Here is a 72,089-nt window from a genome sequence, read left to right as displayed (position 1 = left end):
TAGTAGCTGGAAGGTATTAGGTAGGAATGAGTAAGAACGCTACTGCTTTTGTTTTTCATCATTTTTTTGTGTTTGCAGAATGAAAGAAACAGAATTTCTATATGTGGCTATGCAGATACAGAAAAAAAAAAAAAAAAAAAAAAGAGAAATAGGAAGATGGATGGTGGCAAGGAGGTTTACAAGCCTCATAGACAAATTTCCAACCCTTGGGTCCTTCTTTGAGATTGGTTTTGGCCTTTCTGTAGTTTCTACAGGATCCTCCTGTAGAATACACAGAGTTTCCTGTAGGATGCGAAATTTTCAGAACAAATGAAACCAAGACTTGGGAAAGGATAACGGTGATAGAGGGATGGACTTTGAAGGGTGCATGTAGCCTGACCATGTCTTTTTCCTCTTGTTCAACCCTCCTACAACCTGCAATGACCCTCTTGCAACCTATAATTTATTCAAAAGAAGTTAGGTCTTTCTTTTTTCTCTTTTTCTCCTTTTTTTTTTGAGACAGTTGGGGCACCTCCAAGAGGTTTTCACCCTAACTGCCTGCCCTGGGCGCCTCCAAGAGGTTTTCACCTAGAGATATTTTATTCAATTTTCTGTTTTTCTATTTTTTTTTTCTTTTTTCTCTTTTTTTTTCTCTCCCATTTTTTTTTTGTTTTTTGTTCAAGGCGTGGGTGGAGTGGAGACAAGGACCTATTCCACTACCAACACTGATTTACCCAAATTCTCAATGAACTCCTGCTTGGAAAGGGGCTTCTTGTAGATCTTCAATCTATGCCCATTGACGAGCATGAGGATGGCTTCTTCATCAATGGTCCGGATAAGGACTGAACCATTGTCATTGCATTTTTCTACTGCATATGGTCCTAGCCATCTTGTCCTTAGCTTGCCCTTGAAATCCTTGTATCTCGAATTATACAACAATGCCCAATCTCCTTGCTGGAATTGTTTTTCTTTGAGGTGTCGGTCATGCCATATTTTCCTTTGAAGTTGGACTACCTCTGAGTGGAGAAGGGCCTACATTCTTTGTTCATCTAATCCATTTAGCTGAAAAAATCTTTCCTTTTGTGCATGGCTGAGATCTAGGTCCAGCTGAGCTACCATCCTGAATGTGTTATATTCAAATTCTATGGACAGCAAAGCCTTCTTCCCATAGACCAGCTCATAGGGTGTGAAACCTGTGGTGCTCTTCCAAGTAGTGTTATAGGCCCAGGTGGCCTCAACCAATCGATCTGCCAAATCTTTTCTATTGCTGCTCACTACCTTAGTCAGAATCCCTTCCAAAGCTCTGTTAGTGACTTCCACCTATCCATTTGCTTGCAGATGATAAGGGTGGAAGTTCTATGCTTAATATTGTGATGTGTGAGTAGGTCTTCAATCAGATTGGAGGTAAACTGACTTCCTTGATATGTGACTAATTCTATTGGATAGCCAAACTTGTAGAAGATATTTTCCCTCAAAAACTCAGCTACTTTTTCTTCTATTGCTGCTTTGATTGCATTTGTTTCTGCCCACTTTGTCAAGTAATCCATGCACACATGATGTAAGACTTCTGTTTTGAAGGAGGGTTGATAGGACCCACAAAGTCCATTCCCCACTTCTAAAATGGCTCGAAATTCACTTGAGGTTGCAGGGTCATCTCATCCCTTGGAGTAGGTTTCCTCATCCTTTGATATCAATCACATTGGCTAATGTACCTCCTGACATCTTGATGAAGAGTGGGCCAATAGTAACCTACTTGTAGAATTTTGAAGGCAGTTCTCTTTGCTGCAAAGTGGCCCCCATAGGGCCCATCATGACAGGTTAGGAGGATGTCAAAAACTTTCTCCTCCCTGACACATCACCTCAAAATCTGATGTGGGCCAAGTTTAAAAAGATTGCCCCCAATCCAAGTGAATGGGGCACTTTTCCTCACGATCTTGCTCTTCTCTTTTGAGGACAGGTGTGGTGGAAACTGTGCTGAAACTAAATAATTTGCTATATCAGCAAACCATGGAGAGAGTACTGAAATAGAAAATAGGTGTTCATCTGGCATTTGATCATCCACCATTCCTTCTTCACCTGCAGGCAGATCTAGTCTACATAAAAAATCAGCAACAACATTTTCCTTACTTGTCTTATCAACAATGGTCAAATCAAATTGCTACAATAAAAGTAACCATCTAATGATACGAGCATTTACATCAGGTTTATTCATCAAATACCTAATTGCAGCATGATCAGTGTGTACGAATGTTTAATATCCAGTGATGTAGTGTCTGAACTTGTTTAGGGAATGGACTACAGCCAGGAGCTCTTTTTCGGTTAAAGTGTAGTTTAATTATGCCTTGGACAGGTTTTTACTGACAAAATATATGGCATACGGTAGCTTCTCTTCAACTTATCCTAAGGTTGCTCCTATAGCTTTTTTCGAGGCATCTGTGTGAATGTGGAAAGGTAGGGCCCAGTTTGGACCTCTCAAGATTGGGGCAGTTATCAGCTTACCTTTCAAGGCATCCAGAGCCTCTTGACAGTTGTCAATCCATATGAACTCAGCATCTTTTCCCAAAAGACCAAACAATGGAGAGGCTATCTTACTAAAATCCTTAATGAATCTTCTATAATACCCTGCTAAGCCTAGAAAACTCTGAACATCTCTTACCTTTTGAGGAGGTGGGACCCTTTGGATGATAGAAATCTTGTTGGGATCCACCTGTAATCCTTGTTGAGAAATTGTATGACCTAGCACGATCCCTTCAGTCATCAGGAATTCACATTTGTCAAGATTGAGGAACAGGTTCATTTCAATACACTTGGTTAAAACTTTCCTCAGGTTAGTCAAAGCTTCCTGGAAATTAGAACCATAAGGGGTAAAGTCATCCATATAGATTTCCACTGAATCATGAACCAGTTTAGCAAATATGCTTAGTTTTGCTCTTTGGAAAGTGGCAGGAGCATTACACAACCCAAAGGGAAGGACCCGATAGGCAAAGGTGCCCCATGGACAAGTGAAAGTGGTCTTATCTTCGTCTTCCGGTCTGATTTGGATCTGGTTGTACCCGCTAAACCCATCTAGGAAGGAAAATAACTTCTTCCTTGCTAGGCCATTTTACACTTGATCTATGAAAGGCAAAGGGAAATGGTCCTTCTTGGTGGCCTTGTTGAGTTCTCGATAAGCTACACAGATTCTCCACTTCCCATTTTTCTTTGGCACTAGCACCAAAGGAGAAGAGATAGGGTAGATGAATCCCGCATCCAGCAACTTTTGTAGTTCTTCCTTGACAATGTCCTTTAGGGCTAGATTCATCCTCCTTTGAGGCTACCTGACTGGTTTAAAATCTTCTTTAATGTAAACGTGATGAGTACAGACTGAAGGGTGGACTCCCTTCATCTCCTTATAGCTCCAAGCAAAAGCATCCAAATGGTTGTTCAATAAGTTACACAGTTCTTTCTCCTGAGAGGTGGATAGGGATGAGTTGATCTTCAAGGTTCTTTCTGGGACAAATTCCACATTCTTAACTCGGAGAGAGGTCAGATCAGCCACACAAAGATCAACTAAAGCATTGGCTTGGGTTTCTTCAACCAACTCTTCTAATGGCAATACACTGGGGGGTGGATTTTGAATCAAATTCTCAATAAGATCATCCTCGGTTTGAGGACCCCCCTTGGTAGCTTCCACTATGCACAATGGTGTGGAGTATACTTCATCCTCATCTTCCCCCTCCAACCAGAGAGGTAAGTCATGTTCTAGTAGAGGTTGGGCAGGAGGATATAGGACTAGCTATTTGGACATATGCCCATTCTTGATGGTAATGCTCCTAGCTCGACAACTAATGTTAGCATCTGGAGTAGCTAACCAAGGTCTTCCCAGGATGAGAGGATACCCAGTGAGCTTTTCCTTTGGTTGAAGAACCAGGAAGTCAGCAGGGTACTCCCAAGAATCAATGGAGACCATGACATCTTCCACAATCCCCTTAGGGGTCACGGTGGAGCTGTCTGCCAACTGTAGTACTATTGAGGTCTTTCTTAGGGAACCCTAAAGGTTGAGTTTGAGCATAGTGTCCCTGGTCATTACGTTAATGGCAGCCCCTAGATTAATTGAGGTGTGGGGGATTATGGTGCCATTGATGTGGACATCGACTACAGGACTCCTAGGATCCAGATATTTTGGATAGATTACCTACCCCAGCATCAGGTCAGATAGTTGTTCTATGACATTGATAGTTGAGGCATCTCTCTTGCGCCTGCTTGGGTTCCTGAATCGCTTCTCTTTGATCAACTTTTTGTAGATTGGTACATCTTTTATAGCTTGGAGAAGTGGTATTTTTACACATAACTATTTTAGTTCTCCCATAAGTTAAGTTTCTTCTGGGGTCAATTGAGTGGTTCCAGTTAATCTCTCAGGAAAGGGTGGAATGGCTTTTGGTTCACTTTCTTGCTTCTCTTCCTCATCCTCCTTAGGAGGAGGTTGGCTATCTGGGAGGACCTTCCCAGATTGTACGTTGATCTCCTGAATCTCCACAGCATAGGTAGGGCATGTTGTTTCTCCAGTATATACCTGTTGGGCCTATCTGTTATTGGGGTTTGGGTTCGGTTGAGTAGGTATTTGGGGTTGTCTTGGAGGAGCAGGAGGTAATGGTTGTGATTGAGTAGGTGGTGGAGGAAAAATAGCAAGAGGAGAGTTGTATTGGGGCCTCCACCCCTAATGAGGTGCATTCCACTGAGGTTGTGGATGAGCATAAGAGTGGAACGAATGAGCAGCTGGTTAAGGATGTTATTGAGATGGATATGACCAGGGTGGGTGTGTGGACCAAGAAGGATGAGTAGGGGAACCCCAAGAAGGCATGGAAGTAGCTTGATTGGGGTTGTAATGAGTCTAGGATGACCCTTGCATTCTCTGCTGGTAAGGTTTGGGTCCATGTGGCCTCCTTTGGTTCATGAAGTAGAGTGGTTCAGTGGCTCCTTCAGCCCCTTGGTACATAGCTTTAAATTTGGGTAAGGAAGGGCACTGATTTGTAGGATGGTCTTCTTCATAGACAAAACACACTTCTACGGAGTGCAATGGACATTCGTTCCTAGGATGCCTTCTAGTGCACCTGGGACAGAAGATGGCCAAAGCCCTCTCGGCTTCCTCTTACTTCTTTTGGATTCGCAAGGTATCCATTTACATGGCAATAGTCTATCTCATCTCGCTTTTGAAATCTTCCATCTGATTTGCAAATTCGTTTTTAAGGAATGAACTAGATAAGGGGGTACTGGCTAAAGGTTGACTTCCCCTACCTCTCTTTCTGGCTGCCCTAGAATGGTTTCTAAACATAGTGTTTATGTCATCATAAGGTAGCTAGTAGATGTCTTCCCCAACCAGCAAATGGAGGGTGTCTATAAGGTCTTCAGGGACTCCTCTGAGCAGAACCAACTTCAGAGATTTAGGGTCAAGTGTGCACCTGGCCCTTTTATAACTGAGTTGAAACCTCTCTTCATAGTCTTCTAAAGATTCATCACTTCCCATGGTCATTCGAAAGATTTCTTCCTTTGTATCCTTTGACCTACAATAGTCCTGGTATTTGTTGTTAAAGGCTTGCTGCATCTGAGCCCAAGTTGTGATACTGTTTCCAGGTAACCCCATGAACCAGTGTAATGCTACATCCTTGAGGGTAGAGGGAAAGAGTTTCAACTTCTGCTCATCTTCTGCATAGTCATAGGTTCGACAAAGAATAGCAAACTCAAACAAGAAGGTATCAGGGTATTCAGTAGTCAATCCATGGAAGTGAGGTAAGGCTGAGGGACTTATATTTTTCATCTTTGTCTCCCCATTGGTCTCTCAAATAGGAAAGGCACCTTCTATTCTTTCCCCATTTCCTCTAATGTTTCTGTTTTTAGCCATGGTCTCAGGAGGAATGGTTTCTTGCTCTTCTTCTATTATAGGATCTTCGTATATCTCTAGAGGTTCACCTATAGGTTCTTCTGGATCACTGCCACCAAAGAAGAGAGAAAGGTGACCTAGTGATGTGGTGGGGTGTTGGGAAAAATTTTTCCTGAATTATCTCTATTCCTATGACGCATGAAAGGAAATATTTTTGGTTGATTTTTTTTTTCTACTTGTACTTGCAAAACTGAAATTGATTAAACAAAAAATTGCAACTAACTGAAATGAATCTTGCTGAAATGGAATTGCAGAACTGAAATTAAAGCAGGAAATGACTAATTTACGCTTGCTGAAATGGAAATTGCAGAATTGAAATGAAAGTAGGAAATGACTAATTTATGCTTGCTGAAATGGAAATTGCAGAATTTGAAATGAAAGCAGGAAATGTCTAATCTACACTTGCTGAAATGAAAATTGCAAAATTTGAAATGAAATTAGGAAATGTCTAATCTACGCTTACTGAAATGAAATTGCAGAATTGAAATGAAAGCAGGAAATGTCTAATCTACGCTTGCTGAAATGAAATTGCAGAATTGAAATGAAAGCAGGAAATTACTAATCTACTCTTGCAGAATTGAAATGAAACAACTACTCTACTTTTGCTGAAATAAACTACTTAGCAGAATGTTGCAGTAGAAAATAGAAGAAAAGAAATAATCACAAAATACTCTGACGCTTCCCCAGCAACGATGCCAAAAATATGGTGAGCTCCAGTATTACAGCAATGATGCTGCAACTCTTGGGACTCCCTACTTTACTTTTATCAACCCGGTAGTTCGTAACAAACTTGGAAGCGACGGTGCTATATGCACAAGTACTAGCTCTTACTACAGGCTATCACTTGATCAGCTGGCACAAGTTCGCTAGGAGCTTAAGCCAACTTCTATGAGTTCTCAGAAGAAGCTTTTAATTGTGATGGAAGAAAGCTAACTCAAAAGAGGCTATTCTACTTGCAGAAAGATAATGAAAACTGAAAGGAAACACAAACCCTAGCAAACCCTAGTTTTACCCACTAACCCTACTTTTGCAAGAAAAGAGATGGAAACTACTGAAATGGATTCCATTGACTATTGAAAAGGTAAAATGCATGTATTCAAACTACTTCTGAAGGAAAATGAGAAGAAATCATCTTTTTGTACTTTTGAGCAATTTTATGTAGCATTATTATGCTTACGTTTTAACTAGTTGTGACTATGCAGAGGTTTGGTGGCGAAGGGAGATGGAGTCAGTGTTTGGAGGAGGTTTGGAAGGTGTGGAGAGGTCCTAAGAAGTCCCTAGTACCCTTCTGGATACTTCCATTGCAATAAAACTTCAAAAAATCACTCACATGAACTTCTACAGGAGGTTGTAGGGGATCTACAAGAGGTTCTACAGGAGGATCTATAGGAGGAGGCCGAAAGTGGTTTTTGGAGGTTTGAAGGTGGAAAAATGATGGGAAAAGGGAAATGAAGGCTGGATGGAGATGTTAAGGGGCCTATGACCTTGTAAATGAAGATCAGGAATGAAGGAGATGGTTGGATTTTTTCAAAGGCCGAGAGAGAAATTTTGCACGAAAACGTAGAAATTAGGGCAGTTTGGGAAAGTATGGCGAATTGGTGGAGGAATATTGGGAGATGAACTGGAGTAGGTTGTGTGATGGGAGAATGATAAGCTGGAGTGTTCTACAAGTGAGTTGCACACTTACTTTTCAAAATTGTCCCAAGAAAGAACTAAAAAACAGATTTTTACCTATTTTAACCTAAGTCTGACCTACAACTAGAAAAGTGTTGAACAGAACTTTATGGACAGGAATTTATGCAATAAAGCCATGTTAAATGAGCAAGAACAGATCTAAGCATGTAAATACAACTGATATCAACTTCTCCAAATCGAAATCTCACACTAGCAATTGCATTGGAAAGCAAAAACAATGTTTTGGCGGCAGCAAGAGTGCCTTGATCTCAAATCATGGTCCCAAGGAGGGAGAAAGGAGATCAAGGCCTGCTTGGTAGCCTTTTTAGATATTTTTCTGTTATTGCAGCAAACTTATCTAATAAATCCTGAAGCAAGAACAACTATTCTAATCATCAAAAGCAACCTAAGTAACAAAGCAAGATTGAACCTAAACAACAGAAATTATTTCATGAATGCAAGAAAAAAATGTATAAATACACAAAGGAGGTGCTGGGAACTTGGGTTGGGCCCAAACCCAAGAGCTACAGCCCCTAGGAAAGATCAGTGCTTGCTCAAAGCTGGATTCATCTTCATTGATCAAAAAAATAATAGCTACATCACAAAACTGTCTGCAAAAAGAGCTCGAAAATGAGCTGAGTACAAGGATACACTAAAGACGAAAATAGACTATCAAATGGCTAACCTACTAAGGCTTGAAGCCTTCTTATTTATACAAGTGAGGACTCCCAACAGTCCTCCTAAAATTTAGGAACTTGGCTGCCTAAAACTGCAGATAACAGCAACTTCACTAGACCTGCTCGGCTGCCCCTTGGAATCATCATTTATGGGATATTGTACTCTGAGCTGTTGATGTAGAACTCGAGGAAGGGGTCATTTAATGTAGGAGACACCCATCCTATATGTCCTTATCCCTGTTTCTTCGAGTTTGGCTGCCAATCTGCTCATAAATGCCTGGTTTTTGTCCAAAAATCTGCAATAAACACCCATTAGACTATGTGGCAAAGTGACTATCCCCATTCACTCTATTGACATAAATATATTCAAAACATGCACAAAACTATGGAGAATGGTGGATTAAACGAAAATAATATGCAGAATGAGCCCATATAGTTACCCATTTCTGGGGCCCATCAAATATGAAGATAGTTATTTTACTGTGTCAACCTTGCTAAAAAATGAAACAAGTCAACGAGCAGAGTTCATTGTCTTGTGTCAAGCACGTTAAAAAATGAAACAAGGAATATGAGGATAGTTCCTGGTCTTGTGTCAACCTCGTTAAAAAATGAAACAAAGAATATGAGGATAGTTCTTTTACTGTGTCAGCCTCGTTAAAAAATGAAACAAGTCAATGAGCAGAGTTCCTTGTCTTGTGTCAAGCTTGTTAAAAAATGAACCAAAGAATATGAGGATAGTTCCTGGTCTTGTGTCAACCTCATTAAAATATTAAACAAGGAATATGAGCTTAGTTCCTTGTCTTGTGTCAAGCTTGTTAAAAAATGAAACAAGGAATGTGAGCATAGTTCCTTGTCTTGTGTCAAGCCCATTAAAAAAATGAAACAAGGAATATGACGATAATTATTTTACTGTGTCAACATCATTAAAAAAATGAAACATGTCCCAGAGCATAGTTCCTTGTCTTGTGTCAAGCTCGTTAAAAAATGAAACAAGGAATCTGAGCAGAGTTCCTTGTCTTGTGTCAAGCTCATTAAGAAATGAAACAAGGTCCCCTTGAGCAAAGTTCCAATTCGAGTCTTTGACTAGATCTCATAAATTCTCAATCAATTCTTTCACTTGATCTCGGAAATGAACCTTCATTCCATCCACCTGATATTCATGAGTAGTCTACTTAGGTGAATGCAATGAAGCTTGGGGGACATGCACCTAGAATTGAGTCATCATGTTGGGGGCATGTAAACCAATCCAAGCATATTTTTTCGTTTCAATCTTGTGTAAACATGAAACTGAATCCAAACATAGTTTCCAAGCATAGTTCCCTATGGTTCTAGCTTGTGTAAAAATGAACCCATCTCCATTTTAACCCTCTTGATTACCATTCTATCAGCCTCTTCCATCAGATGAGCCTTGGTTTTTTCTCTTTCTATCATCACTATCTACTTGGCCCATCATATGCTTTCACTTGGTTATTTTACCCTTTTTGAGGAACAGTTGCAATGAGTGTTCTCATCAACCAGCGTCTTCACACAAATCAACATGTTTTGAGAAGTTCCAACATCATTGGAACCAGCTACTATCCTAGACACCACTCATTCCTCAAAGTGGAGTCCTCTTTAAGCTCTTTTCAGACTCTCAAAATATGAAAAGATTGTCAAGCGCTTGTCCTTTTCAGCTCGTAAACGAATTGGAAACGACATCTACTCAGTACAAGTTTAGCCCTTTTCCGCACTGAGATATATTATTTACGAAAAAGGAATACGTTGATCGAACATGGTCAATAGGTTCTCTCTTGTATTATTTTACGCTTTTTCTTACTTGAGAGACAAATTTACAAAAAATAACTTGTGGAGTTTTCTTTTCATCCCTTTTCAAACTCTCTAAATATGAAAAGGACTAAGTTGTCATTATCGTTAAACTCATTAAAACATCAAATAGAGACAAACTTGTCCATCATGACAAGACCGAGTTTCACCTTCGCTAGACTCGTTAAAACATAACATAGCGACGGATTCACCCGAAGGGTGGAATTACACAACAAGCATATGCTATCCTCCTCAAGCTTGATAAAAAATAAAGAGGTATTGGTCATCAATGACTAGGGAAAATTGAAAAAGGGGTAAACCACTTTATGGTAGTAGGTCACTCTTGAACATGAAACTTTCACTTCATCACTGTGACTAATTGGGTTGGGTTATCTGCTTGATGGTTATCAGACCTATGGTCTATTACACCATCCATCACTTTTGTTTTGGGTCAATGTTTCCAATTCATTTAGTGTCGCTAACATGTTCAATAGAAGTCACTCAGCTAAATTCATCCTTTGCAATACTCATAAACCTTCATTTTTATGACTACCATTCCTAAACCTTGTGTCATCAATCACATTCTACCTCCAAAAATCATTACACTTGTTTCATGTCGTTGATGTGGGATATATCAAGGCCCTCCTGCGATGAGTCACTTCTTGTCGATGTCAGCACATTATCCAAGAAGTTGACTTAGAAACACCCTTCTAGTACCTTGAGGCTTGCATACATCAATGGCAAGTTTCTCGCTACTGACGATAAGTTGATATCACAGGCCTTCAACCAAAAGACTTTGTATGGTGTTTGACGTCAAAACATCCATTCACACCATGCATAATGTACTACAATACCTTGAGGATCATTATCATTATCGGTGACTTCTCTCGCGTTTGTTAACGGCTTACATCATTCGTTGGTAATCAGACGGTTCCTTATCATGTTCAACTTCAGATCACATATTCACATGGTTAGACTGGTATTCGAGCGAATGATTGAATGAGATAGAAGACCCCAGATCTAGTTTCATCCATCCTGGCTGCAATTTTCAGGAAAGTACAAAATCATCCGTACAACGGCTTTACATTGATGGTCATCCCATCATGGGTCTATATCTGTAGACGACTGTTTATGTAGATGTAATGAAAAGTTTATATGTTGAGAATTGGTATGCCTTCCCTCGGTGATTCATGAAAAATCCAAAATATCATGATATTATGTATTGTAATTGGTGCAGGTCATCATCCGCTTTAGAACCTCCTTATCACATCGTAAAGCATATCACTCGACATTATCATTTTCAACTTCATGCTTTAGGGGAAAATTTTTATAGGTCTATTTGGGCACATCACTCCCAACATTCGGATCAGTACTATTAGAGCTCATCAGACCCTAATTTAGTTGTTACATGCCCTAGACAAGTCATCACATGGAATGCCATCATTCCTGAGAGTTTCCTGGCCTGAAGACATCTTGAAATGACTCCTTGAGAGACCAGTGCAGCCTTGGTCAGGGGTAAATATGTTGCAGAGCACTTAGGCCCATTCAAGCCTACTCTACATCCACAGAGCATCTAGGCCCACTTTGACTTGCGCTAGGCAAGATTGAGCAAAATCTTCATAGGGTTTTGGGAATATTCCTACATTCTAGATCATTCTAGAAGATTCCCACCTCTTATCCTATCCTATGAGCTCAAAATTGGATAGGGAATGAATCAAATAACCTCCTACCACCTCATCCCTTCTTCCATGGAAACTAAATCCCAAACTGGAAAGCCATTCAATGCCTAATTTATGACAAAACCACCTCCATTTCTCTATAAATTGAGCACTCATCCTAGTGATCAGGGGCTGGCCTTTGAAGAATTGTAAGAATATAATGTTAGTTTGAGGTTTGAGATCATAAGCAAGTATTGGTATGCTTGCAGAGTGTTGTGCTTTTGGTGTGATGAGGGATGGAACTCAAGCTGGATGAGTGACATGGGATCAGACTTCTTTGCTTCTATCTCTTCCTTCTACTTAATAAAGTTGTTTACAACTTTTCCCATATTCTTGTCTTTATGTATGATGACTATATGTGTAAATTATTTCGATTCCATTTGATTATAATAGATATATATCTTTCTTTGATTGGTTTTTGTCCTCTATTTATGATTTCAGGTACTGATCGAGTGGATTCAGTTCAAGAAGGAGCGATGGGAGCTATTCAAGAGAGACAAAGGGAAGAGAAAGATAACAAGTAGGTCCCTTGTCTTATTTATATTCTATAGGAAAAGGTTAAACTCTTTAATTCTGTTGTTCTAAGTGTAGCTACAAACTTAGGGAAGTTGTGTTTATCTGTATATGCAAAACTCCACATAACACCCAAACTAAAATAACTTATCAGGCTTATAGCACAAACCCTAGATGAGAAACCCTAGGCAAAGCAAAGAGGAGAGCTCGAGAAAGGATGAAGCGAGATACTTCAATCTCAAATGATTATTTCTAGTAATAGATGATTTTAAACAATGTATTAAATAGCAAAAAGAACAAATCAAACAACTTTGCACCCATCATCTATACCATTACGATACAAAAATATCAAAGACAAAATTGAAATAAAGCTCCATACCTTTACAAGTTATTCAAGGACACTACATTTGAAGAGATGAATGAGCATCATATGGGAGTGTTGAAGAACGATAAGGGTGGGATGCAGTGATCCATAAATGGAGTTTTAGGACTAGAAGCTTCAAATGTGTTGCAGGGTTGAGCAGTAGCATCCCAAGCTGATTGATGCCATGGAGATTCCTCTAGGTACACCATATTTCCATATGAAAAGACAATTAAGGTGGAACAAATTGTGCTGCCAAAATTTTGTCGAAAGACTTTGATTTGGTTTAAACGCAGAGGATTTACCATAGCATTTTGGTGCCAAAATTTTGTTCGAAGACTTTGATTTGGTTTAAATGCATAGAATTTACCATGGCACGACTTTCATTTGGTTTAAATGCACAGAATTTACCATAACATGGCATGACTTTCATTTGGTTTAAATGCACATAATTTACCATAACATGGGCCAAGGGTATGTAATTAGTGGTCTTATGCAATGATATTTATGTGTGTCAAAAAGTATACCCTCTTAAAGTTCTATTTGTTTATGGGATTATTATTTCTCATATATTGATTCAAATTAAAAGAATTAAAATTAAAATTATATCAAGGTTTCTTTTGGTTTCAATATAGATATAGAAAAGTATGATAACAATTATCATTTTTTTAAACTAAGCTTCCACCTATCATAATGAGGCCAATTTCTTAGATTTAACATTATGAGCTATTTTGACCAATGGAAGAATTTCTATTGGGGCTTTTATCTTCACTGATATTTGCACAACATTATCACATTTTGGACACTAGGAATAACTCTCAAGGCATTTACCATTGGACATGGAAAGGACCTTAGCTAGGAATATGAGTACCATTACTATTCTTTGCATAATAAGAATTAGTATGACGAAAGGAGAAAAAGATCATTACTCCTAAAATGAAGCTTCTTGTGATCAAGGACCATGAAATTGGCATTGAACAACCACATAGATCATCTCTAAATAATCTTCATTAGGATATATGAGATATCAATTCCATTAGGATTTTTTTCACACCGTGTATAAGAGTCAAGGAATGTACCATGGGTAAGGGGGGTAAACAAGGGCATTAGGCCTTACAAGAATTTTTTTAGTTTGAAGGAATATGAGCTAGATGTAAAAACAACATAGATATTCTTTAATGAATCTTTGGACTTAAGTCAAGATATGGGCACCATAAGAGGTATGTAAGAACACACAAAAACCCCACAACAAATAGTGTGTCATCTCTCTAAGATGTGAGGAACAAATTCCTATTAACCCTTAAAACCCTTTTATATTAGTTTCAAATTCTCTTTCTTGTCCCTCCTTCCAAAGGGAGCATAATATTATTATATATTGTAAACTTATTCTCTATATTGTATAAAAATGTTATAATTTTAGCATTATTGATGGATTCATAAACCCCTTTAAGGGGGTTGTTGAATCCATATACCTAAGTTTTAGCAATACAAATGGATTTAAGATTAAGGGGGTCTCTAAATTTTAACATTATAGATGGATTCAAAGACCCCTTTGTCTCAAAATTTTAACACTTATGAATCCATTTGTAGTGTTAAAATTTAGTGAAATGTAACACTTCAGTATCAAAAATGCAATTTTCCATTTCCAGAGCGACACAATTAAAAACGACTAACATAAATGACTAATTCATATACTTTTTGTACTTGTTAGTTGGTCATATTTTTATTCTTGGACTATAATAGTTGTTTACGTTAATCATTTTTAATTTTTTCACTTATTATCTACACATATATTTTAGTCCTGGAATAGATTAGTCATTTAAGTTAGTCACTTTTAGTTGGGTCACTTATTATCTAGTCATATATTTTATCTCTAGACTAAATTAATCATTTAAGTTAGTTGTTTTTAGTTGGGTCACTTAAAATTACTCAAATTTAGTATTAATTCACTTGAAATCATTGTGGTGACTAACGTTTTTATTCATGTAGTCAATAATCTCTCATTTTGTATTAGTGCATGTGCGGGCTTTCAGAATTAATATGTACATGTAATGTCATGCATCATTTTCAATTCATTGGTGGAATCATATGAGCGATGTTTATGTATTTGTGAGGATTCATATTTCAGCCTTGATGAGGCATTGTACAGTCAAATTCTATCATTCTTGTAGCCATGTAGTAAGATTATGAAGCCTTGTACTTTCATTGCAATATTTTTAAGTCATAGTTATTGGTTCTTTTGGAGTAGCCTCTTTCTTGTCACATGGAGGAAATTATGTGTGTTTCTCACACCGTATTGGATCATGGTCATCATATGACTTGTTGCTATTATTTCTAGCTATGATATGATATTGCATGGGAGGATGTTGTTGTCGTTATCTACACTATACTATTATTGATGGATGTAGTGTAACATTTCCTTATGATGATGATCAGTTGTTTCATTGATGTTGTTGATATTGTTGATGGAGAAATGATTCTCATATTGATTCTCATGTTGCCATTTCCTTGGTTGAGAATGAGGATGGTGTAGTTTGTGCTGTTGAGTTGAGTGATGTTTCTTCCATTGTTGCTTATGATGTGTTCCTGCTCAATATTATGTTGAAATTGCTGATGGTTATGATCATGATGATGTTGAGTTGAGTGTTTCTACTACTAATTGAGAGTGGTGTTCATGGAGAGGTCATTGATGTTGCTTACTCTATATTTTTTAGAGGCGTAGTGTATCTTTGTTTCTTTTTTTTATGTGACGAGTGAGATTTTTTATTACTTGCTCTGCTATGTAGCTCGTGTTTGTTCAGTGGATCGTTGTTAAATTGATGTTCATCCCTTTTCCATTGATGTCAAAGGGGGAGTGAATAGGATTTTTTAAGAGGCCAGTTGGTTGATTTAGTTGGGGTTGTCATCAATGTCAAACGGGGAGATTACTGGCATTGATGTCGTGATGAGTTTTTTGGTTGGCATTGATGTCAACCTAGTAGCATGGTGTTGGAGGTTGCATTAATCTTGTGACGTGGCATTAATGTTGTGATGTAGAATTGATGTTGTGATGTGGAATTGATGTTGTGATGAAATATTGATATTGGAATTGATGTCAACCTGGTTATATGTGTCTATGCACATGGTTGATTAGTTTCGGACCTTAGCTTAATGGTTGCAGTTATTAGTGCAGGTTGTTCGCTTATGTATGTATGGATTCCTTTGTAGGATATGAAGCTGCTACACCTAGTTGACAGTATTGGAGATTATCAAGCATGTTTATGGTACTTGGTGTATGTATGGATGGGTTTCATCTTGTATGATCAATTGCAAGTTTTTTCATTGATGGTTGTAGATGTTGGAGTATTTGTGGTGAAGTTTAATGACTTGAGAGTTAGTGCAACTGATGGATGGCATTCAATTCAACCTAGTTTGACATGTGATGATGATGGAGTTGTTACAATGGATTTTTGGAGTGTTACAGAGGCTACAGTGGCTTCTTGAGGTCTTACAGAAGGTTTTCAAGTAGTGGAGCAAGTTTGTAGAAATTTTTAGCAAAGGAAATTTATTTTTGAGCATCCTCTACCATAGTCGCTTGCATGATGAGTCAAGGGAGTGGTTCAAGAGTCCCAGTCACTGGCAGGATAGCCTATGTGAGTGGTTATAGATCTTAGTCACATGGATATAGTGCTAAGGGAGTGACTAAGATGTTTTCATGATTTTTTCTCTGCATTTCTCATGCTTATCGTGTGTTTATTAGTTTTTCCAACTCATCTTGTTCGGGACTCATCATGTAAAGGTCAGAAAAAAGTAATTGTGCTTCTACATCATAGTTAAAAGGGAATATTCATTAGTATATGAAGTTATTGGATATATTGAGTCAAGAAGAATTGAACCAAACCACTTCTAGCATATGAGTAGAGCTAAACTATAGGATTGGAATTAATTGATTTAATCATCTTTAGAAACTACAAATATGTGGAGAAAGGTTGCTCATTTGGTTGGTTCTCTTGGGTGAGAAAAGTGTCATAGTCGTTTGGAGAGGCATTAGTGAGGAGTTTGATTTGGTTGAAGGAGAATGTGCATAGAGGTATAGTTGTAGTAGAGACAGAAGTATGCAGGGTTGAAGACTAAGTTTATGTGACAGGGCTACAATGATTTTTCTAACGCATTTGTGATTGAAAGAGTGGGATTATTATTTGAGTTCATATGATTGTGATATATTGGTTGCAATAGTGTCTAATGTTTTTCATATGGAAATTATGCATTGCATTGTTGAGTTTTTGAATCTAGTTTATTTGTAGAAAATGTATGTAGGACATGTGAGTTGAGGATGAGAGAGAGGGATATGATTTGAGTTGAATCAGTCATTGATGTTTTGTGTTGAGAATTTTGGTTTTGTTATATGATGATATTACTGTTGCGATGTTCGTGTTGAGCAGCTCTAGTGTTCCAATTTGAAAATGTATGAAAGTTTAACCACATACGGAATTGGGGTGGGTGCTCTGTCAAAATAAGGATTGAGAAAAAAAATTCGTCATAAGTCCAATGGGTGCTAGGAAAGGCTTGTTGATATCAAGTATATGGATATCATATTTTCTTTCAGATATTTTCCATATTGTACCCTTTATGTAATGATTTGTTTTACAATTAGTAAAATACATTGAGCAACGCAGTAGCAGCAAGGGTGCCTTTTTACCCAAAGGGGGATTTTTCAACAGAGATCATATGTTCCTATGTGATGTGATGATTATGTTTCATTTTTCATGTTTATTTCTTATCATTATGGCTCTCATGTGTTGAACCTAGTTGAAGTTCCATGTTTCGGATCTAATACTTATTTGTTAAGAAATGAATGGATTAACATATTGGAGAAAGAATTGTAAAATTGTGTAATTGTTATCACTATTGATTCACCCCCCCACTCTTAGTAGTGCTCATACTTCTAACATAATGTGTTCTATATATGTATTAAAAAATGGGATTCTAAAGAGATGAACAATGGATGGATTACTCGAGGTCGCGCAACTTTGAAACCTTAACTGGGAGAGGTTAGAGTTTGTACTTCTCACTGCTACATACATTGTTGTTGCCCATCACACCCTGCTTTTCTAGTATCACCATCACGGTCAGTAGGTTGACCTATCCCCACTTGATGTCACTTTGATTATCTACCCATCTCACGCTTTCTTTGCTTTTGTATGCAGTATGTCAGAAATGGATGTATATGTGGTCGACTACTTGGCGGATCCCAACCCCTACGAGTCCATTTGGACATGCCCTAACATTGCGCTAGAGACTGTGGTTAACAGACCTCTGGGCACAAACCATCCATGATAATAGGGTTTTACTAATAGCCATTTCGACCTGGTTCCTTCCTCTCAATCCATTTCATTCGTCGACCTCTCTATATGGTTGTCGGGACTCGACTTCCCTCCCCTCTCTCCAGCTACCCTTCATTATCTTGTTTCTTGCATCCCACTGTCCCCTACATTTGACTATGTGTTGTTGGAATCCCCCCACCCAAATCCCCCCTCTGCTAACCCTTCTGCGGTTGGGTTGGTATATGTTATTGTTTCCCCTCTACTCTCGATTGATCTTTTGCATCCACCACATTCCTTGGCTATACCTAGACTCTCTACCCCTCTGTCTAGTTGTTTTGATATCCCTGCTGGCAACCCTCATTTCGACACCCCACAATCTCAGTGACATGCATCGAGCACTAAAAATCCTCTTCAGGACCACCCTACTGGTCTGTGATCTTCCAAATATAAGAAGTTGAAGCGCGTAAAATCCTCCCGCAAGCATCTGGAACTTTTCCTTGGTGCTAGAGTGCAAATGGGGGAGGTGGTGGACACCGCCAATAAGGTATTGGTTGGAAGAGTTCAAGGGCATGCTTACTTCGCTGCCCATTTATGCCTATGGGCTATAGAAATTTGGGGGCACATCCTTACGGAACTCCCGACAATAACTACATTGGCTCGAGGTTGGTTTGCTCTAGGTTTTCTGAGGGAGGATCAAACCATTTGGGTCCTTTCGTGCTATTGGCATATTGAGAGAGCCCGTGTTCTGCTCAAGTGCTGGAGCCCTTTATTCAACCCTGAGCATGAACAGCTGGGAGCAAGTCCAATATGGGTTGAGCTACCAGGACTTCCTCTTCATTTTTGGTCCAAGGATATTTTTGCATGCATTGGGAATGCACTTGGTACATTTCTGGATTTCGACAAGTATTATTAATCAACTGGAAAAAAATCCATGGCTCGAATACTAGTGTATTCGGACACTAGAGAGGGACTGGAGGAACAGATTACACTGCATTGGGGAAGATTCACCCACATCCAACTCCTAAACTATGAATGAGTGCCTTTCAGATGCTGGAGGTGTCACAAGGTGGGTCACCTTTACAAATAATGTCCTATGGTTAACTCTGTTGCTTCCTTGTAGTGTAGGAATATCCTCTCTATGGACAGAGACGGTCCCTCTAGCCAAAGAGAGTGGGTCTAGCCACAAACAAGACAATCTAATGTAAATTTCCTTAGATTAGAATTGAATAAGAGGGCCTACCTCTTATAACTCTAATCCACTTGATTGTGATCTTGCTTCCTTGCTCCAACTTCCTTTCATTACTTTCGTTCAAGTACCTGAAACAAACATGCAAGAAACAACAGTAAACGTGACAACATAAAATTGAATCCAATCTACTTAAAAGGTCAAGGAGTTCTAAGCTACCAAATGTAATATTACACCTGATATAGGAAATAAACCATTAGTTGTATTAAAATAAACTTCAATTATAAATACAACTAAAGCCTTGAAGTTGGAGATATCCTTTGCAGTATCCAAGTCCTGCTACACGCCTTTTTAGCACTCTTTTCCTCCCCTGGCTTGACATGATATGGCTTCCAAGCTATAACCCTCTTTCCTCACACTTAGCTACCAAAGACTAGTCTTTTTTCATCTACACTAATATTCTTCTATCAAAAGCTAAAGATTTCAGAATTTTGCAGCTTCACTATGTGTTGTATTAATATGTGTATTGTAACCAAAAAGGGTAAGAGGAAGTGGTTTATATAGGGAGAGGAGGATAAGAATGAGATCCACTCAAGGGGGAAAGAAGGTCTTATCTCCTTTGGAAGGTCCACTTTTAAGGGGAAAATAACCTTATATGGAGTACTCGACCCTTATCCAACCAAATGAACATCCAACGCATTGCCACTAGAATTTTCTAGATGTGAAACTTCATTTCCTTTTATAAAAAATTTCCAGAAGTAGGTCGGTGCAGGTATTGGGCTAACATTAGCACTCATCGGTGTGGGTCATAGTGTAAAATTCCGCCATCGGTGCTTGTGAGACACTAGGAAAGAGTGTTGATCTTAAAAGTTGGGTTGTAAGAAGGGTTCTTTGGAAATGTTCCGAAGGGAGTGGGGACTTATTTCTTCAAAATTCAAGGGATGCAAGAGCATAGGCTTCATGGTGAAAGTAAAACACAGTAGTCACTAATAGGGCTCTCCAGGATTAGGAATGGGGAGTGACAAGAGAGTGATAAATTACTATGTAATAGATGCCCCCTAAAGCATGAAGTCAGAGCTAAGAGCGATCGTTGAAATGATTTAAGACGGAGCGAGGACTTGGAATACCATCATTAGAAGACCTGCAACTCGAACATACATGTACATATCTAAAATTTGATATTCATTCCTGATAAACATGAAAGGCATATAACAATACATGAATCCATGGTATAGGCACAACTATCCATCAAGAAAAGGAACATGTGCATGGATCCTCGGCATGGACGCAGCCATCCGACTGAAGGGATCATATGAAATAGCTCCACGGCATGGGCATAGCCATCTTCATAGAGAGGATCAAAATGAAAAGGCCCACAATATGGTCGCAACCATTCGACTGAGCAAGATCAAAACGATACCCACAGCATGGTCGCACTCATCCATCTAAAGAATCATGTATATAATCATGAATGACTCATCACTCCTCACAACCTACACTTTTGTGATCTAAGCCCAGGGTCTTGCGCTCCAACACAACCCGATCAAAGTACAAATTCTAATATGTGAATAAACGTGCAGAAGTCGAACGTGTTAGAAAATCACTTGATTACCGGCCAATGATGTGAACCGTTAACAAGCGTGAGAGAAACCACCCATAATGGAAATGGCTCTCAAGGTACTATCAGTAGAATTCACAAAGTGTGAATAAGGAATTGAAGTTGAACACCTATGAAATCACTCGATTGAGGGCCAATGATGAGAACATGTCATCGAGTGCGAAGAACTTGCCATTGAGGCATGCAAGCTCTAAGGTACTGGAAAGGAGTTTCTAGATCAACTTCCTCAAAAATGAGTTGAAGTCAACATGAAGTGATCTATTGAAGGAAGGTCATAATGAATGCTTCATCATCTATATGAAACAGGAAACACAATGAATGAGAGTAATCCAAGATGGTGACACATGATCAGACAATGTACATGTAGGAAGACTTCTCTTGAACATGTGGATGACACAACTACAGAGTTTGGCAGCATTTGACGTCATAGGATCAGAGGTCATCGTGACATGGCAAAGATCATATGAGAGGTAAAAAATGGATAACCCAAAACCTAGGGAGGCAAGTGACAGAGTGAGGATGTCCCATAAACCTGACATGAATAGTAGATGAGTGTCAATGTTCAAGAGCAACATGTTGCCTCAAGTGAAGAATACAACTGATGAAATACTTCTAATTTCCCCCCACCATTTCTGGCAAGTACCCCAATTATTTATACACAATTCCATCTTTTGGATGGATCCATCCTAGTAAGTTTTACAAGCCCTAGGAAGGAGTAGCTTAGTCTCATCATAATGACAAGTCCTATGTCATTTAATCTTTTAACGAGTCCAAAAAAGGTGAAATTCTAAATCTTTTTCATGTTTAAAGAGTTTGAAAAAGACACAGAAAAGAAAACTGCAAGGGTCCCTTTTTGTAAAGTTGTCTCTCGAACCTGAAAAGGTAGAAAACAATATTCAATAGAACCTCCTAGTCATGTTTGACTAAGGTATACCTTTTTCATAAATAGTTTTATCCCAACCCGAAAAAGGGGTAAATGTATATTGGGTAAACGATGTTTCAAAACCATTTACGAGGTCAAAACGATAAGATCTCGGTAATATTTTCGTGTTTTGAGAGTCAGAAAAGAGCTTAAATTAGACTCCCCATATTTATTTACTTTAACGAGTCAAAAAGGGAAAAAATACTTGGCAATCTTTTCAATTTTTTATGAGTCAGAAAAGAGCTTAAAGGTTACTCGTCCTGGAGGAACGAGTGGTATGAAAGGATAGAAACTGGTTCTGGTTAAAGGGGAGCTGCTCAAAACACTGAAAGGTCAAGAGGCTAGCTAGCAAAACCACTCATTGTTGCGGTTCCTCAAGAAATGAAAAAAAAACAAGTGAAAGCATATGATCGACCAAAGAGATGGCGGCGATGGAATGAAACAACCAAGGCTCATCCAGCAGAAATTAGCTGATAAAAATGGCAATCACGAGATGTAAATTGGGCATGGGTTGATTTTTACACAAGATTGAACCATGGGAAACTCTGCTTGAATTTGGTTTCATGTTTACACAAGCTTGAAATGAAAAACTATGCTTGATCTTGGTTTGCATGCCCCTAGCATAATGACTCAATTCAAGGTACATGCCCCCCAAGCTTCATTTCATTCAACAAGGTGGATGGAATGAAGGTTCACTCTTGAGATCCTTACGAGATCTTAATCAAAGACTTGATTGGGAAAAGGGGGTTGTTTCATTTTTAAATGAGGTTGACACAGTAAATGAACTATCCTCTGACATCTATTTCATATTTTAATGAGGTAGATACAGGAAGAAACTATCCTCGACACTCCTTGATTCATTTTTTAAACGAGCTTGACACAAGACAAGGAACTATGCTCACGCCCCTTGTTTCATTTTTTAACAAGCTTGACACAAGACAAGGAACTATGCTCTGTATCCCTTGTTTCATTTTTTAACGAGCTTGACACAAGACAAGGAACTATGCTTTGTATCCCTTGTTTCATTTTTAACAAGCTTGACACAAGACAAGGAACTATGCTTTGTATCCCTTGTTCATGGACCATATGAGAACATGGATCCCAAGAGGTCCTCACTAGACAGGAGAACCATGCTCTGGGAGGAATACATGTCAACTGGTACCAAAGACAGATCAGGTTCCAATGCCCCCAATACATAATGTACTATACCATCTATGTGATCATCAGCAGATGTAGAGACGAAATGGGTAGCCACATAATTGACCTGTGGCGGGGAGGCTACTGCTTGCAAAAAATAACCAATAGGGGATGATGGTTGTAAAGGAGGCACCTAGTGACCAATGAACGACAATTGATCAATGGTCACTATTCTCCCTTCGTGTGGAAAATAAACCACATAGAAAAGCGAAGAAACAATAGCTCCCATGAAATAAATGACAATTGATCAATGGTCACTATTCTCCCTTCGTGTGGAAAATAAACCACACGGAAAAGCGAAGAAACAAGAGCTCCCATGACATAAACATAGTCGCATCCAAGGAGAAGATTGAAATCTAAGGTACCTTGGACTACCATCACGTCTATATAGATGGTCTTTCCTCCCAAAGTAATAGGGAACTTCAGAAGGATCCCTAAGGGCTGACTGGTTCCTCCGTTGAAAGCCAACAGATTCTATGTGACAGGCACAAGTTGTGGGAAACCCAAAGCTTATCAAGTAGTAGAAGACATGATGCTAATAGACACACCTTCATCTAATATAGTGCCATGTACTACCATATTATACGCTTGTAATGTGATCTGGAAAGGTGCATAAGATGGAAGGTGGAATTCAGTCAATTGACTCCAATCAAAAGAAAAGATAGAACTACTTGGTGGGGGTATCATATGATGTCCCCCATGCTCTGCAGGAATAGGAGAATGACTCTCTTGAACAACTGGGATGGGAGGGTCACTCTTCGATTCATGAGAATATAAGGAGACAAGAAGAACATGAGGAGTATGATCATTACTCTCTTCAGGAATAGAGTGAACAACTGAAGGAAGAGACAAGTCGACACTCTTTTTGGCCAATGGTTGGTCAGGAATAAGCACAAGATAGCCATGCTTAGGAAGAGCAGAATGGACAAGAGATAAATTATAGCCAATCTCTTTACCAACTAGGAGAGGGTTAGAAGAAATCCTCTGATAACTAATAGGAAGTTGGGGTTGAGGAGATGTAAGGTTTTCCAAAATTTTGGAAGCTTTATCCATAAGAGGACAAAGGTGAAGAAGATGCTTCCCTTCACATAACCTATAGGGGAATTTAATTTTTCCCTTCTTCTTACCATCACTAGCCGAGGGTGTAGCATCAACATGATCTCCAAATGTCGGTGGGGATGGTTGATCCATATTTTGAGACCATACCTCTAAGACTCTGGAAATACCAAGATAGTCTCGAAGGACATGATCGCCCTTACATAGCCCAAAGGATTAGAAGGTTTGTTGATGGGAGGTGAATTTGGAGTAATAGTTGCACGGTTGGTCGCTCGCTTATCTGACTTCTTCTTCTTCTTCTTCTTCTTCTTATTAGTATTAGCCCCCTGGTTACTATATTTCAAACTTTCACCAGGCGAAGTAGAAGAGGAAGGTGAAGAAATAGGGGAAGAAGGTGATAGGTCAACCTTAGAATCAACATGATGTGGTTCAAATGAAGGAGATGTCTGGGTAGGAATTAGGACACTCGGGACCACCGAGGTTGAAAATAAGCAGATACGTAAACCAATGGTTAACCCAGGGAGGGACAATGTTGCCATATAAGGAGCACCAACGTTTCCAAAAGAAGGATGTTATGGGGTAAAATGCACAGGATGAAAACTACCCTCAAAGGCCTTCCCGGGACCTTGAACAAACCGTAATATTATCTACAAAAGCTACCTGTTACACACATGTTTATCTATCAAACATAAATTGACAGGGTATGGAAAGAGGATCACCTTTGGTTCCTTCTAGATTCACTTGGGGATCTCCGTGCAGCAAGAAGAACTCCTTCTAAGCCGGCTCCAAGTCGATTCCTGCACAAAGGACAAAGAAAACAAATCACCACATATGATTCTAAAAACTACTGTAAGAATCCATAACAAACATGTATTAATGTATAACTTAACTACTCAACTCGACAAGCATCAGAATGAACAAATAAATGAACAATATCACCAACACTTTGGAGTAGGGAACACAACTGCATTTCTATATTCAGAATGGAAGAGTGATTACAACAATCCATTGCATCAACCTTCATTACCCCTTCTTCCTCTCTCTCTCTCTCCTTCTTTTAGCTAGCTCCTTCAAGAATATGATAGTTCACAACAGCTCTATGGGATATCCTTCCAAATGCTCTGACCCTTTTGCAATGGCCCTCTCGATGCTTATGTATCAATCGAATTAGGGCTACCAAGCTCCATCTAGAGTTCATTAGGGAAAAACCATGAACTTGCCTGTTTACAAGCTTTTTCCCATTTGCCTTCATTCTCAGAATAGAATTTCTCCAAATATCTTGATTTTTGGAGTTTCCTTCCTTTTCTTGCACAAATTTAAGGATTTAATATCTAGATATTTATGAGCAGATTCGTTGGCATGAGCTTCTGAACATCACTTAAGTTCACTAATGCTCCCCCTGTTCTAACAACATGAGTTAGCAGGGTGACTAACGCTCCTTTATTCTTGGTAACAAGCTTTATAAAGCAGGTTGTCAGTGTATAGAGAGCGTTAGTGTGGATTCTGGGCCTGCAATTGTGGTCATTGCTTCACTCACCTTGTCTTTCACCTCTGAGTTGATTAGGAGGTCAATTTGTCCTATAACAGATGCCCCCTAAAGTATGAGAACAGAGGCAAAGACAATGGCCGAAATACTATATAAAAAAAAAAACACTGTAATTTGCCATCAAAAATCTTTGTAGAGAGAGAGAGAGAAGTTTCGGGTGGCAAGGAAAACTTGATACAACACAAATAAATATATATAAACTACTAGAATCATGTCCTGAGTTGGGCATTCCCATGCTCAGTAGCTATGTCACAATAATTTTCTCCTCGGAGATATAACAATGTTGGCCACCAATATGGCACAAGGTGGATCTAGTGCCATAATAGATCTTCCTGAAATAGTTGTCTCCAAAGAACAATATCTGCAACTTGGGAGAGGAAACAAGGCTGAATGATGCAAGCCTCTACCCAAGGTCTTGATTCCCAATTCACCAAAAAACATAGATCGGTACATGTGATAATATGTGTTGATGTCGAACATGCACGAAATCATCTAATTACTAGCCAATAATGGAGACCGTTAACAGATGCGAGGAAGGCCACCGATAATGGTGATGGTCTCCAAGATGCACAGTGCAAACTAGCGAGTGTGAAAGAATTTTTGTCATCGAACACTTGTAGAATCGCTTAACCAGGAGCCCATAATGAAAACCCGTGATCAAACACAAGGTAACCTGCCACTAATGTCTGCAAGAACCAAGGCACTGAATGTGTTTCTAGGTTATCTTCCTAGATATAGTGTTAAAGTAGATAGGAAGAAACATGTCGAAAGGTAGGCAATGACGTGTCCTACATCTGTCGACACGAAACTAGACAAGAATGATTTTGTTTCTTGAAGAATATTTTGAGATTTTGGGTCTAAACAATGGAGGGCATGATGAAAGTATATGTAGGATCGCTTGATAGAGGAAACAAGTAGGGACCCTTGAAAAATAGAAGGCATGACAACGGTTTTAACCAGGTAGCACTAGATTCATGAACACTACAGAGTGTTTAAGATACGAATATGCAATTACATCAGGGTATATAGGCTAAAAACTCATAGGTTGGTAGGGTTCATATTGAGAGGCTATCAAAATGAAGGTTTATCTGAGGGAGTGCCATGTTCAAGGGAATGTTTGCTACCAAACCACGCTTTCGAATACAGGATACAGTTGTATTTTCCACTTTCCCCGTCTGATTTTTTAATGAGTCCAGATGGGTAAACTCATCGATCTTTTCATGTTTGAAGAGTCTAAAAATGATCTCAAAAAGAATGAATCTTTTCCCTATATGATTAGTTTGATGAGTCTAGACAGGCAAACTCGCCAATTTTTTCATTTTTTAAGAGTCTGAAAGGTATCATAAAAAGAACGACTCTATATCTTGTCTGTGTATTTAAAGAGTCCAGACTAGACAACTCAATGGTCTTTTCATATTTAGAGAGTCTGAAAAGATCATAAAGAGAGACTCCATGGTGGTCCCTTTGTCATAGTTGTTAACCGGGTGCGAGAAAAGGTTAATAGTATACCCGAATCGGTTACCTTTCCGTATTTTAATCTATTGAACCTAGATAAAGAGAAAACTTTTTCCAATAGATGTCGACCTCATTTTGTTACAAGTACAAGGCGATGGACTAAACTCGTGTTTTTTCATGACACTTTAACGAGCTCAGTAACAAAAGCTCGGGATTTTTTAGTTTTTAGCGAGTAAGAAAAAGTACCTGAAAGAATGCTCGGGTCATCTTTAGCATGTTTAACGAGCAGCAAGACACAGCTCGGGATTTTTTCAGTTTAAAGAGCGAGAAAAAAGTTCCTAAAAAGGATGCTCTGTTGGTCTTTTTCAGTTTATGAGATGGAAAAATATCAAAAAATAGGTGCTAAGAGCATCGTTTGCATATGTTTAACGAGTGCAAATGATGAAAAGCTCGAATATGGTTATTATTTTTAAAGAGCAATAAAATATCATAAAAAGTGCTCTGACCATCATTGCATATATTTAACGAGTGAAAATGATGAAAACTCGGGGATGTTTATATTGTTTAAAGAGTGATAAAATATCCCTAAAAGTGCTTTACTAATTGTGGTATATATGTTTAACGAGCACTACTACAAAAACTCGGAGATGTTTATATTTTTTAAAGAGCAATAAAATATCTCTAAAAGTGCTCTATCCATGGTTGGATAGTTTTTAACAAGCTCAACAATGAAAACTCGAAGATGTTTATATTTTTTAAAGAGAAATAAAATATCTCTAAAAGTGCTATATTCTATTCTTCATTGTAGTAGTTTAACGAGCCCAAAGAAGGAGACTCAAGGTTTTTCGGATTAACGAACAAGAAAAATACCCAAAAAAAAAACACTCGATCTTTCTTGATCTCATGCTTGACATTAGAAGGGTCTATGCCATGCATTTCCTCATAAGACCAAGGAAAAACATCACAGAAGTCCCTAAACGGGTAGGTGAAGCTCATAATTTCCTCAGGATTGTGATTGGCTCCACTCTGTATGTTTTGCACGATGCCTGTCATGACAGAAATATCGGGGAGAAATGTTTGTGAAATATTGCCATTGTTTCCTTCTGAGTCAACGATTTCATGTGCGTCGGGTGACAGGATTTGAAGAGGCATCATGTCCGAATCAGATATCGAAACATGATGGTGCGAATCCTCCCAAGGTTGCTCTTCTAAACTCATGATCTCTATAATAGCTTCATCCATATGTAGGACTTGATTGAGTGGATTGAAAAAAGGAGTGGTTATGGGAGGGGCAGGGGTACTGTTGGCCGAAACCAAAGTGACCAGAGATTTAGATGCAATTTGAATGGCTTCACAGGCCAATTCAGCTGGTGATAGCGGCATCTGGTCTCTGAATGTGTTAAGGTCTGAAGGTACCATTAGAATCTAGGGATCGGTCAGTTCATGAGGAATTGATGAAAGCATGTTGACCGATTGTGGAACCTGTGGCAACTGAAGAGGGAAACAACCCATGAGGGAAGAAGCCTTCAGTAGACCGGTACCTAAACTGACATAAGAGTCAGTTCCACCTCCTACTAGGGGTACGCAGCCACTAGGTAATGGTGAATAATCAGGGGTGCAAAAAGACAACTGATCTACTGTAACTATCTTTCCATCCAATGGAAATTGGATTATGCGAAAGACAGTAGATACAACGGCCATCATGGCATATGTCTAACTGCGACCCAGCAAGAGATTATAGTCGAGTTTTCTATCCACGACTTCTATGTCTACCATTATGGTTTTCCCACTCAAAGTGATGGGGAAACCGTCTAAGTATCCTTTTGGTATAAAGGTGTGGCCGTCGAAAGCTTTCAGGGAGTTTGACGGTGAGGATAGGGTTGGAGAACCCAAGGCGAGCCAACATGAAGCTGAAATGACGCAGGTTGAAGCACCTTCGTCGATGACAGTTCTATGTATACCTTTACCTTTCGTGGTGATATGCACCTGGAATGCAAGCTGGTGAGAAAGGGGAGGTTTACACTTGTCCATGTCGAAAATAGAAAGCATGGAATCCATAGGTTCAATACCTCCAATAGCTGAAAGCAAAGCTTTCCATTGGGTGAGGCATGTTTGTAATACTTCGAGTGCCGATATAGCCAACGTCGCTTGCACCAAATCCTCTATGATGTTGTAGTGTTGGGTAGCACGTGTAGATGTATTGTGCATTGTGCCTCGAAGTGCCCTTTTTGGGGGTCGAATTACAAAGTCCTCAACTGGCCTTTCGATATGCAAATTGTTGGGGACTTGGGTATTATACAACTACTGAAAGCCAAAATCGTGGGGTAAAATGCACGGGATGAAAACTACCCAAAAAGGCCTTCCCGGTACCTTCGACAGATCGTAAGATTATCTACAAAAGCTACCTGTTACACACATGTTTATCTATCAAACATAAATTGACAGGGTATGCAAAGAGGATCACCTTTGGTTCCTTCTAGATTCGCTTGGGGATCTCCGTGCGACAAGAAGAACTCCTTCTAAGCTGGCTCCAAGTCAATTCCTACACAAAGGAAAAAGCAAACCAATCACAGCATACGCTTCTGAAAACTAATGTAAGAATCCATAATAAACATGTATTACTGTATAACTTAACTACTCAACTTGACAAGCATCAGAATGAACAAATAATGAACAATATCACCGACACTTTGGAGTAGGGAACACAACTACAGTTCTATATTCAGAATGGAAGAGTGATTACAACAATCCATTGTATCATCCTTCCTTACCCCTTCTTCTTCTCTCTCTCTCTCCTTCTTTCAGCTAGCTCCTTCAAGAATATGACAGTTCACAACAGCACTACGGGCTATCCTTCCAAATGCTCTGACCCTTTTGCAATGGCCCTCTCACTGCTTATGTAACAATCGAATTAGGGGTGCCAAGCTCCATCTAGAGTTCATTAGGAAAAAAACCATGAACCTGCCCTGTTTACAGGCTTTTTCCCATTTTCCTTCATTCTCAGAATAGAATTTCTCCAATATCTTGATTTTTGGAGTTTCCTTGCTTTTCTTGCACAAATTTAGGGATTTAATATCTAGATATTTATGAGTAGATTCATTGGCATGACCTTCTGAACATCACTTAAGTTCACTAACGCTCCCCCTGGTCTAACAACATGAGTTAGCAGGGTGACTAACGCTCCTTTATGCTTGGTAACAAGATTTATGAAGCAGGTTGTCAGTGTATAGAGAGCGTTAGTGTGGATTTTGGGCCTGAACTTGTGGTCATTGCTTCAGTCACCTTGTCTTTCACCTTTGAGTTGATTAGGAGGTCAATTTGTCCTATAAAAAAGAAAAAGGACCAGGATTCTCATCCGAGGGGAATCCTTGACTGGTAGACTTGGGAAATGTTGTCATTGGAAATGACCCTAAAGAATCACTAAGGAAGACAAATTTAACCAAGAATATTTTGTGGGTAGTTAACTTTAAGACACTTAAACAAAACTTTGCCTTTCCATATTTTAAGAGTCGATAAAAGGGTGAAACGTGACTCTAGTCTCTTTCAGAGTTAACGAGATCGAAAGGACAAGTGCTCGATGATATTTTAAATTTGAAGAGTCAAAAAGACAAAAATGACTACTCAAGATAATCTAGGCAAAAGGGATTACCAGGTAACCGTGAACTACAAAATACCTCCCGACGAACGGAAAAGTACGAGTAGGCAATCTCCCCGAATGTTGTGTTTGGTGTATCATGTTTATAAGGTAGCAGACTCGGCTTCCTATGGCTAAAGGATTGCAACCTATAGGGGTATCCCTTTATATACGCGACACTATGGGGAGAACAAGTCCGTACTAGCATTGTCTAAGGTTAACGACAGTTTCTATGTTTAAATATGTTGGAACATGTCTCTAGCCTAGACCACTAAATCTGTGTTAAGTTTCAATGCTTCCTTAGGTTAATTCAATAAATTTTAATGATTTATCTTGAATTAGGTTTCAATTTCAAGGCCCTACTACTGTCATTTGAAAACCTCTATATGTTTCTATATGAGAAAAGAAATCTTTGTCTTCGATGAAAGTTTACATTAATTGAGGGATAGAGAACACACAATCAACGCAACAACCAAAGAATGAAATCTTTTACTAATACATGTCCTAAATGCACTTAATCTTCCCTTAACAACAAAATAAGTTTCATTTCATTTCCAATGCTTATGATGATGCAATTCTATCTTCACAATGATGTTACTAATGCAATATTTTCACTTAAGAAAACTAGAATGATGTTATTCTTTTCATAAAAAGCAAAATGAATCTTTCACATAAAGCACTTTAATGAAAATTTTCACAATTCTAAACAAACAAGCATCAATCAAATCCAAAGCATGATAAATGAAACTAAAAGAAACTTCTTCCTTGAATAAAACAAACCAAACACACAAATGCTTCAATCAAAAAACCAAGCAATGTAATCTATGCTTGGAAAGAGAAAAGAGACACTCGAAATAAGAGAAGAAACGAGACTCTTTCACTCATTCAATTGAAAATGAAGCAATGAAGATGTTGAGACTGAAAAATGGATTAAATGAAGTAAAAAATCAGAAAGTTGACACAATGAGTAAACAAAAAAATGAATGGTAATTGACCTAGATGCCCTAGGGTCATAGAAACCATCCAAAAACTCAAAAGATAAAGCAATGGAAATTCAAGCCAATCAATCAATCAAACCCAGAAAAGGATCCTAGTCACTTCTAGGTGGAAGAAGGGAGTCTAAGGGTCAAGATACACTGGCATTGGCATGGGATAAACTCTGATTTTTTCTTAACTCAGAGATTGGCACGCTTTTTGGGTTGAAACTAGTGTTGATCGGCATGACTGACAAGACTTGTCAGGCTACAACTAGCGCTAATAGGCCTGATCGGCATGACTGTTTGGAAAAAAAGAGCATTGATTGAGGGATTCAAAGAAAAAATAAAAATAACTTCACACAGGGCCATACTTAACACATCAGAGGGTGGGCTAGTGCTTTTATGCCTTCAAATAGGTTAATACAGATCTAGAATACCATAAATAAACAAACTAGGCACACAAGTAGAAAAAACAGAGTGATGAAAAGGAGATGTATTTCCCGAGTATGGTTGCCAATTTGTAGTGTAGGAATATCCTCTCTGCGGATAGAGATGATCCCTCTAGCCCAGGAGAGTGGGTCTAGCCACAAACAAGACAATATAATGTAAATTTCCTTAGATTAGAATCGAATAAGAGGGCCTACCTCTTATAACGCTAATCCACTTGATCGAGATCTTTCTTCCTTGCTCTAGCTTCATTTCGTTCCTTTCATTCAAGTACCTAAAACAAACATGCAAGAAACAACAGCAAATGTGATAGCATAAAATCGAATCCAATCTACTTAAAAGTTTGAGTTCTAAGCTATCAAATGTAATATTACACCTGATATAGGAAATAAATCATTATTTATATTAAAATAAACTTCAAAGAGAAATACAACTGAAGTCTTGACGTTGGAGATATCCCTTGCGGTATCCAAGTCCTACTACATGCCTTTTCAACACTCTTTTCCTCACCTAGCTTGGCATGAAATGGCTTCCAAGATCTAAGTCTTTTTCCTCACACTTTAGCTACCAAAGACTAGTCTTTTGTCATCTAAGACTAATCTTCTTATATCAAAAGCTAAAGATTTCAGAATTTTGCAGATTCACTATGTTTTGTATTTTGTGCATTGTAACCAAAAAGGGTAAGAGGAAGTGGTTTATATAGGGAGAGGAGGACAAGAATGAGATCCACTCAAGGGGGGAAGAAGGTCTTGTCTCCTTGGGAAGGTCCACTTTTAAGGGGGAAAGAACCTTATATGGAGTTCTCTGCCCTTATCCAACCAGACGAACATTTAGCGCATGATCGCAAAAAGAATGAATCTTTGCCCTATCTAATTAGTTTAATGAGTCCGAACAGGCAAACTCGTCGATTTTTTCATTTTTTAAGAGTCTGAAAAGTATAGTAAAAAGAACAACTCTATATGTTGTCTATGTATTTAAAGAGTCCAGACTAGACAACTCGATGGTATTTTCATATTTATAGAGTCTTAAAAGATTGTAAAGAGAGACTCCATGGTGGTCCCTTTGTCATAGTTGTTAACCGGGTGCGACAAAAGGTTAATAGTATACCCGGATCGGTTACTTTTCCGTATTTTAATCTATTGAACCCAGATAAAGAGAAACCTTTTTCCAATAGATGTCGACCTCATTTTGTTACGAGTACGAGGAAATGGACTAAACTCGTGTTTTGTCGTGACACTTTAATGAGCTCAGTAACAAAAGCTCGGGATTTTTCAGTTTTTAGCGAGCAAGAAAAAGTACCTGAAATAATGCTCGGGTCATCTTTAGCATGTTTAACGAGCAGCAAGACACAGATCGGTATTTTTTTAGTTTAAAGAGCGAGAAAAAAATGCCTAAAAAGGATGCTCCGTTGGTCTTTTTCAATTTATGAGATGGAAAAAGATCAAAAAAGAGGTGCTCAGAGCATTGTTTGCATATATTTAACGAGTGCAAAAGATGAAAAATTCGGATATGGTTATTATTTTTTAAAGAGCAATAAAATATCATAAAAAGTGCTCTGACCATCATTGCATATATTTAACTAGCAAATGATGAAAACTCGGGGATGTTTATATTGTTTAAAGAGCGATAAAATATCCCTAAAAGTGCTTTATTGATTGTGGTATGTATGTTTAACGAGCCCTACTACAAAAAATTGGAGATGTTTATGTTTTTTAAATAGCAATAAAATATCTCAAAAAGTGCTTTATCCATGGTTGGATAGTTTTTAATGAGCTCAACAATGAAAACTCAAAGATATTTATATTTTTTAAAGAGCAATAAAATATCTCTAAAAGTGCTCTCTCCATGGTTGGATAGTTTTTAACGATCTCAACAATGAAAACTTGGAGATGTTTATATTTTTTAAAGAGAAATAAAATATCTCTAAAAGTTCTCTATTCTATTCTTCATTGTAGTAGTTTAACGAGCCCAAAGAAAGAGACTCGAGGTTTTTCGAATTAACAAGCAAGAAAAATACCAAAAAAAAACACTCGATCTTTCTCGATCTCATGATTGACATTATAAGGGTCTATGCCATGCATTTCCTCATAAGACCAAGGAAAAACATCATGGAAGTCCCTAAATGAGTAGGTGAAGCTCATGATTTCCTCAAGATTGTGAATGGTTCCACTCTGTATGTTTTCCACGATGTCTGTCATGACAGAAATATCGGGGAGCAATGTTTGTGAAATATTGCCTCTGTTTCCTTTCGAGTCCAAAAGTTGGATAGTCATATACGGTGAGGAAACGATTTCATGTGTGTCAGGTGACAGGATTTGAAGAGGCATCATGTCCGAATCAGATATCGAAACATGATGGTGCAAATCCTCCCAAGGTTTCTCTTCTAAACTCGTGATCGCTCTAATAGCTTCATCCATATGTAGGACTTGATTGAGTGGATCGAAAAAAGGATCAGTTATGGGAGGGGCAGTGGTACCGTTGGCTGAAACAAAAGTGACCGGAGATTCAGATGCAATTTGATTGGCTTCGCAGGCCAATTTAGCTAGTGATAGAGGCATCTGGTCTCCGAATGTGTCAAGGTCTGAAGGCGTCGTTAGGATCCAAGGATCGGTCAGTTCATGAGGAATTGATGAAAGCATGTTGACCGATTGTGGAACCTGCGGCGGCTAAAGAGGGAAACAACCCATGAGGGAAGAACTCTTTAGTAGAACGGTACCTAAACTGACATAAGAGTCAGTTCCACCTCCTACTAGGGGTATGGAGCAACTTGGTAATGGTGAATAATCAGGGGTGCAGAAAGATAGTTGATCTACTATAACTATATTTCCATCCAATGGAAATTGGATTATGCGAAAGACAATAGATACGACGGCCATCATGGCATATGTCCAACTACGACCCAACAAGAGATTATACTCGAGTTTTCTGTCCATGACTTCTTTGTCTACCATTATGGTTTTTCCACTCAAAGTGATGGGGAAACCAGCTAATTATCCTTTTGGTATAAAGGCGTGGCCGTCAAAAACTTTCAGGGAGTTTGACGATGGGCATAGGGTTGGAGAACCCAAGGTGAGCCAACATACATGACGCAGGTTGAAGCACCTTCGTCGATGACAGTTCTATGTATACCTTTACCTTTCGTGGTGATATGCACTTGGAATGCAAGCTGGTGAGAAAGGGGAGGTTTACACTTGTCCATGTCGAAAATAGAAAGCATGGAATCTGTAGGGTCAATACCTCCAATAGCTGAAAGAAAAGCTTTCCATTGGGTGGGGCATGTTTGTAATACTTCGAGCGCCGACATAGCTGATGGTGCTTATGCCAAATCCTCTATGATGTTGTAGTGTTGGGCGGCATGTGTAGATGTATTATGCATTGTGCATCGAAGTGCCCCTTTTGGGGGTCGAATTACAAAGTCCTCAACCGGCCTTTCGATATGCAAATAGTTGGGGTAAGATACACGGGAGCATTAGTCACCCTACTAACTCACATTGTTAAACCAAGGGGAGCATTAGTGAACTTAAGTGATGTTCAGAAGGTCATGCCAATGAATCTACTCATAAATATATAGATATTAAATCCCTAAATTTGTGCAAGAAAAGCAAGGAAACTCCAAAAATCAAGATATTTGGAGAAATTATATTCTGAGAATGAAGGCAAATGGGAAAAAGCTTGTAAACAGGGTAGGTTCATGGTTTTTTCCCTAATGAACTCTAGATGGAGCTTGGCAACCCTAACTCGATTGCTACATAAGTAGCGAGAGGGCCATTGATAAAGGGTTAGTGCATTTGGAAGGATAGCCTGTAGAGCTGTTGTGAACTATCATATTCTTGAAGGAGCTAGCTGAAAGAAGGAGAGAGAGAGAGGAAGAAGGGGTGAGGAAGGTTGATACAATGGATTATTGTAATCACTCTTCCATTCTGAATATAGAATTGTAGTTGTGTTCCCTACTCCAAAGTGTCAGTGATATTGTTCATTTATTTGTTCATTTTGATGCTTGTCGAGTTGAGTAGTTAAGTTCTACATTAATACATGTTTGTTATAGATTCTTACGTTAGTTTTCAGAAGCGTATGCTGTGATTGGTTTGCTTTTTCCTTTGTGCAGGAATCGACTTGGAGCCGGCTTAGAAGGAGTTCTTCTTGCCGCAGGAAGATCCCCAAGCGAATCTAGAAGGAACCAAAGGTGATCCTCTTTCCATACCCTATCAATTTATGTTTGATAGATAAACATGTGCGTAACAAGTATCTTTTGCAGATAATCTTACGGTATGTCGAAGGGCTCGGGAAGGCCTTTGAGGGTAGTTTTCATCCCATGCATTTTACCCCACGATTTTGGCTTTCAGTAGTTGTATAATACCCAAGTCCCTTGCTACTTAACCAATTACTTAACTTGCGTGTGTAAGATTTATGGTTATTATAGCATATTCAACAATCATATCAGTGTGTGCGATACATAAACCAATACAAACATAAAGAAGATAATGCACAACAAATACACAGAAATAGGAATCAACTTCTCTTTTATTAATCTTCAATCTCTCTTACAAACTCGACACCGCCCTGCACACTCAACTGCAGGGGTCCACGCACTCAGCTGCGGACTCTACTAGGCCTCTGCGTACTCAATTGCAAAGCCTCTTCCTACTACTACAACCCAATACACTTAGAATCCTACTCTAAGCTCGAACCATTCCTTCACTACTTACTCTATCATCGACTATATTTACAACTTAGAGCCTCGCTCTATTTATACAATCCCATGGTCAGCGGACCATGGGTAGGCCAACATGAATTTACATTACATTACATTACTTTAGGACAGATAGCCCTATGACTTAACCTCTACTTCGCGCTCCACGCCCGCAATTCATGGAGTCTTACAAAACCTTTGACCAAAACTTGGGCTTTGAGCCCCAAAACCTACTGTGGGGGGATTCCATTCCCAACAAGTTTGTAGACGTGAAAATTCGTTTCCTTTTATAAAAAAATTCCAGAAGTAGACCAGTGTAGGTATTGGGCTAATAGTAGCACTAATTAGCATAGGTCATAGTGTAAACTTCTGCCATGAGCATGGGTGAGACACTAGGAAAGAGTGTTGATCTTAAAAACTGGGTTTTAAGAAGGATTCTTTGGAAATGTCCTGAAGGGAGTGGGGAATTCTTTATTCAAACTTCAAGGGATGCAAGAGCATAGGTTTCATGCATGTATAACATAGTAGTCACTACTAGGGTTCTTCGGGATCAGGAATGGGGAGTGACAGGAGAGTGACAAATTACCACGTAACATTCCCCCATCAAAGACTTGGCGACAGCGGCTCTGAGTGCACCTTCATCTGTTGAAGGCTCATCTTCTCGATCTTTGGGTCTTAATGTCTCAGCATGTGGTGATGCATAGATCCTGGCCTCGAATTCTACCAGGTCTCCCTCCCCTCCTATGATGAGATCTTGGGCTATTGTTGTGGCTCTTTTCTCATAGGGTACATGTTCTCCTCTTTACTCTGCATCTTCAATTATTTATATTGTTTCTGCATCACATCATCATTGTGCATTTGCATCCATCCCTGGCATTTCATCGTCCCCTCTATTTTGTCAATTAGACCTACACTCTCCAACTATATCCACCACTCCGCCCTCCATTCCCAGCTTGGACGCCCTTCCCTCCTTGGAGATTTCCACCTCCTCTGGTCATTCCCACTCATACAACCTTCGCTCTAGGGTATCACATCCCCCTGAACATTCTGGGATTGGGTTGATTTCTCCTCCTAAATCTACCAAGTCCTCCAGAGGTAGACACTCATAAATCTCCAAAGTTATCATCCAAGCTAGGGTGGATGTGGCTTTGGGCAGGAAATCCACTCTTGACAAGGTTCTTAGATAATCCAACACCCTCACTAGTTACTATCATGAAATGGCTCTCTTTCAATTGTAGGGGTTTGGCAAGCCCTTAGAAGATTACTAGATTTTGAGTCCACTGACATCATTTATCTGCAAGAAACCTTCGCCAAAGTTGACCAGATCACCCTATACTATAAGCTCTGAAGCCAGGTTGGACCTTCCATGCACATGATGTCATTGGAAGATCTGAAGGCATTGCATTGGGTATCAATCCTCGTACCAGTAAGATTATCATTACCTAGGGTGGATCAGGTTTTATAGGAATGGATATCTATGCCTCAAAATTAGGGATGGAGTTCAGAATCATTAATATATACACTCCCGTTCTCAACCAAGTTGACTTCTAGACTCATTTTCTCAATCTATCCCTTGTCAATTCAAACAACCTCATTCTAGGAGGGGGTTTGAATTTTTCAGTTGGTTATGGGGAATCCTGGGGTAGTAATTCCCAACTAGATCAACTATCAGATATTATGCCCCATCTTTCGGAGCAACACTGATTGATTTATATTCCCATGAACAAGGTTCAACCAACTTGACACAACAAAAGAATGAGAGATGATGCTTTGGCTAGGCATTTGGATCAATTTCTCATCAAGGAATAGTTGATTCGAGCTCTGACAAATTATCGACAGTGGGTGGGAGTGAGTGGAATCTTTGACCACTCTCCTATCTATCTAAAATTTTCTGGGCCCTTTTTGAAGCCCGTGACTCCTTTTAAATTCAACTCCCTTTCTGAAGCCCAAGGCTCCTTTTAAATTCAACTCCACCTGGATGATGAACCCTAAATATACCAAATTGGTCACAGATTACTAGCATGCACATCCACCTTCTTGAGGGAGATCCATATCTGAATGATTTTGTCAAAACCTACTCGAGATCAAGAGCTTATCAATTAAATGGGTTAACGAAAAAATAGATCTATATGATCGATCCCTCAGGATCATAGAAGACAAGTTGGTCGATCTTTTGGATGAGAAAGGTAAATGATTCATATCGGATGAAGATAAATCCCATCTCACTGGCCTAGAAACTCAAAGATCCAATATTCTCAAAGATTGTGAGGAAACTTGGCAACTTAGAAGTTGGGCTATATGGTTAAAGGCCAGAGATGACAATACCAAATATTTTCATAATTTGCAAAGGGGAGAAGGGCCAACAACACTATTTGGAAAATTCCCACTAAAGATGGTCAATTTTCCTCCTCCTTTCATCATCTGGTCCATCTCGGCAATACACACTTCCAACAATTGTTTGGAGATTCCTCTGTTTTCCATGATATTATGATGCTCTTTTCAATTGCTATAGGTATGGAATCTAATAGGATGAAATCCATTATCACCTTCTTAGCCTGCTCTCCACGGGAAATGCAGATAGACACATAGAAATTACCATTTCAAAGATTACAATTGGAGGCAGGACTCAAATACCTTGGCTTCCAGATTAAACCTCATTGTTACAAAATAGCATATTGGACATGGATGGTGGCCAAGGTCAAAAAGAGACTTCTCAATTGGAACCATAGGTTCCTATCTAGAGCAGAGTGACTAGTTCTCATCAAATCAATTTTGGAGGCAATGCCGGTGTATTATATGTCATTGGCTTGGATTCCCAAATGTATCCTCTCTCGGATTAAAAAATTATGATGCAGATTCCTTTGGAATGGTCACAATGAAGGGAGACTCTTTGCTTGGGTGGGTTGGGGCCAAATTGCACTCCCAAAACAATGGGGTGGCTAGGGATTAAAATGCATACCATCATTCACTCATGCTCTAGTTGCTAAGATGGGTTGGCTAATGCTTACCTCTCACATTCTATGGACAAAGGTGGTGCATTACAAATATATTTGGCCATTACAAATCATGGATTGGATTCAACTCCCAATTTGGCACAAATCAGGTATTTCTTCAATCTAGCGAGTTTTCCTTCACACTCTACCCACCATCAGGAATGGTCTTTTATGGCACATTAGAGATGGACAATCAATGTGGATTTGCATAGATCTATCGACAGAATATGGTAATATGCATCATCTTCCACCCGAACTCATTCTTTTCCTCAAGCACAATGACATTCACAGGCTCGCAAACATTGTTGATATGGAGAATACTACCATATTCACTCAATCATGGAAATCAACAGAGTTGTTAGGCATCCTTGATCAATGGCACCAATTATGGGCTGATTATACAAATGCTCTGATAGAAACACATGTGTGCATCAAGGAGGGTGTTGATGAACTAATTTGGGCACATGTTGGTCATGGTATATATACACCTAAAGAAGGATATCCCATCATCCATGCCATCCACACTCCACCTGTGCTCATAGATTGGTGGTGGACTATATGGAAGCTCAAAGCCCCTCCTCGCACTAGGCTACTAATGTGGAACATATTAAGGAACAAAACACCCACTGGGAGAAACCTAAAGCATAAGTCCTTTCACGATCCTTCCTGGTGCGTTTTATGTAAACAGGTAGAGGAAACAAATGACCATATTTTTATTCACTGCCCCATGGTGATTGACATATGGTCACAAGTTCTCACTTCCCTCTCCATTATTGTTCGATGGATAGGAAATTCTACTTTGGAAGCATGGAATCACTGGAGGGAGGGGACTTCGAACCCAAAACACCATTGCTCCCTTGATCATTCACTGCACCATATGGTTGAATCAGAATTGAATTATTTTTAGGGACAACGCTATATGTTGGCATGTATCCATTGCCCATATCCTAAATGCATATCATGAAATACCAGATGAAGACACCACTCCTATTGTTTGGGCAGTAACAAGGATGCAGTGGGGTATACTATTACACCAATCTGAAAACCAGATTTTTTGTGTTCAAATGGGTCTAGGGACTGGCACTAATAACTTTTTTAATTGATCACACTTCGTCACCTTATCCATTTTTCACTTGCACATGAATGTAGACAACTACAGATTTTTGGGGATTCAAAAATGATAATTAACTGGTTCAACAATGCATTTGCATGTCATATGAATTCTCTCATAAATATATTGGATGAAGTCATGTTATTTAAATCTCATTTTGAATATATTTCTTGTCAACTAACGTTAAACCTGTGTCAGGGTCCATCAAGCCAACAAATGCAACGGAACCATTTTTTGGCTTGATTGGCCCTGACCCAGGTTCAGTGTTAGTTAGCCAAGAAAATCCCTACATTACTGGCCCTTTAGACATCAACCCACTGAGCGTTGACTGAAGTCTCACCCGAAGCAGTATGGGGGGATGTAGGAACCAATTTTCCACACCCTGAGATGGTTGTGATGTCAGTTTTATACCTTAACGTTGCCTTTGTGCAAATCGGTAAGCCTTTAGAGCTTATCGATGTACATCTCTATTAGTCTTTCAGAACCTCTGTGAAGGTCTGTGATCATCCTTCGCGTAACCCTAACAAGTGATCTCGACACTTACGTGCCTCTATAATTACTTTGATGTATATTTCTCTTAATTATATTAAGTGTTCGCCAACTCTATCATGCAATTTAGATTATTGTTGCGTAAACATATATCCCTACTTGCATTCATATAATAGAGGAAAACATACAGGTTCGCGCATCAATTTAGCGTTGTTGAGGGCCCCGAAGTCGGGTCGACAACAAGGGGGATACCCACCCGGTCCGGAACCTGGTTGGTGGCTCCTTGCCCGTTTGGAGTAGCGGGTCCGACTGGGGGTAATGGGACCAGTTTCTCAATGTGAAGGGTGTGCGTGTGTGTGTAGAGTTTGATGGTATTAATCTAAAGGTTTCTCTAAACTAGTCTTAATCTTAACTGCTAAACTAACTCTATGCTAATGTAATCTAATGAAGAGAAACAGTACATCTAGTCTACGCTAACCCGGGGTGTTTTCTTTTGTTATGCGATCTAGAGAGATTTCAAACAACAGCTGGTAATAAAGATCATTCAACTGTTATCAGAATATAAATCGATAAAGATAAACCATTCTGCATAAGAAGTTAGGCAGAGTAGTTGTGAACAACATATCGCATAATCAGTTTTCTATATGTCAAGCATAAATAAATGACCCCACCGTACAGAAGTGCCAAATGGTAATACAGACATTCATACAGTAACATATAAAGAACTCAGTTGTGTATTACTTTAGGGATACTAGCAGAATTTAGTCAAGAGATAAAAGTACCATTTATGACTGATTTCACTAATAAACTTCAAGCAATAATGATTTATTTCTACTTGTTCTAATATCTGCTAAGAGTACAGAAGTGCAACATCAGTAACAGACATTAAAATGCAAACATAAATAAATCTCAATCCATCCCTTCATCAAAAACCTCCTCTGAGGGTGCAGAAGTGCATGTTCTGAGGACAAGTTTTTTGACAGATTTCCGGACCCTTCTCCAAATGCCATGAGAAGGGTTAAATACTACTAACTAATTAATTTTAATTACACGAAATTAGGGAATCGGCTTCAAATGACCGCCCTTTACTAAAAGCAAATTTATTTCTAAAACTTTAAATCTAATTTCTGACCGTTTTTGTATATTCTCTTTAGTGTTGTTAACAGCGCAACGTTTTCCTGGGAACAGTCGGCTGGCCGCCTTCTTCTTTCGCTCGGGAGATAAAAGTGGAAATAACAAGAGCGGGCACTTCCTTCTGACAGACCAGAAGATATTTTCGAAAACCTTTCTCTAGCTGGGTGTATTCGCCGCGTGTATACTTAGCACAACCCAGGTTCTTCTCGAACTGATTTTGTTGTTGCTATTCCGGTTTCCGGTCGTGCGAATGACTGAGTGGGTTAGGAGTCGCGCTGTATGGACAATCCCCTATTTCGAGAATTGTTTCCGCTCTTTGTTCCAGGCTTTTCTGGAGCGTCTTCCTTCTCATGCGCTTCTTTCTCTGCTTTACCAAGTCTGAGCTTCAGGATATTTTGTGAACACGCTGCTTTTGTGCGCCTTTGACTCTGAGTCCTGGATAGTCTAATTTCATCAGTGCCGGTTGGCTTATAGTCTGGAATCCGCGGTCCTGCTGCATGCGGCATCCATTTGTAGAGGCATCTTCTCTCTGCTGTCTGATTGGCGCTTTCCCTTTTCCTTTAGATATTTCCTGCATATAGATTTATATTAGTTGCGTGTCTTGCAGTCTACGCAAAGAAGAAGGGAAATGAAAAGATTGACATGAAAGCATTAAACTCTAATGAATGCATAATCCTGACATTCATCATGACTTGACTCTTCAAAAAATGCGATGCAATCATTCCTTGATACTCAATCATGCGGTCATTAATTTCCTTTAAGGCGCGTGCTTAATCTTGGGTCTATCGGGTATGTCGGAGAATTCGTGCGATGAGTCTTTTCATATCGCAGATCGCAGATCGCGGTTCGCCGATATCGCAAATCGCAGATCGCTGTCATCGCAGATCACTGATCGCAGATTTTATTCAATGGTTATGCCGCCTAGTGCGACGTTTGCGATGTGCGATGTCGCATATCAGCGATCGGCATTTCTTGAAGGTCTTCTTTTTAGAGAGCGCTTGGGATGCATGCGATGCGATGAATTTCGCATCGCTCTTTCGCAGTTTTGTTTTCCGCGCTTGGGTAATGCTTCAGCCTTCCCTTGCGATGCGATTTAAGCCTTAGGGAGAAAAATACAAAAATTTAAAAAATATTTTTGGGATTTTTCTTTGAGGGTCCCCCCCTTTGCTCGATGTTATTGCTAATATCGAGCAAAAAGGGGGGGGTTGTTGGTGACCACAACAATGGCGAATCACTGTGAAGAACCAGTTATCTCTGCTTGTTCTATTGCATTTTCACTTCCAAAACAGAAAAAATTTTCTTATGCCTAAATTTTGTTATGGACAGATAGAGTATTACCCCTTATCCCATCAATGATGTTTCGTCACAACTTTTATTTCATTCCGATTGTTTTCTCCCTCTGGGTTATTTCTTGTATTCACACCTAGACATTACTCAGTGCTTTTCAAAGACAAAATAAGGTCTTCTCTGCGTACTGGCTTTGTAAAATATGCTCATTTGTCGTAGGTAGAGCCTCTGCTGCCCGCAAGCGTCCATAGCCTCGACAGGGTTACCATGTTATCCAGCAATGATCCTTTTTCCTGTTTAAGGTTATTTACAACATACCAGAGAAAAATCCTTTTGACACTTTTTCTTTCTTTTTTGATTTTTTTATTCTCTAAAGAACAGTGTCTTGGTTTGGTGGCCAAATTATGACACAGTCATTCACTTGATTTACACTTTTGCTGAACAAGCTGGCTCGTGATGAGACCCCTTGTCTTTTGATTGCAACAATCTTGAGTCGTTGCCCTGTTTTGGTAGACAGTAGTGGCAAAGTCAGCAAGTTATAATATCTGTGATCATGATAAGCCGGCTCGTGATGAGACCTCTCATTCTTTGAGATATAGTGTTTTCTTGGATTGTTTCTCTGGATGCTGCGATTTCCTTAACAGGGAGGAAGTCATTGTTTTTCCTTAAGAAAGCTCTGGACGACAATAATAGAGTTTAAGAACAGCAGTTTTGCAGAGAATAATTATTTTGCTATTGATGATACTTTTCATTGCGTTGGCATAAAACAATTTTTTGCCAAAAGTTACTTTCATCCCAGATTTCTTTGTGAAGTTGAAACTAACATCATATTCAGGCTAAAGTTAACTCTACCTGTCAATAATAAAAGTCAGATTTTTTTCGAAAAGTTTTACTATTTATACAAGTGAAATCAAAATCTGATAGAGAAATGGTATGTTTCTTCATGAATATAATTTATGATCATTCACAACCAACCTTATTTATAAGAAATAAAAACTAAAATTAAAAAAAAAAAAAAAAAATTATCCTACAAAAATAGAAGGATGACCTTCTATGGAAAATACATTTTGAGGATTTGTCCATTCACAGGCAGAGAATCTCTCCTGCCTGTCAAGTCCTGCAACACGAAAGTCGACGGGCCTATGACCTCTACGATCTGAAAAGGACCAAGCCATAGCTTCTGGAATTTCGTATGTTTGCCCTTTTCTTCGTGAGCCTTATCCCATTTCAAAACTAAATCTCCCATCTGAAAGTTTTTTCTGGTCATTATGTTCGAATCAAAAGAGGATTTTATCAGCGCTTGGTGGTGAGCATGGGTTTTCTTGGCCTGTTCTCGTTGTTCTTCTAGCTTGATTATTTCCATTTTCCTTAGTTGTAAGGGAGAAGTAGATACTTCATCAATGTATTGTACTAAGGACAAGGAGGGAATGACTAAGTGAGTAGGAAGAACTGCTTCTCTCCCGTAAACTAAATTAAAGGGAGAAGTGCCGATAGAGGCTTTCTTTGTAATTCTGTCTGCCCATAAGGCGTTTACCAGCGCTTTATGCCAATTCTTTTGGTTTTGGTCGACTGTCTTTTTGATAATCCTGATTAGGTTCTTGTTCGTTGATTCAGCCAGCCCATTACCTTGCGGATAGTAGTTGGCAGAATACTTCAGTTTGAACCCTCTTTTGAGCGCGAACTCAGTCATGGTATTTCCAGAAAAATATGAAGCATTATCAAATATTAAGGCCGTTGGCAATCCAAACCTAGTAATGATAAACTGATCTATGAATTCAATAATGTTTTCAGAATTAGCTATCTTGAGAGGAACTGCCTCTACCCATTTAGTAAAATAGTCAGTTGCCGTGATGATATACCTATGCTGTTTAGAGGAGTGAGGAACGATCTCACCTATTATGTCCAGGCCCCATTGGCTGAATGGCTGTTCGATGTTAACCGGCTGTAGTGGCATGGATGACTTCTTTTGTTTTCCTGTAGCAGTTTGGCAGACTTGGCATTTCCTTACGTGATGGTACGAGTCTTTGAACAGCGTGGGCCAGTAGTATCCTGCACGTAAGATTTTGTGTGCGGTGGCTTCTCCAGCATAGTGTCCACCTGCTGGTCCATCGTGGAGTTCCTGCAAAACCTTTTCGGCTTCAGTTTTCTCAAGACATCTAAGGAGCACAGAATCATAATTCCTTTTAAACAGGACATCATTTACGAGCTGGTATTGTTTAGCTTTTAATCTCAGGGCTCTCTTCTTGATGTGATCCAAGTGAAATGGAGCATGCCCGTTTTTCAGGAAATAAATGGTGTCAGCATATAATGATTGTGCGTCGTTTAGGCTTACCTCATACGCGTGTACCTCTTCAGATGATTTTTTGGGGATTTGCGATGCTCCAGCTAACATCTTGCAGAAGCCTTGGCCTCTTACGATGTGTGCCGGCTTGATCTCCAGGTCGTATTCTTGCAAGGCGGTGATCCAATTCGCTCTCTTTTCGCCCACATCTTTCTGTATTAGGAGGTTTCTTACCGCTGGGAATGGTACTATGACCTTGGTATGGGCCTTTAGCAAGAAAGGTCTAAAATATTTAATTGCTTTGAAAACGGCGTATGCCTGTTTCTCTACGTCCGAATATTTCAGCTCAGCACCTTGTAAGTTTGAGCTAAAGAATGCGATCGGAGCTTCTACCTTTTCTTGATTCGCTTGAGTCAAGATCGCAGCATAAGAATTCTCTGAGGCAAACGTGTATAAGACAAAGGGCTCTGAAAAACTTGGGGTTGCTAGAGATGGAGCGTTGATGATGGCTTGTTTGATTAAGTTAAATGCTTCGTGCTCGTCTAGACCCCATTTAAAGTTTGAATTCTTTTTTATCATTTTTTGTAAAGGAGAAATAATACGTGAAAAATCTGGGACAAATCTTTTCACAAAATTGATCTGTCCTAGGAAAGATTGCATGGTCTTTTTGTTATGAGGCATGGATATCTCGGAAATTTCTTTGATTCTGTCAGGTTCAATGTGAATGCCAAATTTGGACACTATGAATCCTAGCAATTTTCCTTCACTCAACGCGAAAAAAGATTTCTTCGGGTTAAGCGAGATCCCATACCTTAAACATCTTTGAAAGATTTGCTTCAAATCTTTGAGGTGGTCGTTTCGGTTCTTGGAGTATACAGTTATATCATCCAAGTAGATCACTACCGATTTATTGACTAATCCTTTAAACGCAATGTCCATGGCTCTCTGAAAAGTGGCGCCGGCGTTGATCAGACCGAACGGCATTTTCCGATACGCGTAGGTACCCCATTTAGTTTGGAAGTTGGTTTTTAACTGATCATCTGGGTGTACCAACACTTGATTATATCCTGAAAATCCATCCAGGAAAGACATTAACTCTGAGCCTGCGACTGCCTGTAATATTTGCTCCATAGGTGGGAGGGGAAAATTGTCTTTCTGACAGGCTTTGTTGAGATTCCGGAAGTCGATGCAGATTCTAATATCTCCGTTTTTCTTCCTAACAGGTACCATGTTGGATACCCATTTGGAATTTCTGACCGGGAAGATTATTCTGGCTCTCAACAATTTATTCAGCTCAGTTTTTATCTGATTTTCCAAGTTGGGGTGGATTTTTCTGAGCTTCTGTTGGACAGGTTTCTCATTGTCAATCATAGGGATAGTGTGTTGAATGATAGAAGTATTGTAGGTCTTCAGCTCATCGTAATTCCAGGCAAAGACATTTTTGTACTGTCGTAGAAGACGGATATATGCTGATTTTTCTTCAGGAGCTAGGCTTTGACCTAGATTAACGTTTTGCGGCTTCTCGTCGGTTCCTAGGTTCACTGATTCGTAGTTCAGATTTGAACTATAGAGTTTGGCGTTAGCTGACCTTTTGAACTGACTTTTCAAGTCGTATAAGTCTTCTAGTTTGACCACCGATTTGGGTATAGCATTATCAGTGCTATTTTGTTGTATCTGGTGATCATGACAATCTTCGTCGATTATCTGGTTTGAGTAGGATCCTTCGGAGGTGAGGAAACTTACGATGTCTGGGTCGTCGTTGAATACTCTCCAGTTGGTGATGTTGTCGGGGATAGATGGTTTAAAAATCAATTCTATCGAAAACCTATCTGGACTAAAGTCTTCGGAGGGGATGAGTCTGGAAGCTACGTTAGCTAACAGGTCTGCGTTTGCATTGTGAAGTCTCGGGATTGACGAAATATTGAATGCTGTAAAATGTGCAGTGAGATCTTGTACTAAAGATTGATAGTGCTTTAAATGATTAGACAGGCAGTGTATGGTGTTACGTACCTGTTTGACGACGATCTCAGAATCTCCAAAGACTTGAAGATATTTGACGTTGCAGCCGATTGCTTTGTATAGGCCTTGCACCAAGGCTTCGTATTCCGCTGTGTTGTTCGTGCAATCGAACTCCAGTCTGCATGTGAGCATGGTCTTATTTCCGTCTGGGCTGATCAAAACGCATCCTGCTCCCGCTCCCTCGTTGGATTTAGAGCCATCAAAATATAATTTCCAAAATAAAGAAGTATTTATAGGGTTATCTAAGAAACTAACACATTTTGAATCATCAGTTTGGGAAAAGTTTTCAACTTGGGACAAAACTGAATTTTCTAAATATGGTGATATGTGAGCATTGAAATTTCCGAGGAAAGAGTCTACCGAGTAGTTGCCTATGATGCTGTTGTTGTATGCTATGGCTTCGTTCTCTCCTTCCAAATCCGTCACTATGTATTTTTGGTGCAATTCCCGTTCAATCTTTATTTGATTTGGTTTCCCGTTGAAGGGTAACCACATGTGCGACCAGTCGGTTGAAAAGTATCCGTGGAGTTTCTCGGACCAGTCCCTGCTAAGAATCAGACCATAAAATTCAGGGATGTCAGCCACTAGAATGTCGATAACCTGACATACCTTGGGGTTAGACGACAGTCTTATGGTCACTTGATTAAGTTCGCCTATCACTTCGACTTGCGATCGATCAAGTTGAACTATGCGCACTGCGGATTTTTGCGGTTGAACATTAAGTTTGGCACATATTGACTTGGGTAGAATATTGGTTGAAGCACCAGAATCGACCAAGCAGTTGTGCACGTTTCTGTTAAAGATTTCATAAGTGAGGAGGAAAGGAGGAGTATGAGATCTAGATCTCCCTCCAATCAGAGCGATGTCATTTGGATCGATTTTATTGATCGTGTTGATTGGAGGTCTTCCTATATTATGGGAAGCTACAGCTGTAGGTAAAGGTGTAGTAGGTACGGCGTGTAACTCTTTCATCATGATTTTTTGTTGGTGTTTCAATTTGCTCAACTCGTACAGAGTGATATTAGCCCTAGTCTTTTTCATGTCATCGATGATGTTATACTCCATTTCATCCGACACTATTAGTGTCTTTGATGGAGGTGATTGCTCTGATTGGACTGGGCTAAATGAGGTCGTTTTAGCAGTTGTTTTCTTTGGTGCGACCTTTTCTTTTGCTGCAGGGCTTGCGCCCTTCTGTTTTGGGGTATTATGGGGAGGATCAAGTTGATTTCTGCTTCGTGTGCTAACCGGAAGTGCTTCTTGATCTTCCTCTTGTGGGAGGATGAAATCCCACATTCCTTGCAGTTCCACCACTTCTTCATCGTCGGTCTGCATTTCGATGGTGCTCTCCTCTTCTTCTTCTTCAGATTCCACATTTGAGACCACGTTGGGTGGCTTCGTCTCCATGGGAGGGTTTCTTTTGAAATTCCTAAAAGGCTTTCTTGGGGACGATTCTGCTACTTGTTTTCTTATGTCAATCATCTCATTAGACATGGCCTTTAATACCTTTTGTAGTCCTTCCATGTCGAAAGGATCTTTCGTTTGCTTCTTCTTGGTGTCTTCTTTGAAAGAGATTTTCTTAGATTTACGCTCTTCGATTGTAGATCTCTTTTCTAGGGCTACTACGCGTCTTTCAACTGCTAACGCCTCAGCCAAATTTTTGACTAAGGTTGTCTTGCTTGCCCTATCTACGAAGATGGCCAAGTTTGAAGGTAAGGCCGTGATGTACCACTCGCATCTTACTTCCTCGCTGGGTTGAGAAGCAGCGGGGATTTTGTTGAGGATCTTGTTGAATCGTAAGTTAAAATCCTTAATGGGTTCCCTATCCTCATCTTTAAGATTGGATAAATCGTTGATCAGTGTCACTGTCGATCTATCATCGCCGAATTTGGTGAGAAATTGATTTTGAAAAATGTCCCAGCTGGTGATAGATCCGGAGGGCAGCGAAAAGTACCATGACCCGGCTGTTCCTTGCATTGTATAGGGGAAAAGTCGGACCACGGAATCTTCGTTGGTAACTCCGTTGAGATTAACAGAAAGCATGAAATTATTGATATGTTTTTCAGCTGCATTCCTGTTTCTGGATTGAACTTTGGTAGCCATTTCTCGGGATGGGCAGGTATTGGACTTAGGGGTGGAGGCATTAAAACCGCCCCAGGATTATTCCATGGAGATTGGGCCATCGCTGAGTTGCTAGTCAACAAAAGTGTAGGAGATGGTCTTTGATGTTGAGAAGATGGAGATGTTATGATCTTCGACGATTGTGGAGGAAGGGTTATGGAAGATGGATGAGTGATTTGAGGTGGAGATGTGGGTGGTTGACTTCGCGGAGAGGGAGTTGAAATGGACGAAGTGGATGAAAGAGTCTCTCTGTCAGACTCTTGGGAGTGCTTTCCTTGCTCTTTTCCTAGTGGGGAGAGGGATTTCAGTTGGCTGGACGCCAAACTTTTCACTCTTCAATCGGGTCAGGGGATGAGCAGGATTGTACTGCGAAGTCAGGCTGCCTTTAGGTTTATCAGACTTCTGGGTAAAGATATAGAATCCCTGGAGTTTACGGATCAAAGTTTGAACTTCAGGAGGATCGATAATAAGTTGGTCTAATGTATCAGTATGTATAGTAGCGGTGGATGTCCGAGCGACTTCTAGTTCCAAGATTAGTCGTACCGGGGAAGTCGGGGAAGTTGGTGAGGGTGATTTGCTCTCAGAATGGTATTTGGATTTTGAATTATGCGCCATTCATAGCTATGCCCTCCTTCTAGCGCCAAAAATGTTGAGGGCCCCGAAGTCGGGTCGACAACAAGGGGGATACCCACCCGGTCCGGAACCTGGTTGGCGGCTCCTTGCCCGTTTGGAGTAGCGGGTCCGACTGGGGGTAATGGGACCAGTTTCCCAATGTGAAGGGTGTGCGTGTGTGTGTAGAGTTTGATGGTATTAATCTAAAGGTTTCTCTAAACTAGTCTTAATCTTAACTGCTAAACTAACTCTATGCTAATGTAATCTAATGAAGAGAAACAGTACATCTAGTCTACGCTAACCCGGGGTGTTTTCTTTTGTTATGCGATCTAGAGAGATTTCAAACAACAGCTGGTAATAAAGATCATTCAACTGTTATCAGAATATAAATCGATAAAGATAAACCATTCTGCATAAGAAGTTAGGCAGAGTAGTTGTGAACAACATATCGCATAATCAGTTTTCTATATGTCAAGCATAAATAAATGACCCCACCATACAGAAGTGCCAAATGGTAATACAGACATTCATACAGTAACATATAAAGAACTCAGCTGTGTATTACTTTAGGGATACTAGCAGAATTTAGTCAAGAGATAAAAGTACCATTTATGACTGATTTCACTAATAAACTTCAAGCAATAATGATTTATTTCTACTTATTCTAATATCTGCTAAGAGTACAGAAGTGCAACATCAGTAACAGACATTAAAATGCAAACATAAATAAATGTCGATCCATCCCTTCATCAAAAACCTCCTCTGAGGGTGCAGAAGTGCATGTTCTGAGGACAAGTTTTTTGACAGATTTCCAGACCCTTCTCCAAATGCCATGAGAAGGGTTAAATACTACTAACTAATTAATTTTAATTACACGAAATTAGGGAATCGGCTTCAAATGACCGCCCTTTACTAAAAGCAAATTTATTTCTAAAACTTTAAATCTAATTTCTGACCGTTTCTGTATATTCTCTTTAGTGCTGTCAACAGCGCAACGTTTTCCTAGGAACAGTCGGCTGGCCACCTTCTTCTTTCGCTTGGGAGATAAAAGTGGAAATAACAAGAGCTGGCACTTCCTTCTGACAGACCAGAAGATATTTTCGAAAACCTTTCTCTAGCTGGGTGTATTCGCCGCGTGTATACTTAGCACAACCCAGGTTCTTCTCGAACTGATTTTGTTGCTGCTATTCCGGTTTCCGGTCGTGCGAATGACTGAGTGGGTTAGGAGTCGCGCTGTATGGACAATCCCCTGTTTCGAGAATTGTTTCCGCTCTTTGTTCCAGGCTTTTCTGGAGCGTCTTCCTTCTCATGCGCTTCTTTCTCTGCTTTACCAAGTCTGAGCTTCAGGATCTTTTGTGAACACGCTGCTTTTGTGCGCCTTTGACTCTGAGTCCTGGATAGTCTAATTTCATCAGTGCCGGTTGGCTTATAGTCTGGAATCTGCGGTCCTGCTGTATGCGGCATCCATTTGTAGAGGCATCTTCTCTCTGATGTCTGATTGGCGCTTTCCCTTTTCCTTTAGATATTTCCTGCATATAGATTTATATTAGTTGCGTGTCTTGCAGTCTACGCAAAGAAGAAGGGAAATGAAAAGATTGACATGAAAGCATTAAACTCTAATGAATGCATAATCCTGACATTCATCATGACTTGAATCTTCGAAAAATGCGATGCAATCATTCCTTGATACTCAATCATGCGGTCATTAATTTCCTTTAAGGCGCGCACTTAATCTTGGGTCTATCGGGTATGTCGGAGAATTCGTGCGATGAGTCTTTTCAAATCGCAGATCGCGGTTCGCCGATATCGCAAATCGCAGATCGCTATCATCGCAGATCGCTGATCGCAGATTTTATTCAATGGTTATGCCGCCTAGTGCGACGTTTGCGATGTGCGATGTCGCATATCGGCGATCGGCATTTCTTGAAGGTCTTCTTTTTAGAGAGCGCTTGGGATGCATGCGATGTGATGAATTTCGCATCGCTCTTTCGTAGTTTTGTTTTCCGCGCTTGTGTAATGCTTCAGCCTTCCCTTGCGATGCGATTTAAGCCTTAGGGAGAAAAATACAAAAATTTAAAAAATATTTTTGGGATTTTTCTTTGAGGGTCCCCCCCTTTGCTCGATGTTATTGCTAATATCGAGCAAAAAGGGGGGGGGGGTTATTGGTGACCACAACAAGCATTAAAACATAAACCCATTGCTTAACATAACATAATTTCATGCAATTGACAGAAGTAAAATACACAGTAATTTCATAATACTCTTCTTTATTGATAATCTAGATTTTCAGTACAAACTCTAACCACCCTGCGTACATAGCTGCAGGGGTCTGTGCACTCAGTTGCGGACTTCTACCTTAGGCCTCTGTGCACTCAGTTGCAAAGCCTTCTTCCTACGCTAAGACTCTCACTCTTAGCCCTTTTACAGACTCATCAACGACTCAAATTCACTTAACCGAACTTACCTAGACTCCTCTTAAGACCTTCTTTTTACACAATCCCATGGTCTATGGACCAAGGGCAGATCTCATCGAGCCGAAACAACCTATCTAGACTAAGGGCAGAAACCATTTTTGACTCTTGATATCTTCACGCTCCACGACTACAAAATCCAGAGACTTTACATTTATTTATATAAAATTCATGCCTTCTGCCCCAAAACTTGGGTTTTCAACCCCAAAATTGACCCCTGGGGACTCCTTCACAACAACCATCATTCAGTATACCATAACACTTAAGGAAGATGAGAGACCTTTTAAACAAAATTTAAGAAGGATTAATCCAAAGCTACTACCATTGGTTGAGAAGGAAGTAAAAATAATATTTGCTGAAAAGATCATCATTCCGCTCATATTTTCCAATTGGGTAGAAAACGCTGTGCCAGTGAGGAATAAAAGCGGGGAAATTCACCTATGTGTGGATTTCAGAAATTTAAATAAATTATCATTGAAGGATAATTATCCTTTACCAAAAATATCAGGAGAATATTTCCTTCACCATGCCATGTGGTACATTCATGTATCCTAAGATGTCATTCAAACTCATGAACATTGGACCTACTTTCCACGGTGCAATGGATATAAATTTTGTTCGCAAAAGAGATAAATTCATGGTAATTTATCTATATGACATAATTGTTTTCTCAAAATCTGAATCTACCCATTTGAAACATCTGAGGACAGTTTTTAGCAAGTGCAGGAAATTCAGAGTTCCTCTAAATCCAAAAAAGTCACATTTCGCCATGAAGGAAGGCAAGTTGTTGGGACATAATATCAAAGGACGGAATCCAAATAGACCCATAGTGACAACAATCCAAAAGATTGAGAAACCAAGGAAAAATAGGGAGGTGCAATCTTTCTTAGGTAAAGTAAATTTTCTACAATCTTTTATTCCACATTTTGTAGAAATTTAAAAGTAATAACAAGTATGCTTAAGAAATGGAGTGAGATTAAGTGGAATGAGCAATCAAATAATTCTTTTAATGATATCAAGAGAGATTTAGACCAAGCACCTCTACTCATTAGTCCATATTCTTCAATGGATTTCATGATTTTCTCTTTTGCCTCTGAGCACACCATCTCTAGTGTGTTGCTTCAAAAAAATGATACAGGTCAATAATATCCCATCTTTTGAACAGGGCATTGAAGGATGTTGAATTGAAGTACAACATTCTAGACAAATAGGCATATGTGTTAATCAAAGAAATTAAAGATTTTAGATATTTTATTATGCATTCTCATGTGACTGCATATGTGTCAGATGTTGTAATAAAGAGTATTTTAGTACAGCCAGATAGTGATGGCAAGAAGAGGGACATGGATTTCTAAGATGCTAGATTTTGACTTGGAAATCAAGCCTACCAATTTAATTAAAGGATAGGATCTAGCTAGACTAATAACTAAAACAAATCTTGATGATTTTGGCATAAATTCTATTATTGAATTATCATATCTACCAGGTGAAGAATCAGTGGTTACAGAAAAAGATTGTTTTAAACAATCTTTGTGGTATGATGATGTTGTTTACATTATGTAGAATTTACAAGTACCACCAGGAATAGATAAGACAAGAGATATATTTTTGAGATTGAAATATGTTAATTAGTGTCTTTAAAATGGTTGTTTGTATTGGAAGGACCCTCAATGTATTTTATTGAACTACCTATTAGAAGATGAAGCCAAGAAAATGAGTAAATACTTTCATGAAGGAGCCTTTTGAGGACATCATTACTGGAAAGCCACAGCAGATAAAATCTTGAGAGATGGATTTTACTGGCCTACTTTATTTTCTGATGTTAGAAAAGAAGTAGCAGCCTATGATAAATGTCATTTGTTTAAGGGTAAATCAAAACTAATGTCTTTACCTTTGAATCCTATCTCTGTGGAGGCACCTTTTCAGCGATGGGGCCTTGACTTTATAGGTGAACTCCATCTGGCATCATCAGCATAGCACAAATGGACTGGAAGAATCCTCAAATAAGAGTTTGATCAAAATTATTTAAAAACTATTAAAAGACAACAAGAAGGCTTCGCATACAAAACTCAAGTTTGCCTTATGGGTAGATATAGTTAGTACTAAGAGGTCAATCAACACTTCTCCTTTCCAGTTAGTATATGGTGTCGACACAATGTTTCCTATTTCAATTGGAATGTCTATTATGAAATATTTGCAATAATTAGGGGAAGAACCAAATCATCTGTAGAGAAGGATAAATCAGCTAATTCAAGTGCAAGAAACTATAGAGAGTGTATGAAAAATCCTAAGAAGCACATGATCAGATTAAGAAATTTTTGACAAGAAAACTAAAGAAGATGACTTTAAATGCCAAGACTTAGTTTTAAAATGGGATGCCCGAATTGAGGATAAGGGTAAGCATGGGAAGTTTGAGAACATTTGCAAAAGTCCATAGAGAGTTGTAGCTTTTTGTGTTAAGAATGGTTTCATCCTAGAAGATCTGCAAGGAGAATTACTTCCTAGAGGTCCAGTTAATGGACATTTCCTGAAACATTATATATCCTAAACAAAGAATGATTTTTAGGATTCATTGTACATATCCATATATTTTGAACATGTTTTGCAGGTGTTAATGAAAATTCTAAGGAACCTGAAGCCCAAAGTGAAGGCCCTGAGGTTCTACTGATATTCGTAAAAGAATAAAGTTTTTTTAGAGACAGATATATTTTTTCAAGTTCAAAGTCGGTAAAAGATCATCTCTTAAAAGATGAAATTATTTTTCTAAGTCAGTGAAACTATTATTTGTAATGGATGAGGAAACTGGTCTATGGATTTCTTGCTTCCATCGCTGATCGACAACATCCCCATGGAGTCGGTTGTTATCACAATAAACTTGTTTTTTAAATGTTTTTTCACAAACGGCTAACAGTTTCAATGTCAACATTTTTGATGTAATAAACAGGGAAATAACTCATACCAAGGCTATCAACGTTTTAGTTATCCGATATATAGTCTCCTAAATAAATTCACAGATAACGAGCTCATTAAAAATTAAATTTTGACTTATAGGCCATCCATCAGCACCTAAACCAAATTTTAAAAGGTTGTGATTATGTTATCCACGCCAGTGTTAGCGATATCATTGAAATGTCTATATCCGGCTCGAAGGGATAAAAAGTATTGGTTAATAATTTTTCTCAACCCCGCTATGAGTGAATGTTATTGTAATGATTTTACCATGTGTTATCAACCTCATTTGTAATTATCACTTCAACTCTGTAATCATTCACCTGCATAGTTATGATATTTTGTTCCGCATGTCAATATATTTTACCATATCCCACTATTTTCAGTTTGGACTTAATCACACTTGGCATTGTTGAACCTATCTTACTCATAGGGATTCAAGATCAAATCCCAGGAAGGCCACATGGCATAATGGGAAAAGGAGGTAAAGCAAATCATTTTGAGCCCAAAGCTCTGGATTTGTTGGACATATCCCAAGATCCAGCTACAGTTTCAACAAGCTGATTGGAGTGATTTTTTCCATCGTTGCATTGACTACCACGATGCAGTGGCTCGATCTTTTGGTCAGGGTTTTGATGGAAATCATGTGGAGGTTGGGGGTTCGTCTTTTACAGTTACAGAGCAGTTAATTTTTGAGGCCACAACCTACCTGCAAATGGAGAAAGGATTTTTCACATTCACATGTTGGTAGGGATCGATGTCCCTTTCTTTTTGAAAGAGGAGTTCAAGGGTCAAAATTGGAGGGTCGGAATTCGAAAGGAATGGTTATATGACAAATGGCACACCCCTCTTCACCTATGTTAGCAGTTAATTGTTGCGTCCACGGCCTTACCAGTAGATGGAGAAAGGATTTTTCACAATCACGTGTTGGCAGGGATCGATGTCCCTTTATTTTTGAAAGATGAGTTCAATTATCAAAATTGGAGGGCCGAAGTTCGAAAGGAATGGTTACAAGACAAATGGCACACCCCTCTTTGCCTCTGTTAGCAATACTTCACTTGCAAAGGGAGATTTAATCGGGTAAACCTCTATCACTTCTACTTCCTTGCACATCTACCTAGTCAAATTAGAATTAATCCCTATTTTTACCTACTAGAAAGTCTTAGGGATATGGTAGCTAGGTTCAGGGCTTGAACATACCCCCCCTCCCATTTCATATATGAAAAATCCCTGACAAAACTTCTAATTGAAAACCAGTGAGCCAACACAGAGAGGACTTGGAACCAATTTTTGTTTAGGGGAGGTTTTCAACTTTAGTCCCTTAAAAGATGAAGAGGAAGGACAAAACCCATTAAAAGGGGGAAAAACACCAAATGAATATCCTCTGTTGAGCTAACTCCCAGCCATAAAAACCTAGAGGTCCCATCTATATCCTTTCACCCTAAAATCCCCAATGTCTACCAAATAAAAAGTATCAGGCTTAGTAAGACAAACTCTACATCTCCTATAAATCTACTTATCGATATCAACCCTCTCTAGGTTGTCAGTCCACCTGTTGAAGCCTCCCCTGCAAATATAGCTAAACAATAAATTTTTAAAGGCAAGGAGGTTGAGATTGAGACCCAAGAGGAGGAAACATTATCTGAAGTTTTTAAAGGTGGAAAAATACCCCATACAAGACCAACAAACAAACTAAGATATAAAATTGAACTCAAAAATAACCTAGAGTTGGCCAAAGAGGTGATTGATGTTGACAATGTGCCACTAAAGGACCTTATCATCAACAGGAAGAAGGTTGTAGGCTCTAAGAAGATAAAATACAAAGAAACTAAAAGGAAGGGTCCTATGGAGACAAGGAAGAGAAAGAAAAAAATATTGGAGAATGTGGATGTACTTCTCAGGGCAACTAGTACCCTCAGCGAGGAGGCTTGGGGAAGAAAACTTATAATTTTGAATATCTATTTTACAAACTAGGGTTTTTTTATCACTGACAGTCAACCTAATAGTTTTTTGCATACAGTGGAATGGTCAAGAAGCTAAAATTCCCATCGTCATCAATTTTGGTGAATCTCACAGTTCCACTATCAACTATTTTGAAACAAAATTGTATATCCGGTGATAGAAGATGATTCAAGGACAGAGCTGACATTCCCACTGACAGCATTTTTGAAACAGACAAAAAATAAATGCTAACAGTTAGTTTGTCAATGAAAGCTACAATTCAGAAAACCTAGGAAGCTGACAGCAAAAGTATCATTTATTTTCACAATGAGGTCTGAATCAAAGAAAATATCAAAAGAAAAGGAGTTTTGGTGGAAAATAGATCCTATTTTGCAGAGGGGCCTGTTTTACCGGGTAGGATGTTGTGTTATCAGTTAGGGACCTATTTTTATTTTTTAGGAAGATAGTTTGAAATATATTTCATTTAACCTATATATTAGAATATTTTCCAGCGTATATTTTTAGGAGAAAACTAAATGTATTTAAGGTTTTATTCACCTCCATGAACCTGGAGATATTTAGATATTTTTAAAATATTGTAATTAATCTAAAGACTATTATTTTGTAATAATTTGATGTAAGGCCTATAAAGAGACTTTTAGAAGAATGAAGAACGGTTGGATTTTACTAAAAACATTTTCATTCTGGTATATTTGAGACATCTTAAATATATAACATTTTTTTATGAGAATTTTATAGGAAATTCATGTGTTGTAGTTCCCTGTTATTTTTCTATTTGTTATAAAAACTTGTCTTCATGTCTGAAAATTTTAGTGTATTAGATCTGGATTCATTTCTGATTTTTCTCAAATTTCTCAGCCACTAGTATTTTTTACCTCAATCAACTATAAATTCTATCTCATTTCAATTCTTTTATTCCAAACTCTCATTTTGTCAAAGGATTTGATGATATCATGATTTTTGTATCTTTCTCATTATATATGTAGTATTACTTGCTAGAACTGGACTCCATGCCCAATGGTGTGTTTTGTAAACACCCCAACCAAATTTTATCCTATGAACTAAATCTTGCCATATAACTCAATTGCAAAACCTACTTACTACAGTGACCTAGAGTAGTTGAGTTTTAGGGAGAGATCCCTCTCCGAGTTTAAGAGTCAACTTTCAACCTAAAATAGGTTTGAGGTTACCTTAGAGTTTTTCCCATAGTCGGGTTTCCTCTAACAGATAAAATTTTTGCATCATTACCGGGGAACAAGAAGAATATTTTTTCCCCAAATGACTTGACTATTGAAGATCAGATATCTGAGGGAAAATAAATATTTGTATATTAGTTTGGTTGCAAGATGTTTTCTTTGGTGACTCCACACTACAATATGAAGGGTTCTTATTAACGGAGTTCTAGCTCATACAGGTGTTTGTACTCGGAGGAACCCTGATCCAAATCCAACTCATATTTGTCAAGTCCAGAAAAATTATTCAAGAAAAAATCTCCTAAGGAAACAAGTACGGTCAATTTATAAAGATAGTTTTCTCTATGTGAAAATCTTGAAGATTTTGAAGACTTGGTGTTAGATATTAAATTTGAAAGTAATTTAGTCAAATCTAAGTCTGAAATTAGTCTATCAGATACGGTTCTTGATCCATCAGATCTTAATACCTTCACTCTTAGGACCTCTATCCCGGAAGTACTGCTATTACCACAAGATTTTGAGATTTGGTCTCATTTTCAGAAACTAGAACAAATATTCCAGGAACTTTAGGAAGTTGCTGCTAAATCTCCAACTTTTCCTTATTTCATCCCATCTTTGTTTGCCTCAACTACTCATTTGTCCTTTGAGGGTTTCCAAAATCCTATTGCATCAACTATTTTTTTAACAATCTTAGTGCATGTGACATTCATTGTCCTAACTCCTGTTGTTAGTGTAATTTCACATCTCAGACCCCAGGCTACTCAAAATCGTTCTGGAGAGTAGAAAGGTCCTGAAGAACAATAGCCTGTTGTTCGGCCTCCTTTTCCAGAATCTTTCATTAATGAGGATAACGTTGTTCAAGAAGATAGGCATATTGGGTGTTTCGATGACAAACAAACCCAAGTATTTTCCACCAAAGAAGAATATGAAATTTCTACTAGATGTTCAGGAGAAAAAGACAAAATTCATCTTTGTGATTCAGTTGTTTATCAACATGGGTATAATAATGTGGTGGCATATTTCCAAAGGCAGTACAACCTCAGAAATGGAAATTCCCCTATTAAATCTCTACCATAAAAGACATATGTTGAATAGAAAGATGAACCTAGAAAAGAGATATTGAAGAATACAAAGGAGCCTAAGAAGGACAATCCAAGAAAAGAAAAAGAATAAAAAAGGAGACCAAGGATTCAGAAAAATCACAGTAGGCCTTTAATCTGGAATCTAAAATCAATAAGATGAAAGTATCCATTCCTTTTGCTGAACTTTCGAGAAATAAGAAATATAGGAAAAGAATGTTTAATATTATTAAAAGTTCAAAAACTAATCAATTCAACACAAATTCACATGATCCTTTAAACCTAGATGATGATTCTCCTGATTTTTTTTGGTCCACATGTCACTAGTTTAAAAGATGATGTTCCCCCATTTTATGTAAGTCTGAATATACATGATATGATCCTTCACAATGCCATGTTAGACTCTGGAACTTCACATAACCTCATGCCTAAGTGAGTCATGGACCATGTAGGACTCCAAATTACCAAACCCTACAAATATTTGTTCTCTTTTGATTCCATAAAAGTAAAATTCCTAAGGTTGATAAAGGATTTAGTTGTCACCTTAGCTCAACTTCCTGCTAAGAGTGTACTAATGGATATAGTAGTAGGAGACATTCAAGCCATATTTTGCATGTTTTCATCCTGATCTTGGGTAGCAATATTAGGAGGAACTTTACAGATGGTGATCCAAACCTAAACAGGAATGATAAGAACTACAGATATAACCATAAATACAGAGATGCAGCAAAAATAACACTTCATTTCATTGATATCAAATACTGAAATATTCTTACAAACAGAATGGAAATAAGGCTAGCTCGAGCGATGGTAGCTCATCTCTTAGAAGATATGTGGTGGATACATGCCTCTTAATTTTGTTACAATGAGGCTCAGAGGCCTATTTATTATTGAGAAACAATGGAAAACCCTAAACATCCAAAAACCTAACCCTAGGAGATGAAGCACCAAACTATGGGCCCTGTTTTGGTAAATTGGTACATGAACTTCCTTAGGTCATAACTTTAGCATACAATATCTGTTTGACATGCACAATACCTTGTTAGAAATATCTATCCAAGGATCAGATGGACATGTCCTATGCTTCCATCATGTTGTTTGGTGAATGAAAAGATTATACAGAGAGGTCTAAATGGCCTATATTGTGAGTAGTACAACCCAGTTGGATAGTCAACCTATCTATGACGTGGACACGGAACTAGGATCACATATTTTCTTTAATGATTGTTTTTTTGAGGGAGAAACAACATCAAAAGATGAAACTAATATTCAGCAAGAAGATGTTTTGAAATTTTCAGATTAAGTCTGGAAATTACACTTTGATGTTTCTACTTGCCAGAAGGGTTCTAAAGCAAGAGTGTAGATTGTCCCTCCATATTGTAGAATCCAATTACATTCATTTAAATTGTTAATTGACTGTAAAAATAACGTGGAAGAATATGAAGCTCTCATTATTGGGATAAATCTATCAAGAGAGAAAAAGGTGTAGAAAATTCACATTTTTGGGGATTCAGAGTTGATTGTTAACCAAGTCAAATGTACCTATCAAACTAAGCATCCAAGAATGAGAGCCTACAGGAATGAGGTATGGGATTTACTTTCTAACTTCTTTTTTGAACATGAAATTTCTCTAGTATCAATAGAGGAGAATGGAATTGCAGACTCTTTAGCAATAGTTGCTAGTGCATTCAAGATTCCAATTTCCAAATGAAAAGTATGAGATCAATGTTAGACATAGGCCTTCTATTCTGGATAATACAAGCACTGGCAGGTGTTTGAAGACAATCAAAAAATTAAAATATTTCTTTAAAGAACAAATGAATTTCTCAACACTCCAATAGAAAAGCGTTGGGCATAGAATCGCCCCACAGCATGTTTTGGGGCTCAAAGCCCAAGTTTTGGTCAAATAATGTTGTAAGACTCCACGAATTGCGGGTGTGGAGTGCGAAATGTATGTTGAGTCATAGGGTTGTCCACCCTAAGTTTTGTAATGAAATGTTAGCATACCCATGGTCTGCGAACCATGGGATTGTATAAATAAGAGCGAGGCTCTAAGTTGTAATGAAAGAAATCAATGGATTGATTAAGGTAATGGATGCAATGATCTAGTAGCGGATATAGAAGAAGTATAAGTGTCTTGGGTTGTAGTACTAAGAAGAGGCTCTACAGCTGAGTGTGTAGAGGCCTAGTAGAGTCTGCAGCTGAGTGCGCGAACCCCTGCAGCTGAGTGCACGAGGCGAGTTGAGTCTATAACCCAAGAAGAAGAATAATAAAGAGAAGTTTTATTCCAAATACTGTGTATCTACTTTTGTATTAACTTCTATGCATTTATACTATTTGTTTATCGCATGCACTTATATGAATACTGAACATTGTTAAGTATAATTGGGCTCATACAGATAAGTTAAGTAATCAGATAATATCGGGTTAATAGTAAGGAACTTGGGTAATAACACGGATCGTGCCTCGAGCAGGGTTGCGCAAAGGAAACATCGCAGGCTGCGAGGGACCGATAGATGCATGCAGCGATGTGCACGCGGGGTCAAACCGTAGACCACCAAAAAACCATCAGACATCTATAGGGTGCAGAAACCTGGTTCTAGCACCCTCCCATACTACTTCGGGTGAGACCTCAATCTGTGCTCTATGGACTGTTTCCGAAAGGGCCAGTAGTACCAGGATTTGTTTGGCTAAATCATCTCTGAACTCGGGTCAAGCCCATACAAGCCAACAAATGGTTCCATTGCCAGGACCGGGATCTGCATAAGGGATGTCTGATGTCGTGTCACTGGAATCCAACAAAGAAAGAAATTGAAGGGTGGTTGGACAAGAAGATTCACGAGTTCGCGGTGTAGGAAAACAGGAATCCACGAGTATCTAAGGAACAGTGGTTGGAGTGCTACTTATATATGGAAATCCACAAAATTTTCTTTGCATCCTTTCCTTCTGAGTTGTACGAGTGGATCACGAAGCTAGCAGATAGTCAAAGAAGGTGTAGGCTCGACAAACCAATTGTGTGGACTCCAGAATTAGTGCACATACTAGAAGCGTCAGGAGATAAGATCGCGTGAGCTGTGGACCATTGGCTCGATCAAATTATAGGAGGATTTATCACTGAGTTCATGGTAGATACAACCGTCAGCTACAGTGAGGTGGAGCAATGCTTCCTCAAAGGACTGCGAGGTAAGTATATTAAATCTTTGAACAATTGGATTAAGAATCTATTATGTGAAAAGCAGGTTATGTGAATAAATTAATGTTTGGGACTACGCGAAGTGGGAAGATCTAAAGAAGCAGAGGTAGTGAAGAATTATAAACTAGTCTCGTAATTTCACCCTCGCAGGAAAGCGAGGAAGAGCTCGCAAGAGTTTCTCTGAGAAGTGTAGTTAGTCTGATAAGGCAGCGAATTCCGCACTTACCACCTCCACCTACACCACCACTCGTCTCACCCTCCTCACCTCCATCTCCACCTACCCCACCTCCGCCACCACCACAGTTCAGTATGGAAAATGCGATCAAATTACCGGTATTTAGAGGAGTAAGGAATGAAGATCCGAACTAATTCTAGTTCATGGTAAGGGCAGTATGGGAAGCACAAGGAGGCATGGATGACAATATCAAAAATACTACACTGGTAAGCGCATTTCAGGATCGTGCATTAACATGGTACATCAAGCATTCTAATGACCATCCAAATGTAGGAATCACAGAAATCCAAACCGCGCTGAACAAGAAATTTAGCAAGCCAAAGTTGGAGACACAATCAATTATCAGGTTTAAGGAGATCACGATGCTCCTGAGTGATACCCCCTGGGATCTGGACCAAAGACTGAAGAGTATGATTCATGAGGCCAACATGACTTTGAAGGATGGACAGCATCGCGCAAGGTTTGTAGTGTCACTAACACCGCATTTAAGGACGAGGCTATCACAACAAAAGATTTCCACCTAGGCAAAAGCTTTGGAGATGGAAATGCAATTTCATGAGACCCCTATACAAGACCCTGGTCTGGGAGTCCAAAAAATCCACACGCAACTACAAAATTTGTGTCTATAGATACAAAGTTTGAAATAGGACAAGACACCTCGGCCAGAGGCGCGCAAGGAGGTATGGTGCATAAAATGAAAAGGCCAGGGGCATGACAAGGACCGTTATCTAGTGTTTGCAAATTACTTGGTGGAAGGAGGGCTGATGCCATTAAGAGCTAAGGCACAAGCAGGACCAAGCACGATGCTTGCACTATGGTGTGCGATCTGTCAAATAGGAGGAAAACACACTATGAATAATTGTCATCTATTGCAGAAGTATATGCAGACGTCCTAGCCATTTTTTTGTAATTTCTGCAGGTTGATAGGCCACAATGAAAGCACTTGCAGAAGCTACGAACTAATGATGGATCAAACTCTTGCCTACAGGGTGCAGATTGAAACATGAGCCCTCGACCCAAATACAGGAATGGCACACGTTGGATTTCAGGGGCATGGATGAGGTCGAGGTGGAATGGGACCAGGAAGGGGTCACGGACAACTAATTTGTTACAATTGCCAAGGGCCAAGACACTATGGCCATGATTGTACAAACCCGACAAGGATATCATGTTTGTAATGTACTCAGTTTGATCATGAGGCAGAAGACTGCCCTACCGTTGAGCAGTAAAAAGGGTCTTTTTAACCTCTATTTACCCTACATTAATTATCAATCCAGGTATGATTTTTTATCTCAAGAGTGTACTCAGACTGAGGTGGTCACTTGTTCAAGCATAATGCTTGCAGTATAGTGCTTTACAAAAGTAAATGAATGCTGGAAACAAACTCTAAATGTAATGGCAAGAAACTTAAATGCTTTGTAACTAAATCATTTATTTAAGAATCTATAGCAATCATCAGTCAAGGATGCAGTAATGATAACTCTTTCCTCTGTAAATTGGTGTAAATGAAAATCAATCAAAGGCAAGATCTCCAGTATGGGAACTAGACAGCAGTAGTCAATGTTCGCTACAGTTGTAGATCTTTCTATTCACACCAAAGCAAATACTTGAAATGACAATTCAATTAACAGAAAAGGAAAAACAACTAATCTATTGAAAATATCGAATAGCAAGGCTTAAACTACAGGAATGAATTAAGTAGCAATCTTAACCAAAAGGAATTGAATAGCAACCTTTGACTAATAAAGGAATTGAACAACAATCTAAGGAAGGAACAACAAACCTAAGTAACTCTATGAAATATTGAACAACAAACTTAATCAAATGTAAACACACAGCGACTATGGAATCAGTAATCTTATTCTAACATAAGGAGTATTAACCACAGTTATAAAGGAACAACAATTGCAGTTGTAATGGAACAGTAATCGAATGAACAACAATCACAATTGTAAGTAAACCGTAGCTAAATGAACAACAATATCAATATGTAAATGAACAGTAATATCGATCTGTAAATGAATAGCAATATCAATTTGTAAATGAACAGCAATATCCGAATTAGACAATGCGATATTGTTTCAGAATGAACAGCATAACATTTTCAGTTGCAAATAATAATCTTACTATTCAATTACGAATTCAATATAACAGAGCAAGAAATGTTCAAGAACAGAAGATTACTAAATAAATAAAGTAAAGGAAATCAAACCACACACAACTATAATCGGAAAATAATGATACAGAAAGCAATTGATCCACTAGGGTCAGGCCCTTAGCCACCAGGGACACATTGTTGCAGTTACTCCAGGATCAGAAGACGGAATGGCAACGAAGTTATGTATTAATAATAAAAGCAAAGTTATAGTTATTGCTCTTTAAAGAGAGTCGATGATCAAAGTTCATATTACAACAGTGAATTCTATAAATCAACAATAACATCTGCCCCTTGGGCTAGCAATGATGTCCCTTTTTATAATGGCCGGGCGTAAATACCAAAAATACAGATAGCCTTGAGGTAGCGAGCCCTTAGGATCAAAGGATCCTGAGGGATTCGCCATATCTTCAATTTTCAATTATCTTTTCGTCCTCTTGCGTTGATACCATGTTTCTTCTTCCCTTTCCTGGTCCATGCGCTCTGATCTTGATTTCCTCATCTAGATGTGGTTTCCTGTCAAAGGGACAGCAGTTGGTCCTGCTTTGTCTTTTCCTATGAAATGGCAATTTTCCATTTTCTTCACTTTCTACATAGAAAAAGACAATAATTAATCATTTTACATCAATCACAAATCCCCTTAATTCTATCATAATCCTTTATCATATGACCATCTTAGAATGTAAAGAAGTTATGATTTAAAGGAAAAGATAGAGAAATAAGTGGTAATTACATACCTTTTCCAATGCTCAACACACCCCCCTGCTTACCCTTTTTCATGCCCTCATGAAAACATTGTAATTGACATGCAAGGTAGTTAGGGAATAGGTTGGAGAAGGATTTTCAGTCAGTGGTCTAAAACCATGATTTCTAGCTAAGACTTCAAAAATATGCCTTGTCTGACCTTCAGACAATTCATATAAGGCTCTATACCCTAGTGTAGGACACCAGATGATTGGACTTTGAAACCTACAGCCTAACCAAGACGGGTCTTCTCTCAAGATGAGGTCACCATAGGTAACCAAGCGATTATCAGCTAGCTTAAAATTCTCGTAATTGAATGGCTCTCTATTTTGGATATTCTGATTGGAAGTCTGGTATCGGAATTTGGTTGCAGCTATGGCAAGGTCTTTGATGGTTATGAAGTATTCTACCCCTTGCCGGATAACTATTGTGTGAATAGGTCCCAATGTCTTGATCACACCCTTCGTTCTCATTAAGCTTCTATGCTTATTCCACAGTTGCAATGGGTTTCTAGGTTCAACCCTTACCCACATATCTAACCTATTCTCTTATCTCTGGAAGGTATTGTAGGCTTTAAGCCACTTTGTCTGGTTAACATCAAAAGAGATAAATGCTTGAAGCTAGATATCATCACAAAAGGGCTAGGGTTCTTTTCCCTTTCACTGTCCAACACAAGATTATGCAAATAAAACTCACATAGCAATCGTTGGACTTTCACCCCGTAATGCTTTCAACAATTTATGAAATCATCAATGGTTTTTATCTCTATAGGCACCCCTGCCTTGACAGCCTTAATTTTCAGTCGTAAATACCTTTCCATCAAAAACAAATCATAGTTTTTGGTAGGTGCCCTACATGCTAGAACATCAGTATATAGAGAACATAAGGTATCCATTTGATTCATAATTGTGTCTAGTCTATTGGTTATCTTTTTAACTTTTTCCTCTACCCTTTTCCATCCATCGAAGGCCTCACTCTCTGAGATGCATTGATGTTCTTTACCTGATGTTGTAACTTCTGATATTTATCCTGAGGAACAGTTTCCTCTATGAGCTTTTCTATCATTTTTTGGGCCTGTGCCACATCTTTTTGAAGTTTCACTATCCTTGGGTCATTATCCATCATGACATTTTTGGGTTGAAGATCTACCTGGATCTCCTTATTACGACATCTAGTTTTTATAGTCTGTGTTTCCTTCTCATGAACTGTCCATTTGGTCATGATGCTAGAGGACAATGCCTCTATCTGGACTTCCTTATCACAAACTGGTGTGTTTTCTGTTTGTGCTTATGCATTTGTAATAGCCACACGTTGTTCCTTGTAGTCCTGAATAATAATGGGTTTGACTTGAGTCATCTTTGTCTTCTTCTTATGAAGTTTTTCCTGGGTGGCTACATGCTTTGCTCCAGGGGTTCTTTTTGAGCTTTTCCCCATTTTTAGGACCCTTATTTGTTGTCGAAGTTGTTTAAATACATTAAGCAGTCTCTGCTGTTCCTTTTGCAACTTTTTGATTTCATTAATTTTCTTCGAAGGAACAGCGGTTACTTTTCTTGGGCTTGGGTTTTGTTCTTCAGGGATTGTACCCTCGCCTTAGCAAATTTCCATGTTTCCTGCTTGGAACACTTCTTCAGTGTTCTCGTCCTGCTGATTAGGTTTTTCAGGGGTGAAAACCTTGGGTTGATCTGCTGTCTCCCGGGCAGCTTCTTCATCGTACATTTCTTCAAGTGTACTCTAACTGTGAGCAGAGTGTTCCTGAGATTGTCCTTCTTCTTCCTCCTCATCACCCATCTCCCCATATACACTCTTATCATGAGCAGAGTTTACTTGGGATTGTCCATATTCTTCTTCCTCATCACTCATCTCCTTAGATGCACTCTTACTGTGAGCAGAGTGTTCCTGCGATGGTCCTACCTCAATATCAAGGTCGAGTGGGCTATGGGGTTGGACATACTCACCCATATTGGCCAAAATTTGGGCCAATTCATCTTCTTGTAGAGGGTTTTGTAATGGGCTTTCGCTGAGTTTCTCTGCTTCCTCCCCTTCTTCCTAACCAGATTAAATCAGTTTCCTTTTCTGGTTCCTCTTCTTAATTTTCTTCTAATTCTTCTTCATTTTCCCCTCCTTCAAGTTGTGTGGGTTACTTGTCCTCTGAGTCGTGTATTTCTATAGGCTAACTATTGTTTCCTTGGGAATTTCCTAACATTCCTCTGCTTCTCCCCAATCTGGCAGATTGTCTTCGTTTCTGTGGTATAATTGATGTGCTAGCAATGTTTTTTTGTTTTGGGGCTGGCAAGGCCAGTCCCCCATCTATTGAGAAGATCAATTCTTCCCAACTACTCTATTGTTGGGTGAGATTATAACTGACTATCAGCTTAATTAAACCTTGATGACTTACTACTGATTCTACATGGCGATATTTTCTTATACTTCAGGCAGCATCATGCAATAAAAAATTTAAGTACGCAGGCAAATTCACAGCATATTTTTGTTTTAATAAAGCTAACAGTTTGAGATGGTGTGGTCTTACCACGTCTTTTCTGCCATCACAAATGATGTAGCTTTGGAAAATTCTGGCCAATTCTACCCAAGGCTCTCCCAGGGTTGCTGGCAAGACTCCTTTTCTTTTGACAATAAGGTTTTGTCCTTCGTCCCAAAAGATGGTTATAGCATCTTGTAGTCTCATCTTTTTTAGGGTCCATATTGGTCCAACGGCTGGCAGTCCCAACAATTCAGCAATTATCTCATCTGTTACTGATATTTTTCTTCCCCTCACCATGGAATAATCTTCCTGCAGATTCTGCAGAAATTCAATTGCCACCGTCTCATTAGACTGCTTTAGATGCTTAAGGTAGGCAATCCGTCCTACCCTTACTAAGATTTTGTGTGCAGTGTCAGAGACCATTAACACCTGCGGTTCACTGCGAATTGATCTACCTCCCATTTTTTTCAAGCTTAGCACACTATTAAAAATAACACAGAGATGACGATGGAATAGCAAGCTGTTCAAATTTTTAACTCACTGTTAAAAAACACAAAGGTGTCAATGGAATAGGAAGTTGTTCAAACTTTAGTTCACTGTTAATTTTTACATAGCAAAAACACATAAATGGTGTTGGAACAACAAGCCGTGCATATTGGGAAATACAATACTGTTAAACTTGCTATTCCCGAGTTTTGATGGAGTCATAATACCTCCAAATAGTGAGTTGACACGTATGCCAGTGAATTATGGAGATCACCCGTGCCCCCCTGAAATGTGATAGGTTGTCCTCGGCCGGCAAATAAAGGAGCAACATGCTGAACTGCAATCATACAGTAGAATGAAGGAATGACGTATAGATCCATGACATGTTTACAGAAATTAGCAGATTACTGAAATCGAGACTTGTGATGGAAATTGCTAATAAATAGGGAAATGTCGTGATATGATGCAAAAAATAGAGGATAAGACAGCTGACGTAAGTAAAAGTTCTTATGCATTCATTATCCACTTTAACCATTATGATTGATTTATAAATGATTTTCATTTATAAAAGGTTCCAAAGGGTTATGTAACATAATCTCATTTGAAATCAATATAAAGATATAAGAAGAAGGGTTTATAATGACTATTGGTGTATGAAAAATATGACCTCAATACCATCAATAGAGCTCTGTTGCCCACAGGTGTCTATAACCTTGATAGAGTTGCTTATTTCACCCTTGGAACCATAATCCTTTGTGTATGCCTAGGAAAGTGTTGTGCAATGTCAGAATGGAGGCCATTGTGCTGGCTTAGTAACCGGATGAATCACAATGCCATTCACCAGGAAGGAGTGAAAGGTGGGAAAGTTGGCTCGTGATGAGACCTCCTGTTCCAATGACTTTCTATTTTTTTGATACGCCTCTTGGATCATATCCCTGGTGTGGTGGCCATAGTGGGAATGCCACTTCACTTTCTTCCTTATGATCATGGTAGGTTGGCTCTTGATGAGACCCCCTATCCTTCATTTGACAAATTATGTTAGTAATCATATAGATATGTATTTTTCTTTTTTCTTCTTTTCTTTTATATAGCACTTTCCTATTTATATACAGAGGGTGGCTCAACACTCCTTAAGAGTATGGATGGTGGAAGAAGTATGAACATCTCAATAGAGGAAAATATGCCCTTATGCTTATTCAATAATAATGATCTAAGAGAATTATGAAGATTTAAGGAAGAACCAACATGATAAGAATAATCAAGCAAATTGGTTTTAGTGAAAGTAAAGACAACAAAGTGATATAAATAGTTGTGTCCTTTCCTCTTTTCTCTTATCGATTCAAAGCAATTTCTCTAAAGATAACGATTTTTCTTTGGTTTGTTGATTTCAGTATCCTCTAGTTTTTGTATTCTTGCATAAATGTATAGTTGTGCCTTAAATGACCATCATTCACAAAAATCCTCAAAATGATGAACACACACACACACACAAAAAGAAAAATGTACTCAAAAAGTGTTGTTCTTTAGATGGAACAGCTATTGTTCCTTTAGAGGGACTACAAAAGAACATCTGCATGCAAAAATCATGGTTCCTTTAAGAGGAACAGCAAGCAAAAGAAAAAAACACACTCGAAATTGTTGTTCCTTAAGAGGAACCACAGTTGTTCCTTAATTGGAACAGCAAATAAAGCAAGTGCGAAATAAAATACCCCTATTTTAGCTGTACAGCCTAAGATCATCCGAAATTGAAATTGTTGTTCCTTCAAAAGGAACGGCAGAAAGGAAAAAATGCAAAGGAGGGTTGTTCCTTTAAAAGGAATGAAAAAAAAATCTGGTGGAAGTGTTGTTCCTCTGGAAAGGGACAGTAGAAATGCGGAGATGTTGTTCCTTCAGAAAGGAACAGTAAAAACGAAAAGTGTTGTTCCTTCGGAAAGGAACAGCATAAATGTAGAAGTGTTGTTCCTTCAAAAAGGAACAACAAAACTTGAAAGTGTTGTTCCTTCATAAAGGAATAGCGAAAATGCAGAGATGTTGTTCCTTTCGAAAGGAACAACAAAAACGAAAGTGTTGTTCCTTCGGAAAGGAATAGCAAAAATGCGGAAGTGTTGTTCCTTCGAGAAGGAACAGCAAAACATGAAAGTGTTGTTCCTTTGGAAAGGAAAAACAAAAGGTGAAAATGTTGTTCCTTCGGAAAGATATAGAAAAATGCAAAAGTGTTGTTCCTTCGAAAAGGAATAGCAAAAAGGAGGAAATGATGTTCCTTCGGAAAGGAACAGCAAAATGCAAAAGTGTTGTTCCTTCGAAAAGGAACAGCAAAAAGGCAGAATGTTGTTCCTTTGGAAAGGAATAACAAAATGAAAAAGTCTCGTTAGATCCAGCTGAAGGAGTGCAATACACTGAACCAGTGCGTGACGATGATAGTGATG

Source organism: Pinus tabuliformis, chromosome 5_2 (genome assembly GCF_031772625.1).
Source record: "Pinus tabuliformis cultivar Carrire ecotype Pingquan chromosome 5_2, CPIR1, whole genome shotgun sequence".
In the NCBI taxonomy this organism is placed as follows: Eukaryota; Viridiplantae; Streptophyta; class Pinopsida; order Pinales; family Pinaceae; genus Pinus; species Pinus tabuliformis.
The sequence above is the reverse complement of the archived record's forward strand: the minus strand, read 5'-3'. Positions refer to the sequence as shown.